Source organism: Hordeum vulgare, chromosome 7H, assembly GCF_904849725.1.
Source record: "Hordeum vulgare subsp. vulgare chromosome 7H, MorexV3_pseudomolecules_assembly, whole genome shotgun sequence".
Taxonomy (NCBI): domain Eukaryota; kingdom Viridiplantae; phylum Streptophyta; class Magnoliopsida; order Poales; family Poaceae; genus Hordeum; species Hordeum vulgare.
The window spans coordinates 34,461,760-34,533,848 of record NC_058524.1 but is presented as its reverse complement, the minus strand read 5'-3'; the positions used below and the strand labels follow the sequence as shown (position 1 = coordinate 34,533,848).

Here is a 72,089-nt window from a genome sequence, read left to right as displayed (position 1 = left end):
TGGGTTATGCATTAGAGACAACCGCATTCACTTTAAATAGGGCACCACGTATCTCCGTTGAGATGACACAGTATAGACTGAGGTTTAGAGAAATCTAAACTGTCGTTTCTTGAAAGTTTGGGGTTTCGACACTTATGTGAAAAAAAAAGTTTCAGTCTGATAAGCTCGAACCCAAAGCGGATAAATGCATCTTCATAGGATATCCAAAACAGTTGGGTACATCTCCTATCTCAGATCCGAAAGCAAAGTGTTTGTTTCTAGAAACGGATCCTTTCTCGAGGAAAGGTTTCTCTCGAAAGAATTGAGTGGGAGGGTAGTAGAACTTGATGAGGTTATTGAACCATCACTTCAACCAGTGTGTAGCAGGGCGCAGGAAGTTGTTCCTGTGGCGCCTACACCAATTGAAGTGGAAGCTGATGATGGTGATCATTGAGCTTCGAATCAAGTTTCTACAAACCTCATAGGTCGACAAGGTCGCGTACTGCTGCAGAGTAGTACGGTGACCCTGTCTTGGAGGTCATGTTGTTGAGCAACAGTGAACCTACGAGTTATGGAGAAAGCGATGGTGGGCCCAGATTCCGACAAATGGCTGGAAGCCATGAAATCCGAGAGAGGATCCATGTATGAAAACAAAGTGTAGACTTTGGTAGAACTACTTGATGGTCATTGCACTATTGAGTAAAAATGGATCTTTAAAGGAAAGACAGACGATGATGGTGATAAATCACTATTAAAAAAAGCTCGACTTGTCGCAAAGATGTTTCCGACAAGATCAAACTGTTGACTATGATGAGTCTTTCTCACTCGTAGCGATGCTAAAGGTCTGTTAGAATTATGTTAGTTGTTGATGCATTATTTTTGAAATATTGCACATAGGATGTCAAAACATTGTTTTCTCAACGGTTTCTTTGAGCAAACATTGTATGTGATACAACCAGATGGTTTTGTCGATCCTAAAGATACTAGCAAGTATGCAAGCTCCAGTGATCCTTCAATGGACTGGTGCAAGCATCTCGGAGTTGGAATATACACTTTGATGAGATGATCAAAGATTTTGGGTTTGTACAAGGTTTATGAGAAACTTGTATTTCCAAATAAGTGAGTGGGAGCACTATAGAATTTCTGATAAGTATATGTGATTGACATATTGTGGATCAGAAGTAATGTAGAATTTCTGTAAAGCATACAAGGTTGTTTGAAAGGAGTTTTCAAAGGAATACCTGGATTGAGCTACTTGAACGTTGAGCATCAAAGATCTATGGAGATAGATCGAAAGCGCTTAATGGAAGTTTCAACAAGATGCATGCCTTGACAAGTTTTTGAAGGAGTTCAAAATAGATCAGCAAAGAAGGAGTTCTTGGTTGCGTTGTGAGGTGTGAATTTGAGTAAGACTCAAAACTCGACCCCGGCAGAATAAAGAGAATAGACGAAGGTCGTCTTCTATGCCTTAGCCGTAGAATCTAAAGTATGCCATGCTGTGTACCGCACCTGATGTGTGCCTTGACTCAAAGTATGTTGAGAGGTACAGAGAGTGATCCATGATTGAATCACTAGCAGCGGTCAAAATTTATCCTTAGTAACTAATGGACTAAGGAATTTTTCTCGATTATGGAGGTGGTTAAAGAGTTCGTCGTAAAGGGTTACGTCGATGCAAGCTTTGACACTAATCCGAGTAACTATGAGTAGTGAAACGGATTCTTATAGTAGAGTAGATATTTGGAGCATTTCCGAATAGCACGTAGTAGCAGCATCTATAAGATGACATAAAGATTTGTAAAGAACGCACGGATCTGAAAGTTTCAGAACCGTTGACTAAAACCTCTCTCACGAGCAAGACGTGATCAGACCCCATAACTATATGGGTGTTGGATTCATTGGAATCACATGGTGATGTGAACTAGATTATTGACTCTAGTGCAAGTGGGAGACTGTTGGAAATATGCCCTAGAGGCAATAATAAATTAGTTATTATTATATTTCTTAGTTCATGATAATCGTTTATTATCCATGCTATAATTTTATTGATTGGAAACACAATACTTGTGTGGATACATAGACAAAACACTGTCCCTAGTATGCCTCTAGTTGACTAGCTAGTTGATCAAAGATGGTCAAGGTTTCCTGGCCATAGGCAAGTGTTGTCACTTGATAACGGGATCACATCATTAGGAGAATCATGTGATGGACTAGACCCAAACTAATAGACGTAGCATGTTGATCGTGTCATTTTGTTGCTACTGTTTTCTGCGTGTCAAGTATTTGTTCCTATGACCATGAGATAATATAACTCACGGACACCGGAGGAATGCTTTGTGTGTATCAAACGTCGCAACGTAACTGGGTGACTATAAAGATGCTCTACAGGTATCTTCGAAGGTGTTCGTTGAGTTAGTATAGATCGAGACTGGGATTTGTCACTCCGTGTGACGGAGAGGTATCTCAGGGCCCACTCGGTAATACAACATCACACACAAGCCTTGCAAGCAATGTAACTTAGTGTAAGTTGCGAGATCTTGTATTACGGAACGAGTAAAGAGACTTGCCGGTAAACGAGATTGAAATAGGTATGCGGATACTGACGATCGAATCTCGGGCAAGTAACATACCGAAGGACAAAGGGAATGACATACGGGATTATACGAATCCTTGGCACTGAGGTTCAAACGATAAGATCTTCGTAGAATATGCAGGATCCAATATGGGCATCCAGGTCCCGCTATTGGATATTGACCAAGGAGTCTCTCGGGTCATGTCTACATAGTTCTCGAACCCGCAGGGTCTGCACACTTAAGGTTCGACGTTGTTTTATGCGTATTTGAGTTATATGGTTGGTTACCGAATGTTGTTCGGAGTCCCGGATGAGATCACGGACGTCACGAGGGTTTCCGGAATGGTCCGGAAACGAAGATTGATATATAGGATGACCTCATTTGATTACCGGAAGGTTTTCGGAGTTACCGGGAATGTACCGGGATTGACGAATGGGTTCCGGGGGTTCACCGGGGGGGGCAACCCACCCCGGGGAAGCCCATAGGCTTTGGGAAGACACACCAGCCCTTAGTGGGCTGGTGGGACAGCCCCAAGGGGGCCTATGCGCCAAGAATAAGAAATCAAAGGAAAAGAAAAAAAAAAGAGGGAGGAAGTGGGAAGGGAGGGGGACTCCTCCCACCAAACCAAGTCCAACTCGGTTTGGGGGGGGAGTCCTCCCCCCCTTGGCTCGGCCGACTCCTTGGGGGTCCTTGGACCCCAAGGCAAGTCCCCCCCTCCCTCCTCCTATATATATGGAGCAATTAGGGCTGATTTGAGACGACTTTCTCATGGCTGCCCGACCACATACCTCCATAGTTTCTCCTCTAGATCGCGTTTCTGCGGAGCTCGGGCGGAGCCCTGCTGAGACAAGATCATCACCAACCTCTGGAGCGCCGTCACGCTGCCGGAGAACTCTTCTACCTCACCGTCTCTCTTGCTGGATCAAGAAGGCCGAGATCATCGTCGAGCTGTACGTGTGCTGAACGCGGAGGTGCCGTCCGTTCGGTACTAGATCGTGGGACTGATCGCGGGATTGTTCGTGGGGCGGATCGAGGGACGTGAGGACGTTCCACTACATCAACCGCGTTCTCTAACGCTTTTGCTGTACGATCTACAAGGGTACGAAGATCACTCATCCCCTCTCGTAGATGGACATCACCATGATAGGTCTTCGTGCGCGTAGGAAAATTTTTGTTTCCCATGCGACGTTCCCCAACAAACCTGTGAGCTTTTGAACATCATGTACTCTTACCGGCCGCTCCATTCGAACAATGGTCCCGATCTTTTTGGGGTTGACATCGATCCCTCGTTCGGAAACGAAGAAACCGGGTAACTTCCTGCTGGGGACGCCGAATGAACACTTGGCTGGGTTGAGCTTGATATCGTTCCTACGTAGGTTGGCGAATGTTTCTGCCAAGTCAGTCAGTAGGTCGGAACCTTTGCGTGACTTGACGACGATATCATCCATATATGCCTTCACATTTCGACCGATCTGGTCCAGGAGGCATTTTTGGATCATGCGTATAAAAGTTGCTCCCGCATTCTTCAAACCGAATGGCATAGTGATGTAACAGAAACACCCGAATGGGGTGATGAAGGCTATTTTTAATTCATCTGGACCATACAGAAGGATCTGATGATAGCCCGAATAGGCATCAAGGAAGGATAAGCGCTCGCAACCCGCAGTCGAATCAACAATTTGATCAACGCGGGGGAGCGGGAAGTGATCTTTCGGACAGACCTTATTGAGATGCTTGAAATCGATGCACATACGGAGAGATTTTTCCTTCTTGGGCACCATGACAACATTAGCGAGCCACTCAGAGTGGTGTACCTCGCGAATGAAGTTGGCTGCCCAAAGTTTAGCCACCTCCTCTCCGATTGCTTTCCTCTTGTTTGCGGCGGACCGACGCAGGCGTTCTCGGATGGGCCGAGCGGCAGGATCCACATGCAGTCGGTGCTCAGCCAACTCCCTGGGTACACCTGCCATGTCAGGAGGCTTCCATGCAAAAATGTCCCAGTTCTCACGGAGGAATTGGATGAGCTCGGCTTCCTATTTTGGATCAAGGGTGGTGGAGATGTTTGTCGGGGCGGCGGCGTCGTCCGTCGGGTGGATGCTAACTTTCTTCGTGTCTCCCGCCGACTGGAATGCGGACTCGGAAGCTGGCTTCTTTGAACGCATCTGGTCAGCGGGGTCGGCGGTCTTCTTGTACTCATCCAGCTCGAGTATAGCCATCTGATGATCGGCAATTCTCGACCCCTGCTGCAGACACTCCTCGGTCCGCTGCCGGTTTCCTGTGACAGTAATCACACCTTTGGGACCAGGCACCTTCAGCTTCAAATAGATGTAACATGGACGGGCCATGAAACGCGCATTTGCGGACGGCCCAGAATCGTATGGTATGCACCCTGGAAGTCTACCACCTCGAATGTCAATTTCTCCTTGCGGAAGTTCTTATCAGAGCCTAAGACGACATCCAACGCAATCTGGCCGAGTGATTTGGCCTTTCTTCCTGGGACGATTCCGTGGAACTGCATACTGCTCTCGCTAAGTTTGGACATCGGAATGCCCATTCCCTTGAGAGTGTCGGCGTACATGATATTCAAGCCGTTGCCGCCGTCCATGAGTACTTTGCGCAACCTAACTCCTTCCAGCACCGGGTCGACGACCAGAGCTTGCCTCCCTGGGGTGGGTACGTGTGCTGGGTGGTCTGACTGATCAAAGGTGATCACAGTCTGTGACCACTTGAGGAACGTGGGAGTGGATGGGGTTGCCATGTTTACCTCCCTGTTGACCAGCTTCAGTCGACTTTTGCTTTCCACGTCAGCAAAAATCATCAACGTTGCATGGACTTGGGGGAATGGATCCTCCTTGTCCTCATCATCCTGCTCGATGTCCTTCTCACTCGGCTGTCCTTCGCCGAATCCTTGGATCAGGAGGCGACACTGCCGAGTGGTATGCTTCGGCAATATGACATTGCCTTCTTCATCTGTCTTCGTGTGGATTGGACACGGTTGACCTAGGATGGAATTTCCTGACTGCCTCTTCTTGGGGGTGTACTGTGCTTTCCCCTTGCCTTTGAACTTGGCATTCGTAACGGCTGATGCCTCTGCCTGCGGAGTGGATTGAGCTTTCTGCTTCTGCTTCCGACTGTTGTTCCCATCTCCATCGGCGACTGAGTTATGCTTGTCGCTACGTATGCGGTCCTCCTCTTCGCCATTTGCATAGCGCGCGGCTATCTCCATCATCTTGCTCATGGAGATGTCGCCTGTCTGACCAAACTTCAGGTACAGATCTCTGTACCGAACGCCTGCCTTGAAGGCGCAGACTGCGTGGTGCTCTGTGACGTTCTCCACCGTGTGGAAGAGGGTCGTCCAGCGCTGAATGAAATCGCGCAAGGGCTCGTTTTTCTTCTGGACGCAATGCTGAAGCTCTACGAGACCAGCAGGGCGTTTGCACGTACCCTCGAAGGTCGTGATGAAGACTCAGGCCAAATCTGCCCAACTGTAGATGCTTGACGAAGCTAACTGGTTTAGCCAAGCTCGCGCCGAACCATTGAGCATCAGTGGGAGATGTTTCATGGCGACATGCTCATCTGCGCCACCGATCTGGACCGCCACTCTATAGTCGTCCAACCAAGTTTCTGGTTTGGACTCTCCCATGAATTTGCTGATTCCCGTCGCCAATCGGAAGTTGGGAGGGATGTCAGCCGAGCGGATGGCCCGACTGAAGCACTCGGGACCAGAAACAACGGTCCTGTTTCCACTCGGACGGTCTCTATCGTGACCATCACGGTGGGCTCGACTTCTGTCGACCTTCTTCTGGGCGATGTACCCTCTTGCATCAGGCCTTGGATCATGCGCGCCACCGCCCGAAAGGCGATCATCATAACGCCGGGGCCCGTAAGGCCCACTCCGCGGAGGAATACGCGAACGGCGACGATCTTCAGGATGAGACCGAATGGGAAGCGGATTCCGACTCGGGTCCCTGGAACGGCTGTGCCCTCTGCGTCGCTGAAAACCGACCGATGCGTGTTCGCTTGAACAGAACTGTTGTGGATCCTGTTGTGCGACTGGGAGACCGCCGAATTTTGTTGTTGCGTCATATGCAACAAAGCACGGATCTGCTCGATTCCCCTACCAGCCTCTGAATCAGTCGGCTGGAGAGAATCGGCTATTCTGGCGGCTGCAGCCAAGTTGAGGATGGGTGTGCGGAACACCTCGACGTTCCTCTGTCGAGTGCGTCGACTGAAAGAACGATGGTGCTGACGACGAGCGTCGTATGACTCTCCGAACTCACGCTCGTTCCGCCCCGTCCCGAGGGGACTTTCATGGGAATCGGCCATGAGAACTTCGGCTGCAGGCCCGCGACCCGGATACTCGGAAGGTAGTTCGGTCGGAACTGACTCCAAGCACTGGGTTGACGGCGGGACCACAACTGATTCAAGCACTGCCACTTGAAAGGACGCGTTTTGTCGCGCCTATGCGAGTCGCACCCAACGCTGGAGCCGCGGACGATGGGATCGCTTGTTGCGGCGCGTGACGGGGGCGAATATCGACACCGTGGTCGATGGCTGGAGAAGAAGAACACCATAGGAACTGGCACGGAAGTGCGTAGCCCCGCGACTGGAAAGCGCCTCGACGTCGAGGGGCGCATCCCGAAGCCATGCCGAATCGTCGGCGATGAAGGAGAGGGCACCGAAGAGGATCTCACGAAAATATGAAATCGCAAACTCGCCGGAAGTCGCTTAGACGCCTGCCCCATGGTGGGCGCCAACTGTCGTGGGTATAAGTCTGACAGTAGAAGTATGGGGTACGAAAGTATATGGGAAGAGCCTTAGCTACGGCAAGGATGTATGAGTTCAGGCCCCTCTACGACGGAGGTAAAAGCCCTACGTCTCAGTGCTCTTGGGAGCTTTGTGTCGAGTGGATTATAGGATTACAGCAAGTGCCAACCCCCGTACCAGTGGTGAAGGGCGGCTTATATAGAGTGCGCTGCCCTTCATAATGGCCCGGTGAACAGGGGTGGAATAGTGGCGAGTAAATTCTTACGTTATAGGTAACGTAAGCTTTAAATGCTAATAATGGTGTATGAAAACGTATGACCGTTGCCCTCCTGGGAGGTTACGATGTACAGAGTGGATTCCAGTCGGTACGTTAGATATGCTCCGAGTGGATCGTCGCCGACTGGATGATGGGGGCGCCCTTAGTTCAGTCGGAACTGTCTAAGGGCCTTGTCTTCTATGAAGGGTAGTCCTTGGGTAGGACCTATAGAGCAGACCTATGACCCTACCCTGGGACTATAACCCCATCACAGGTCATCGAAAAAAAAGGGATGTTCTACGAAGAAGGGAAAATGTCACGGGAAGACGTTCGAACACGCATAGCCGCACAACGTCTCGACCTAAAGCCTTTAACTGATCTCGGGTCCTTCCTCCCTGATTTGGAGGGATGGCACGGCATGTTGGAGTGATTGATGATATATGACAATATGTCCGTTTAGGTACGATGAACTTTGTTATTTATGCTTATGATATGTTGCTTCTATTTTTGCTAACTCTATCTCTTTCTGTTGCTCAACTATATATTATTTGCATATTATCGACTCATGTGACGATGCCCGTACATAGATCATCGATGGAGAAGAAGTGCTATGTCGTGTACATAGGAAAGGACCTAGGAGTATACGACGAGTGGCCTGAGTGTGAGGCCTAGCAGAGCCGAAGCGGAAGTTAGTGACTTGAGGTTCACGCTAGCATGAGAGAGGGATCGGAACCGATGCCTCAAGAACTACTGCAATATCGCGCTCTTGCTCATAGTGATCGCTCTTATCTTCTATATTTTTGTTTAGACATATCATGAAACATGTGTATTTGATGACCACGTAGTTGCTTGTATTCGAGACATGTCACTTAATTAACTTGTATCGCAATATTGTGATTATATATATATATATATATATGATGAGACGATATAATTTGTGTGGTTGATGTGATGTATGATGAGACTATTATATGTAGGATATGATAACAATATTGCATGCTTATGACATGATTAGAAAACTATGTAAAATATGTACAAATACAACATAAATATGTAAAAAATGTGTAAATATAGTAGTAGTCACTAGTGGAAAACGGGCCTTTGGCCGGGACCCTTTAGTCCCGGCCTGCCTCTGGGCCGGGACTAAAGGCCCGGCCACGTCGCCCCAATTCTCAATGCCTCCCTCGAGGCTTTAGTCCCGGCCCGTAAGGAGCCTTTAGTCCCGGTTCGTGTCCCAAACCGGGACTAAAGGGCTACGCGGTGGGCAGTGGTGGTGGCAACCGTTCGTATCCCCCTTTAGTCCCGGTTGGTGGCTCAACCCGGGACTAACTGCCTAACACATGGCCTGTCGTAGTGGTGGCAACCGTTGGTATACCTCTTTAGTCCCGGTTGGTGGCTCAACCCAGGACTAAAGGACGGCAAACGGTTTGCATCCCGCGTCGTTTCGGGCGATGAAAAGCACGAACCGAAGCACAGTCGCCATTTCTCTGTTTCTTCTTCTCTCTCGCTCTCCCTCTCTGTTCTTCTCCTCTATTCTTCCCTTCTCTTCTTCCACCATGCCAACTCGCTTTCCAAAGGTGCTCGCACATGGCAAGACCATGCTCGATGTCGTGTACACGAACGAGAGCAGGGAGGTGCCGTTTTTTCTGGAACAGTTGAAGGAAAAATGGCTTGACGCCGCAATGGATCATGAGAAGTTCTTGGGGCTTGATCTGGAGTACACGGCCGATCAACGCGGTGTTGCCGTCATCCAGCTATGCTTCGCACGCCATGTCTTGATCTTCCAATGGGCGAGGTAAGTTTTGAGGCTTTCTTTGATCCAAGATAATGACATTGTAAGTTTATTTGTTCCAATCATAGTTGGTTCCCTTCAAATAGTTGTAGTGAAACAATTTTGATTAGTTGAAGGGGAACACAATCTAATTGGAATAGTGTTCCATAATCTGAAAAATCGTATTAGAATCAACTAGTGTTTAATATGTTCCATTGGAATCATAGTTGGTTCCCTTCAAATAGTTGTAGTGAAACAATTTTGATTAGTTGAAGGGGAACACAATCTGATTGGAATAGTGTTCCATAATCTGAAAAATCGTATTAGAATCAACTAGTGTTTAATATGTTCCATTGGAACCATAGTTGGTTCGCTTCAAATAGTTTTAGTGAAACAATTTTGATTAGTTGAAGGGAACACAATCTGATTGGAATAGTGTTCCACAATCTGAAAAATCTGATTGGTTCAATATGTTCCATTGAAATCATAGTTGTAGTGATACAATTTTATGCGGTGTTCTTTGATCCAAGGTTATGAAAATTGCATATAGCTAGTGATCTCTCTAGGTTCCATTGGATAGCAATATGATATGTCATAGTCATGAAAATTGCATATAGCTAGTGATCTCTCTAGGTTCCATTGGATAGCTATAGTGATCTCTCTAGGTTCCATTGCATATGTTCTATTTGGATCCTAAAGATAATTTTCTCTTTAGTTGTAGTGAAACATGTTTCCTTATTGCAGCAGTATGTAACATTTGTTCCATTTTAATTTGCTTCTGTTGCAGTAGTGACAAGCATTGTCTAGAACTCATGGACTTCCTTCGCGGCGGCATCACTTTTGCTACCGTTGACATAAGGAACGACAAGCTGAAGATGAGGTACAGCTTCGGTATTGAGATACCAACTGGTTGCCTCATTGATCTCCAAACGGTATTCAGGCTTCGACATGTCAGGACTTTGATGGCTCATATGGCAGTTGCCTTGATCGACGGGGAATATGGTGATATGAAGACCAGTTTCCCAAAGTCTCAGCACAAACTTTGGGAGAAGGCCCCACTTGATCCTATCAACATTGAGTATGCAGCAAAAGATGCATACATTTCATTCGAGTTGAACCGCAAGATTCGAGTCGTCAACTATGGCCAGCGTCACCTCGAGGAAGGTGGACATTCTGATTCAGACGAGTAGTGCTCTCAACGTCGAACACTTGTATATATATCTATGGTAGCTATTATTATGTACTGTTTGGACTAGTATGATGTACTGCTTGGACCAATTTATATATGTCGAGTTTCTGTTTGTGCCATTATAGTTTCCAAATTTGAATCGTTTAGCCCTTTCTAACTTTATTTGCTACTTTTGAATGGTTTAGCCCTTTCTATCTTCATGGTATCATGCATTTCGACCACATATATATACAAAAAGTCTTCATTTCAAATAAGTCTTCAGAGATAAGTTCTCGTTCGAAACCGTGATACTTCGAGAGAGATTGTCCGTTTTGTACACGAAGTGCATCCAGTTTTTGTCGTAGCCCTCTCAACTTTTTAACACATGCTATGTGGGTGAAATGATGATAGCATGCAAACTTTTAACATTTTCAGAGTTCATTTGTAGTGCTTTTCAATTTCAGGGTCAACTAGCTCAAAAAAATAAGTAAATGCACGAAGAATACCAAATGAAGTCAGAAATTGCTGAAATTTTGTGATGTGCCTTTGAATGGTGCATTTTGAACACACAAAAAGTATGGAGTTCAAATAAGTTCAAAAAAATGAAATCCCTTTGTAAGAGATCAGTTCTCGTTCGAAACGCAGATACTTCGAGAGAGATTGTCCGTTTTGTACACGAAGTGCATCCTGTTTTTATCGTAGCCCTCTCAACTTTTTAACACATGCTATGGGGGTGAAATGATGATAGCATGCCAACTTTCAACATTTCCATAGTTCATTTGTAGTGCTTTTCAATTTCAGGGTCAACTAGCTCAAAAAACATAAGTAAATGCACGAGGAATACCAAATGAAGTCAGAAATTGTTGAAATTTTGTGATGTGCCTTTGAATGGTTCATTTTGAACACACAAAGAGTATGCAGTTAAAATAAGTTCAAAAAAATGAAATCCCTTTGTAAGAGATGAGTTCTCGTTCGAAACGCAGATACTTCGAGAGAGATTGTCCGTTTTGTACACGAAGTGCATCCAGTTTTTGTCGTAGCCTTCTCAACTTTTTAACACATGCTATGTGGGTGAAATGATGATAGCATGCCAACTTTCAACATTTTCAGAGTTCATTTGTCGTGCTTTTCAATTTCAGGGTCAACTAGCTCAAAACAAATAAGTTAATAGTTTGGATAGTCATAATAATTATTTTTGAAAATAGAAAATAGTTTTGCATTATTTATTCAATTTCAAACACTTTTCATTATCATAGTTTTGTCAAATTCTCAAATATGCAGAAAGAATTTTTAATAAACATAGTTTTTAATCGAAAATAACAAAATAGATAATAGTTTGGATAGTCGTAATAATTACTTTTGCAAATAGAAAATAGTTTTGCATTATTTATTCAATTTCAAACACTTTTCATTATCATAGTTTTGTCAAATTCTCAAATATGCAAAAAGAATTTTTAATAAACATAGTTTTTAATTGAAAATAACAAAATAGTTAATAGTTTGGATAGTCATAATAATTACTTTTGAAAATAGAAAATAGTTTTGCATTATTTATTCAATTTCAAACACTTTTCATTATCATAGTTTTGTCAAATTCTCAAATATGTAAAAAGAATTTTTACTAAACATAGTTTTTAATTGAAAATAACAAAATCGTTTATAGTTTGGATAGTCATAATAATTAATTTTGAAAATAGAAAATAGTTTTGCATTATTTATTCAATTTCAAACACTTTTCATTATCATAGTTTTGTCAAATTCTCAAATATGCAAAAAGAATTTTTAATAAACATAGTTTTTAATTGAAAATAACAAAATAGATAATAGTTTGGATAGTCAAAATTATTAATTATGAAAATAGAAAATAGTTTTGCATTATTTATTCAATTTCAAACACTTTTTATTATCATAGTTTTGTCAAATTGTCAAATATGCAAAAAGAATTTTTAATAAACATAGTTTTTAATTGAAAATAACAAAATAGTTAATAGTTTGGATAGTCATAATAATTACTTTTGAAAATAGAAAATAGTTTTTCATTATTTATTCAATTTCAAACACTTTTCATTATCATAGTTTTGTCAAATTCTCAAATATGCAAAAAGAATTTTTAATAAACATAGTTTTTAATTGAAAATAAAAAAATAGTTAATAGTTTGGATAGTCATAATAATTACTTTTGAAAATAGAAAATAGTTTTGCATTATTTATTCAATTTCAAACACTTTTCATTATCATAGTTTTGTCAAATTCTCAAATATGCAAAAAGAATTTTTAATAAACATAGTTTTTAATTGAAAATAACAAAATAGTTAATAGTTTGGATAGTCAAAACTATTAATTATGAAAATAGAAAATAGTTTTGCATTATTTATTCAATTTCAAACAATTTTCATTATCATAGTTTTGTCAAATTCTCAAATATGCAAAAAGAATTTTTAATAAACGTAGTTTTTAATTGAAAATAACAAAATAGTTATTAGTTTGGATAGTCATAATAATTACTTTTGAAAATAGAAAATAGTTTTGCATTATTTATTCAATTGTAAATACTTTTCATTATCATAGTTTTGTCAAATTCTCAAATATGCAAAAAGAATTTTTAATAAACATAGTTTTTAATTGAAAATAAAAAAATAGATAATAGTTTGGATAGTCATAATAATTACTTTTGAAAATAGAAAATATTTTTGCATTATTTATTCAATTTCAAAATCTTTTCATTATCATAGTTTTGTCAAATTCTCAAATATGCAAAAAGAATTTTCAATAAACATAGTTTTTAATTGAAAATAAAAAAATAGATAATAGTTTGGATAGTCATAATAATTACTTTTGAAAATAGAAAATAGTTTTGCATTATTTATTCAATTTCAAACAATTTTCATTATCATAGTTTTGTCAAATTCTCAAATATGCAAAAAGAATTTTTAATAAACGTAGTTTTTAATTGAAAATAACAAAATAGTTAATAGTTTGGATAGTCATAATAATTACTTTTGAAAATAGAAAATAGTGTTGCATTATTTATTCAATTGTAAATACTTTTCATTATCATAGTTTTGTCAAATTCTCAAATATGCAAAAAGAATTTTTAATAAACATAGTTTTTAATTGAAAATAAAAAAATAGATAATAGTTTGGATAGTCATAATATTACTTTTGAAAATAGAAAATAGTTTTGCATTATTTATTCAATTTCAAAAACTTTTCATTATCATAGTTTTGTCAAATTCTCAAATATGCAAAAAGAATTTTTAATAAACATAGTTTTTAATTGAAAATAACAAAATAGTTAATAGTTTGGATAGTCAAAATTATTAATTATGAAAATAGAAAATAGTTTTGCATTATTTATTCAATTTCAAACACTTTTCATTATCATAGTTTTTAATTGAAAATAACAAAATAGATAATAGTTTGGATAGTCAAAATAATTAATTATGAAAATAGAAAAAAATTGAAACTATATTGGAAATCATAGAGAAAATTCAATCTAAATTTTTCTCTAGTGAATTTAGATTGAATTTTCTCTATAATTTCGAATATAGTTTCAATTTTCAGTGAGTTTAGGCCCGTAAGCCTGCTTTAGAGAGGTGCTCGATGGAGAAGGTGCGACGGGGCTTATAAACAAGTGTTAGTCCCCCTCGCTGGGCGAGGTGGGACTAAACTTATCGTGCAGCCGAGGAGGGGCTTTAGTCCCGGGTGGAGCCACGCCCCAGGACTAAAGACCCCCTTTAGTCCCGGGTGGAGCCACGCCCCGGGACTAAAGACCCCCTGCTTCCCGCCTTTTGGTCTGCCGAAAAAGGGCCTTTAGTCCCGGACTAAAGGGGGTCTTTAGTCGACGATCGAGCCCCGAACCGGGACTAAAGATCCACCTATATAAGCGGGAGTTAGAAAATTTCCAACCCAAATCGTCCATTTCTCTTCTTCTTCCTCTCGTTCTCCTGTCCGGCGCGGCACATCGACGAACTCGACGACGCCGTCAGGCTGCCCGCCGTCCTGCTCGCCGCCGCCTGCCATCCTCCTCGCTGCCGCGCCGTCCTCCTCGCCGCCTGCCGTCCTCCTCGCCGTCGCGCCGTCCTCCTCGCCGCCTGCCGTCCTCCTCGCCGTCGCGCCGTCCTCCTCGCCGCGCGCCGTCGACACCTCCGGCCGGTAAGCCCCCCGCCCCCTCCTCCCCAACACTCCGGCCAGTAGAAGAAAAGAAGAAAAAGGAGAAGAAAAGAAGAGAAAGGAGAAGAAAGGAAGAAAAAGGGAAGAAAAGAAGAAAAAGTTTTTTTGTCATTTAATTCCTATTGTTATTAGGTTTGTGCTAGGTTATTAGGGTTAGTAATATTTAGAATTAGGAAAAAGGAAAATAAGAAGAGGAGGAGAAGAAAAGAATAAAAAGGAGAATAAGAAGAGGAGGAGAGGAGAAGAAGAGGAAAAATAGAAGAAGAGGAGAAGTAGAAGAAGAGAAAAAATTAGAAGAGGAGGAGAGGAGAAGTAGAAGAAGAGAAGAGGAGAAGCAGTAGAAGAAGAGGAGAAGTAGAAGTAGAAGAAGAAGTAGAAGAAGAGGAGAAATAGAAGAAGAGGAAAAATTAGTTTAGGGTTACAAGAAGAAGAAATATTGTATAGTGTATATGCTTAAGTGTTAATAGTGTTTCTTAGATTATTGCTTAATTTTGCGATTGTATATGCTTAAGTGTTAATAGTTTAATTTTGCTATTGTATATGCTTAAGTGTTAATAGTTTATTTTTAGCAAGAAAATTAATAGAGCTAGTTTATTTTTTTAGTTCATTTTACGATGCCTATCCCGCATCCTCGTCGTCGACTCGGCGGAGGACACCTGCTTGATCAGAGGGGCCCTGTCCGGGACTCGGCTCCGCCCGGCTGGTATTGGGAGGTGCTACCTTCCGGGGGGCGTAGGTTCGTGAGGAGCCAGCCCGTCGTTGACCCGATCCTTGTTTGGTGGCGGTCGCGTGGGCCAGTGAGGGTGCCGAGGCTTCCGGACACCGCGGAGGTGGTACGTCACCGTGTCAGCGAGGAGGATGAGCACGTCCGTCGCTACATGGTTGCGTTGGAGGGCAAGTTTGAGCATACCTGGCAGGTTCTTCGGGGATCTCACTGGAGATATGATCCTGTGATGGTTCCTTCTCTTTGGGTGTCCACCGCCCGCGCCGATACCCGTCGAGCGCTACGGTTCTAGATGTATCAGTGATGCTATATGTATGATAGTATTCGAGGAGTATTAGTGATAATATTCGATGATGTACGGACAAAAGAGATGATGTATTTGCTTATAATTGAATGCATGCTAATTTGAATACTACTTTATTTTACGATTTGGTTTTGCTTATTGAATGCTCAAATTGGAAAAGTACTCCTACTTTGAATACTATGCAGAAATCTAGGAGTCCCGGGTGGAGCCACGACCCGGGACTAAAGTTGTTTTGGAACGGAGTTCCTGATAGAATAATTCTTTTTTGGTACAAAGGTTAAGAGAATCCGTTTTTTGCAGAACTATGGATCCACATACCAGGAACCTCGAAGAGGAAGAACTTCTCGAAGATATAATCAAAGACGGCCCCGACGTTGAACCAGCTGAATCTCCGTCGTCATATCTAAACCATGACGTTGGAATGGAGGTAGAGCGACACGAAGATGAAGCCGATGGGGCAGGAGATAGGTCCAATGACGGAGAAGGTGATAGCTCCACTGATGGAGAAGCCGGTGAAGAAATAATAAAGTCCGGCGAGGTATACATATGAAGTTCGACCATCACTTGTAATATGTGAAAAATATTGGAGATAGCTCTATATTGTATACATATACATTCATTTGACGAATGTTTCTCCCTCTTAGGCCTCCACATCGAGCGAAACTACGAAACGAGGCCCGACTAGAAAGTTGGATGCACGGACGCATTACACCTTTGAGGTGATATTGCCTACGGGTGAACCCAAGCTTCCTAAGAATGCTGCTGACACATTCAAGAAGCAATGCGGAGTTCTTGTTAGTGATCACGTCCCGATCAGCGTTCGGGAGTGGAACAAGCGCAAAGGGGTGTCGGGACCCCGATCCTAAGCCATAGGAATCCAGCCTGTAACACATCGCATCCCTTTGTGGTCTCACGCACGGTTAACTCCACGGCTGCAGCCTTACCTTAGCCGGGACCGTTTGCGTCTTTTGACTCACGTATGCGATAGTGTCGCTAGCATTCCAATGTCAAAGAACCCGGATCGACATGTCTAGTCATAAACCAAAGTGGCAGTTCCGCACAAGGACAGGCATACATGACCCAACAAAGCAGGTGTCGGTCATCAACGGACGTAGACGAGTCGTAGCAAGCTACAAGGACTCCATTACGTCGTGTGACATTTCCCCAATGGTGACAGACACAGCAGCTAAGAAGGACACATGCCGGTCAACCAATGTGTCCGGAGCAGTAGCGAACTACCAAGGCTCGTTGGATCACAAAGGGGCATTTCCTTGTAAGGAATGCTACTAAAGTCCACGACTAGGTATTCGAACCCCATACATATCAAGTAAGACACACGTACGCATGGCATACCGATATGTATAGATACATCGATGGCATCACAACATAACCATAAACATACAAGCTTTATTTAAGAGGCTCGGAAGAGCCACACACATAATATTACACATTAAGGGTCTCTCGACCCATAATAGCAGTCATACAATTACAAGCCAGCGGAAGAGTTATAAACTGTCTGGGTACAGACAGAGCAACTAGAAGGCACATGGCCTGACTATACTACAGAGCCGACGTAGGGCCAGATCGTAGCTGGGACACCAGCTACTCGTCGTCGTCGATGTCTACGAAGAACCCTCCATTAGGGTCATTAGCAACCTCTGCAACATTTATTAAGCAAACATGAGTACGAAGGTACTCAGCAAGACTTTAGGATGACTAACTACTCATGCAGGGTATCAAGAAGGTATTGTGGGGTTTCATGCGGAAAGCCAGCATTTGACTCGTGGCTAGACAACTTGCTTTTTGAAATTAGTTTTGACAACTTGATTTGTCGCACACGAGTCCACTAACACCACAACAATACACTATCGTGGAATCATTCCGTCTCCATACGGAAATGCCGTCCACGACACTCACGCTTATCTTGACAATTTTATGAGTAGCCATTGAAGTTATCTATGAACAACATATGTCTCCAAGTAGTCCATATCCGCGGACGCGGCTATTCGAATAGATCATAACCCTGCAGGGGTGTACTTCGTCACACATGCTCCCGCCACTTATCGCCATGTGCACGTCATGCACCCCGGCAACCTTCAAGCGGAAGCCCAGCGAGGGAGTCGGCCACGACCGTTAATCACACTAGTACCTAGTCCACGTTTATCGCCTATCTGAGAGTAACCCGTACGGAAGTCCGGCCGAGGTTTCCGCCACGGCCTCAAACGATGTGCGCAGGGTTCCCAAGCCCACCATCCGGGTGCCACTTGGTACACCGTGCCACTGCCTACCGCATCACGGTCCACCTCTCAGGTCAGCACCATGCACGGCCTCCAGCATTACTATAAACACCAGAAACTACTTGCAACTCCTGGACCGAGTACTAAGCGATTAATAGGCCGAGCGGGGTCATATTTCAGGGCCCAGCATGTGGTAGTATCTAGTCTTGGATTACATACACGGAACTCAGTTCCTAAGGACGGTTCCAATGAAACAACCCGCCATGTACTCCTACACAGCCTTTCACCGGTACCTTTACCAAATCAAGTTCAACTCACGACCTTTGCTCACCGAACACATTCCACATTTCTGTTCATCTCCCAGATGACAGACCATACACAACTCTAAGCATAGCATGCATAGCAGGATAAGGCACATCATGGCTCAAGCAACTACCAGGTATGCTAGGTTGCAAGGTTCGGCTATTTACTGTGACAAGGTTAAGTCATGCAAAGGAAGTGGGTCCAACTATCGTGGCAAAAGCAGTTGAAGCATTTGATCCTAATGCAATAAATAGGTGCAGGAGCAAGAACATAGGTGTTATCGGGATGATCAAAAGGGTTGCTTGCCTTGTTGCTCACAGGAGGAACGATATCCGTCGGACGGATATTCGGTGGAATCCGGGGGTGCGGAGCCTACCGAAATGAATGGCAACATTCAATAACAATCATATGCAATCAAAATGATGCATGAGCATGGCATGAGAATGCACGTGATAAGTTATTATAATCAAGATGTTTTAGGTTTAACGTTGATTTGAATCACATTCGAATAGCAATTCAAACGGGTATTCCCGGATACCGGTTTAATTGATTCGACCTGATGCTCAGATCAACCTAATGTTAACATGCATGAAATGTCATGTTATGGTACTGATTTATCTCTAGGGCGGTGTGTGATCATTGTATTTATAATGAAATTTGGATATTTTTGCAAACTCCATTTATAAAGTGATTAAAAGAATTGAATTATTCCTTACTTCACAATTTAGGGTTCTGTAACTTTTTCAAACATAGCTGAAAATAGCATAATCAGAATCCTTTAATTTTTCTGATACTTTTTCATATATAAATTATTTTCATTGGAGTTACAGATTAATTTCTATGATTTTTGCAATTTTTAGCAATTTCCTGAATTATTTTTATACTGGAAATTCCATTTATTGCATCAGGCTGACGTCAGCAGGTCAGCCGACCTGTGCAGGTCAAACCTGACAGGGGGGCCCCACTGGTCAGCCTCTCTGGGACTAATCCCGCGCTGACCAGCCCCTAATTGGGGTTTGACCAGGCGTGGGGCCCTCTGGCAGCGACTCAGGAGAGGGCGATTAGGCCCTAATGGTCGGCCACGCCGACGGCCACCGGAGGGTGGTCGCCGGCGACCAAACCCGCGGCGGAGAGTTCGCCGGAGGCGACCTAGACGGCGCTGCACAGCACGAAAACGCACGAAGTTGGCAGCTACAGCAAGCCCGCGAAGTGGCCGATCTGGCAGGACCATCTGGGGAGGCTAGGGTCGCCGGAAGAGGCGTCGGCGACGAGCCGGAGCGGCGGCCGAAGCTCGGGCATCGTCGGGGGCTTTGAATCAGAGGGATCCACGCTTAGTTCTTAGCTGCTACGGCATCTACGCGTCGTCCTGGAGCTGCTGGTGCTCTCGGGAGGACGAGCTGGACATCGGAGGCTACCGGCGACGAGCGGCAGCGGCGGTGCTCGTCGGGCTCCGGTGAAACTAGGGCTAGAGGAGGGGATCGACGGGGAAAACTTAGGGAAAACCACCGCATGCTCACAGGGAGTGCAGAGAAGAGCTCAGACGGCTCGGGGAAGGCCTGGGGGCGACGAATCGACGGGAGAGGTCCGGCGGCCGGAGGAAGAAGACGACGGCGTTGCGGGTGTTGCAGGGCTCGAGGACGCTTCGGCTTCTGCAGAGACGACCAGGGCAACGAGGCGGATCTAATGGCGTGCTCGCGGAGGGGATCCTATGGCCAGGGGCACGGCCAGCTCGAGCTCGAGCTCGGCTCTAATGGCGGCAGCAGGGAGAAGGAGGGGATCCGGGCGAAGGAGGAGAACCGAGGCGGGGAATGGATAGGGAAGGCTCTGGGAGCTTATCCCTGTCGTCGCCAGCGCGAACCGGCGGCCAGGCAGGCACGCAGGTGCGTGGCCGCGCCGGAGGAGGCGGCGGCCACCTCCTGCTGCCTACTGGCGCGGGGAAGGGGACGAGCGGCGAGATGTGCTGGGCCTGGCTTGGGCGTCAGGTAAGCTTTTTCCCATTTTCTCCTTTTTTAGTTTTTCTGTTTTGCTATTTATTGCTTTGCTAATTATTTCAGCTCCAAAACAAAAGGTAAAAACTAATTTTGACCTCCTGAAATATTTGTTATAATATCCCCACTCATTTCCAAGACTTTCAACATTTTTGGAAAATTATAGTTTCTGATTTCAAATTTTTAAATTTGAAACCAGTGGCTTTTGCATTTATTTAAAATGCTTAAAGTGTCAAGAAAATAGTTTTCTCCAATGCTCATTTACTTTCATGATTTATCAGAAAGTTTGAACATTTCTTGAGGCCATTTTGGGTTCATTGATTTTGAACTAGTTGAAATTTCCTTTAATTGAAATGGTGGCTAGGGTTTTGAGTTTTTCCTTTGCCACTTTGTTGTTTTTGTTGAAACTTCTTAGATGCAAATGCAAAGAAGACATGAGCACAATGCTATCTTGGTTAAGGGTTAGGGATGTGACAAGGGGCAGCCGATAGTGACTATGTCGCTGAAAGGTACAAAGATAATCTTTGGAATGATCTCATGTCACATTTCAACCTGCCAGAATGTGAGAATGAAGACGCCGCATACAAACTGAGGGCCAAAGTCAAGCAGTGGACTCTGAAGAAGATGGCCGAACTGTTCTGTAGGTGGAAGAAGAATCTATGGAAAAACTATCTGAAGACAAAGAAAGTGCCAGTATTCGAGGGGTATCTAGCCAAGAAGGCGAATCACTGGAAGGCATTTCAAGAGTACAAGGATTCAGAAGATGCCCAGGCATTATAAGAAAAGAACAAGATAAATGCCGACAAGAAGAAATATCACCACAAGCTGGGGCCAGGGGGATATGAGACTGCCACCCCAAAGTGGGATAAGAAAGAGGAAGATGTGCTAGATAAAGGCATCGTACCTGAACCACTCCGTGATGAGTGGGAATTGAGAGCAAGAAATTGGTTCCTTGCGCATGGTGGGTCGTACGACGAAAAAACAGGGGATCTCATCTGCAATGACGGTCTTAGGATACCCAGGGAGAATTGGAAAAGGATAGTGAAAGAAATTAAGGAGGGAAAAAGAAAGTTCACTGCAGATAGAGATAAAGATTTGCTCACACTGGTCCTCGGCAATGACGAACATGGAGGACGAACGCGAGGCTTGGGTCCTTCTTACCCGTGGTGGCTTGGGTTTGCCAGAGACCAAGACACTTACAGAAGCCGAGAGAGAGCAAAGAAGCGGCAGCAGGATGAGGATAATGACAAGTTCAACCAGTTGCTTGCCAGGATTAACGAGCAACAGAAGCAGATTGATGAGCTTAGAGGAGTACCGCGCCAGGAAGATCCTGCACTTGATATTATCGGCGCCCCATCTAAGCGGAAAAGCAGCGTGGCTGAATCTGAGGCCCCGCCCGACGATGCACGAAGAATGATAGAGGGCGGTCCAGGCTACCCCGTGGATGGAATCAAGGAGTCAACATCATGTGAACTCCATCAGAAATTCAAGAACATATCCATGAAGGTGGCCGTCGGACAAGCTTTACCTTTTGTCCCTGATGCACGCTGGCATGGCCGTGAGATTCCAGCTGGCTTTGCTAAAGTCGGGGTGGATGAAATCATGACGGGGTTTCATGATATGGAGCTCGATATAGCTAGACCCGAAGATGAGAGGACACTCGGAGAAGTACTGGGTGGAGTCATCCTACGGGACAAGAACTACATCAAGCTTCCAGGCTCGGCCCCAAGGACAACACCGCCTCCGAGTCGTCGCAGGTCACCTACACCTCCATTACCTCGAAGCCCTCCACATGACGTCGGCCAGGACAACAAGAGTCCATCTCGATCACCGCCGCCGGACTTGGGTCGTCCGTCTCCGCCGCTGCCCGCACAGGATACTAAGCGGAAGTGTGCCACCGAGAACGCTCCGCCGACGATTCCTAAGCGACGGAGCCCCCCAAAGCGCAAACGGTCGCCCCTCCCAAAGCTACCTCATGCTAATCTTCCTATCAGACCTTATGATCGTACCCCCGAGGAAAACGCCAGGATAGCAAAGGAACATCATGATGCGCAGATAAAAAGAAGGAACCCGAGCCCCGCCCGGAATACACCGAGAAGCAAATAGCATGGGCAAAAGACTTCATAACCCTTCCATCACAGTATGACTTACACTATAAGCCTGATGACTATACACGCACATTGCAGAAGGAAGTGAAAAAGACCATCTCACGTGCAAGTGCAAGTGGGAGCAAATCAAGTTCAACTACAAGCAAGTAAAAATCAGACGTTCCTCAGCTTGGACAACAGGCCAAACAGTCGATCCCACCCCTCAAGGTGTTAACCGAGAATGTTCCCCCTCCGGTGCAGGGGCAAGCTTTTGAAAGAGCAAAGGAGTTGGCGGCTGAATGTGGTATCTCAGTAGAAGATTTGCTGGCTTCCCAAGACGATAGGATACCCAAGGCTGTGGTAGCCCCTAAGCCACAGTTTGTCATGGGAGAGCCTTTGGTCAGCAAAGATGATCTCCCAACAAATATGCATTACTTGCATCAATGGTACTTAAGTGAATTAAAGAATGGGAGAACGATGATCGTGCTGAGTGTCCCACGGGAGTACTACGGCCGCTCCGAAGAAATCCATATCGACTTTGATGAACTCTTTCAGATGTACAATGGCGACGCCCTCGACAAATCGCTTATGAGTTGCTATTGTCTGTAAGTTTTTCAATTCGTTGTCTACATATAACTTGTTTAGTTATTTCAATTCATTGTCTATATATAACTTGTACTCTATTATGCAGAATGAAGATTCTGGATTGTAAAAGTAAGACCATCCTAAATATTAGGTTTATTGACCCAGATAAAATACATATAGCGACGCTAACTGATAAACCCAAGGAGACGGAGGAAAACCTTCTAAGGTTTCTAAAAGATCAAAATTTCTGTGACCACATATTGTTTCCATACAACTTCAGGTGAGGGTCTTTACTCTGTTGTGTCCATTCACTTATAAGTGTAACTCATAAGTTACTGACGCATATATATATATACATGTGCAGCTTCCATTGGATTCTGTTGGACATTCAAATTGATAAGGGAAGAGTTGATGCCTTCGACCCATTATCGAGACCCTTGGAACAGTTCCAAAGCATGCAGGACATGCTCCAAGGGTAATTTTAATCATTCTTGCGCTCTATCGGTCTCTTTCGATGATTTTCTGATATATCAATTAATGAAAAACTTAGCAAATCATTATCCTTGTCGGGCAGGGTTTGGAAGCGGTTCAAGTGCGTGACTCCCGGTAACTTTCCTGAGAAGCTGACCTTTAGAGCAGCTCAGGTAAGTAGTACTATGATATACTTCTATTAATTTTCAATACATTTATGATGCTAGATTATTATTTTGATTATATATATTCTATTCTCGTAAAGTGCGACCAGCAGCCACGGGGAACGCATCTATGCGGATAATATGTTTGCGAGACCATTCGCACGTTTACCTCTGAGCTCAAGGATCACAGATTCGACGTAAGCAATGAACATTCACACCTCTATTTTTACCCGTCATTCTTTGTTATCATGATTGATATTCATATTCATCTCCTCTTCTTATATAGCACACGGCCATGAGGACGAAGGTCCTACCAGAGCAACGCGCGATTGCTGTTGCAGAGGATCTTGGGGGATTTCTGAGGACGGAAGCTATAGAAGACAAAGGACGATTTAGTGTAACTAGGGGCCATTACTGATGTTCGTCCATGTAATCGAATAGACGGGCTCTAGTCCCGATAATTCAGATCTCCATATAATTGTATATATATGCTCGCTTGTAAGATAAGTTAATCTTATATATATATATGCTTAATTATTTCTATTTAAATTATATGAAAACTAATTCCCGAACACCAAACGAGGCATCACGTTAATCTCCCGAGCACCTAAACCCTAAAACCCTAAAACCCAAAAATAATTTCATTCAAAAAAAAACCCAAAAACCAGCAAAATCTGAAAATCTTTAGTCTCGGTCCGTGTAACGAACCGGGACTAAAGGGCCTGCCCCTGGGGCGCTACAAGGCGCCCACGTGGAGCACCTTTAGTCCCGGATTGTAACAGGGCCGGGACTAAAGGTTAGGCCTTTAGTCCCGCCCCTTTAGTCCCGGTTGGTGAACCGGGACTAAAGCCCCTTACGGGCCGGGGCTAAAAGCCCCGTCCCCACTAGTGAGTGTTGGTTGGACCAACGCGACTGCTAACTAGGCATAGTAGTAGCATGGTTTAGCCGGAGCTACATCTATATACCAGTAGCGCCGGTCCAACAAACGCTACCTAAGTTGGCATATCAGTAGCGCGGCCCAACCGATGCTACTGCAGTTAGTTGTAGCGTCGTACTAGTAGTGGTGGTTCCCATGCTACTGCTAACCCAATAATTATCGCTATTAGTAGGCTTTCTCCTAGTAGTGACTTATCACAACCGTGTACGCGATGGAAGGAATATTAGCACAGGCGACAACAACAACAAAAAGAAACGACAATAGACAGTGCTCGTGGTGGAAGAGCAGATGCGTTTTGTTCTTCTGATGACGGCTAGGGTTTCCGATGGCTCCAATATATAGATGCAGTCGGGTAGAAGGACGTGGGTTGGATCCATGCCCGAGTCGGCAACGGCCCACGATCTGATCTGTCATATCGTTACTTGTCTTTTAAAGACTTTCCTTTTCTGATTGGCAAAAATAAGCGTATATGTTTGACCTTGGCTCATTCCCACAACCCACGACACGTCGTGACGTGACAAGATGGACGACGGAGGAGGAGTGCAGGAACCATTTTTCTTCTCAAGCGCTCCAATAGCATGTGGAAGAGGAAGTCCAACTCCTTCTTCACTAACGGGGTGAGACTAAATTTCTCACCACTCTATAGTTATTACTCTTATATGGAATTTAGAGATTTTTTCTGAAATTGTTGGATGGCCTAAAGCCAACCCTATATTTTAACAATGTGTAACTTGACCACTACTGGACTCGCCATGGTCGTGCTCAAGATCACCATGCCAAACTTAAACAGGTCTAGCACCGCGCCTAGTGGTGTCCTGCTCTATACCGGACTGTCCCTGCCCGGGGAATTCCTATAAAGGCGCCAGTTAGGCCAACCGGCGCCTACAGGGCTCGTCCTCATGGGCCGGCTCATATAGAATGTGTTGCTCCTTCAAAAATTGATAAAAAGTTCATAAAATTTTAAAAAAGTTAAGATTTGAAAAAAGGTTCAATGATTATAAAAAAATTCAATGATTTTTGAAACATGCTTACGTATTTTCAAAAAGTTCATAGAATACGAAAACAAATCATTGATTTTCAAAAAAGGTTCATCGATTTTTTAAAAAAAGTCCATCAATTTTAAAAAAACATTTCGGTGATTTTGAAAAAAGTTCACGAAATTTTAAATTATGTTCAACGATTTTTATAAAACTTTATCAATTTCAGAAAAAGTTCATCAATTTTTAAAAAGTTCATCGATTTTCACAAAATTGATCAATTTGGAAAAATGTTCCCGGGCTAAAACTCAGGTAGGATTTTTAAATGGGTCAGCTCATGAAGGAGCGCTGCACGCGCCGGTTAGCAAACTTTGCGTGTAACCGACGCCTGTGGCAATAAATAGGCTTTCCCCCTGCCCGTGCTACACCGCCACCTTTAATACTTCGGCCTACTATGTGGGCATCGTGTCCACCCCTCGCAAGGTGATGATGATACAACGAATGGAAACCTGAGTCACCAGGCCAAGGTAATCACCTAAACTGTAGGAGTCAAAGTTGGGCCGGCCATTCTACTTATTTCTTCTTTTAAAAAGTTAAATTATGTTCACCGATTTTTATAAAAGTTTATCAATTTCAGAAAAAGTTCATCAATTTTTGAAAAAGTTCATCGATTTTCACAAAATTGATCAATTTGGAAAAATGTTCACGGGCTAAAACTCAGGTAGGATTTTTAAATGGGTCGGCTCATGAACACTAGTGGGGACGGGGCCTATAGCCCCAGCCCGTAAGGGGCTTTAGTCCCGGTTCACCAACCGGGACTAAAGGGGCGGGACTAAAGGCCTAACCTTTAGTCCCGGCCCTGTTCCAATCCGGGACCAAAGGTGCTCCACGTGGGCGCCTCGGAGCGCCCTGAGGGGCAGGCCCTTTAGTCCCGGGTCTTTAGACGGACCGGGACTAAAGAGTTTCAGATTTTGTTTATTTTTGGGTTTTTAGGGTTTTAGGGTTTAGGTGTTCGGGAGAATAACGTGATGCCTCGTTTAGTGTTCGGGAATTAGTTTTCATATAATTCTAAATAGAAATAATTATGCATATATATATAAGATTAACTTATCTTACAAGCGAGCATATATATACAATTATATGAAGATCTCAATTATCGGGACTAGAGCCCGTCTATTCGATTACATGGACCAACATCAGTAATGACCCCTAGCTACACTAAATCATCATTTGTCATCTATAGCTTCCGTTCTCAGAAAGGTCGCAAGCTCCTCTGCAACAGCAATCGCGCGTTGCTCTGGTAGGGACTTCTCCCTCATGGTCGTGTACTATATAAGAAGAGGACATGAATATGAATATCAATCATGATAACAAAGAATGACGGGTAAAAATAGAGGTGTGAATGTTCATTGCTTACGTCGTATCTGTGATCCTTGTGCTCAGAGGTAAACGTGCGAATGGTCTCGCAAACATAGTATCCGCATAGATGCGTCCCCCGTGGCTGCTGGTCGCACTTTACGAGAATAGAATATATATAATCAAAATAATAATCTAGCATCATAAATGTATTGAAAATAGAAGTATATCATACTACTACTTACCTGAGCCGCTCTAAAGGTCGGCTTCTCAGGCTCGATACCGGGAGTCACGCACTTGAACCGCTTCCAAACCCTGCCCGACAAGGATAATGATTTGCTAAGTCTTTCATTAATTGATATATCAGAAAGTCATCGAAAGAGACCGATAGAGCGCAAGAATGATTGAAATTACCCTTGGAGCATGTCCTGCAGGCTTTGGAACTGTTCCAAGGGTCTCGATAATGGGTCGAAGGCATCAACTCTGCCCTTATCAATTTGAATGTCCAACTGAATCCAATGGAAGCTGCACATGTATATATATATATATATATATATATATATATATATATATATGTCAGTAACTTATCAATTACACTTATAAGTGAATGGACACAACAGAGTAAAGACCCTCACCTGAAGTTGTATGGAAACAGTATGTGGTCACAGAAATTTTGATCTGTTAGAAACATTAGAAGGTTTTCCTCCATCTCCTTGGATTTATCAGTTAGCGTCGCTATATGTATTTTATCTAGGTCAATAAACCCAATATTTAGGATGTTCCTATTTTTACAATCAAGAATCTTCATTCTGCATAATAGAGTTCAAGTTATATATAGACAATGAATTGAAATAACTAAACAAGTTATATGTAGACAACGAATTGAAAAACTTACAGACAATAGCAACTCATAAGCGATTTGTCGAGGGCGTCGGCATTGTACATCTGGAAGAGTTCATCAAAGTCGATATGGATTTCTTTGGGGCGGCCGTAGTACTCCCGTGGGACACTCACCACGATCATCGTTCTCCCATTCTTTGATTCACTTAAGTACCATGTATGCAAGTAACGCATATTTGTTGGGAGATCATCTTTGCTGACCAAAGGCGCTCCCATGACAAACTGTGGCTTAGGGGCTACCACTGCCTTGGGTAACCTGTCATCTTGGGAAGCCAGAATGTCTTCAACGGGATACCCCATTCATTCGCCCACTTCTTTGCTAATTCCAAATCTTGCCCCTGCACCAGAGGGGGGACATTCTCGGGTAACACCTTGAGGGGTGGGATCGACTGTTAGGCCTGTTGTCCAAGCTGAGGAACGTCTGATCTTTTTTTGCTTGTAGTTGAACTTGATTTGCTCCCACTTGCACTTGCACGTGATCTGCTCTTTTTCACTTCCTTCTGCAATGTGCGTGTATAGTCATCAGGCTTATGGTGTAAGTCATACTGTGATGGAAGGTTCGTGAAGTATTTTGCAAATGCTATTTGCTTCTCGGTGTATTCCGGTCGGGGCTCGGGTTCCTTCTTTTTCATCTGCGCATCATGATGTTCCTTTGCTATCGTGCCGTTTTCCTCGGGGGTACGATCATAAGGTCTGATAGGAAGATTAGCATGAGGTACCTTTGGGAGGGGCGACAGTTTGCGCTTTGGGGGGCTCCGTCGCTTAGAAATCATCGGCGGAGCATTCTTTCTAGCACGCTTCCGCTTAGTATCCTGTGCGGGCAGCGGCGGAGACGGACGACCCAAGTCCGGCGACGGTGATCGAGATGGACTCTTGTTGTCCTGGCCGACGTCATGTGGAGGGCTTCGAGGTAATGGAGGTGTAGGTGACCTGCGACGACTCGGAGGCGGTGTTGTCCTTGGGGCCGAGCCTGGAAGCTTGATGTAGTTCTTGTCCCATAGGATGACTCCACCAAGTACTTCTCCGAGTGTCCTCTCATCTTCGGGTCCAGCTATGTCGAGCTCCATATCATGAAACCCCGCCATGATTACATCCACCCCGACTTTAGCAAAGCCAGCTGGAATCTCACGGCCATGCCAGCGTGCATCAGGGCCAGAAGGTAAAGCTTGTCCGACGACCACCTTCATGGATATGTTCTTGAATTTCTGATGGAGTTCACATCATGTTGACTCCTTGATTCCATCCACGTGGTAGCCGGGACCGCCCTCTATCATTCTTCGTGCATCGTCGGGCAGGGCCTCAGATTCAGCCACGCTGCTTTTCCGCTTAGATGGGGCGCTACTAATATCGAGTGCAGGATCTTCCTGGCGCGTTACTCGTCTAAGCTCATCAATCTTCTTCTGTTGCTCGTTAATCCTGGCAAGCAACTGGTTGAACTTGTCATTCTCCTCATCCTGCTGCCGCTTCTTTGCTCTCGCTCGTCTTCTGTAAGTGTCTTAGTCTCTGGCAAACCCAAGCCACCACGGGTAAGAAGGACCGAAGCCTCACGTTCGTCCTCCATGTTCGTCATTGCCGAGGACCACTGTGAGCAAATCTTTCTCTCTATCTGCAGTGAACTGTCTTTTCCCTCCTTAATTTCTTTCACTGTCTTTTTCCAATTCTCCCTGGGTATCCTAAGACCGTCACTGCAGATGAGGTCCCCTGTTTCTTCGTCGTACGAACCACCATGCGCAAGGAACCAATTTCTTGTTCTCAATTCCCACTCATCACGGAGTGGTTCAGGTATGATGCCTTTAGCTAGCAGATCTTGCTCTTTCTTATCCCACTTTGGGATGGCAGTCTCATAGCCCCCTGGCCCCAGCTTGTGGTGATATTTCTTCTTGTCGGCATTTTTCTTGTTCTTTTCTGATAATGCCTGGGCATCTTCTGACTCCTTGTACTCTTGAAATGCCTTCCAGTGATTCACCTGCTTGGCTAGATACCCCTCGAATATTGGCACTTTCTTTGTCTTCAGATAGTTTTTCCATAGCTTCTTCTTCCAGCTACGGAACAGTTCGGCCATCTTCTTTAGAGTCCACTACTTGACTTTGGCCCTCAGTTTTTTTGCGGCGTCTTCATTCTCACATTCTGACAGGTTGAAATGTGACATTAGATCATTCGAAAGATTATCTTTGTACCTTTCGGTGACATAGTCACTATCGGCTGCCCCTTTGCGCTTGTTCCACTCCCGAACGCTGATCGGGACGTGATCCCTAACGAGAACTCCGCATTGCTTCTTGAATGTGTCAGCAGCATTCTTTGGAAGCTTGGGTTCGCCCGTAGGCAATATCACCTCAAAGGTGTAATGCGTCCGTGCATCCAACTTTCTAGTCGGGCCTCATTTCGTAGCTTTGCTCGATGTGGAGGCCTAAGAGGGAGAAACATTCGTCAAATGAATGTACATGTATACAATATAGAGCTATCTCCAATATTTTTCACATATTACAAGTGATTGTCAAACTTCATATGTATACCTCGCCGGACTTTATTATTTCTCCACCGGCTTCTCCATCAGTGGACCTATCACCTTCTCCGTCATTGGACCTATCTCCTGCCCCATCGGCTTCATCTTCGTGTCGGTCGACCTCCATTCCATATCCGAAGGGGTTTAGATATGACGGCGGAGATTTAGCTGGTTCAACGTCGGGGCCGTCTTTGATTATATCTTCGAGAAGTTCTTCCTCTTTGTGGTTCCTGATATGTGGATCCATAGTTCTGCAACAAACGGACATTTGATTAACTAATAAACTAACAAACTATATAAGAGGGGTTGGAAACTTCGAAGTGTCGTTTTATATAGGAGGACCTTTAGTCCCGGGTCTTGGCTAGAACCTAAACTCTAAAATATGTCTAACGGATTCTCTTAACCTTTAAGGATTTAACAAAATGGCGACATTCTAGATGTGTAGAAAATGATCCTATTTTTCCTGATCTCATCTACCCTTCTATATGTCACATTGTCTAGTGTCAAAGGACTTTGTTGAACTTTGTACCAAAAAAGAATTATTCTATCAGGAACTCCGTTCCAAAACAACTTTAGTCCCGGGTCGTGGCTCCACCCGGGACTCCTAGATTTCTGCATAGTATTCAAAGTAGGAGTACTTTTCCAATTTGAGCATTCAATAAGCAAAACCAAATCGTAAAATAAAGTAGTATTCAAATTAGCATGCATTCAATTATAAGCAAAACGACATCATCTCTTTTGTCCGTACATCGTTGAATATTATCACTAATACTCCTCGAATACTATCATACATATAGCATCACTAATACAGCTAGAACCGTAGCACCCGACGGGTATCGTCGCGGGCAGTGGACACCCAAAGAGAAGGAACCATCACAAGATCATAGCTCGAGTGAGATTCCTGAAGAACCTGCCAGGTATGCTCGAACCTGCCCTCCAACGCAACCATGTAGCGACGGACGTGCTCATCCTCCTCGCTGACACGGTGACGTACCACCTCCGCGGTGTCCGGAAGCCTCGGCACCGTCACTGGCCCACGCGACCGCCACCAAACAAGGATCGGGTCCACAACGGGCTGGCTCCTCACCAACCTACGCCCCCCGGAAGGTAGCACCTCCCAATACCAGCCGGGCGGAGCCCAGTCCCGGACATGGCCCCTCTGATCAAGCAGGTGTCCTCCGCCGAGTCGACGACGAGGATGCGGGATAGGCTTCGTAAAATGAACTAAAAAAATAAACTAGTTCTATTAATTTTCTTGCTAAAAATAAACTAATTGTATATATAGTAAAATAAACTATTAACACTTAAGCATATACAATATCAAAATTAAGCAATAATCTAAGAAACACTAATTAAGCATCTATATACGTAGAAATGTCTTCTTCTTCTTCTTTCTTATTTTCTTCTCCGCTTCTTCTTCAACTTCTCTTCTTCTACTTCTCCTCTTCTTCTCCTCTCCTCCTCTTCTTATTCTCCTTTTTCTTCTTTTCTTCTCCTCCTCTTCTTATTTTCCTTTTTCCTAATCTTATTTTCTTATCTTTGTTCATCTTTCTTCTTCTTGTAACCCTAACCTAATTCTAAATATTACTAACCCTAATAATCTAGCACAAACCTAATAACAATAGGAATTAAGTGACAAAAAAATCTTTTCTTCTCCTTTTTCTTCTTTTCTTCTCCTTTTTCTTCTTTTCTTCTCCTTTTTCTTCTTTTCTTCTCCTTTTTCTTCTTTTCTTCTCCTTTTTCTTCTTTTCTTCTACCGGCCGGAGTGTTGGGGAGGAGGGGGCGGGGGGCTTATCGGCCGGAGGAGTCGACGACGGCGCGCGGCGAGGAGGACGGCGGCGGCGAGGAGGACGACGGGAACGGCGAGGAGGACGGCGGGCAGCCTGACGGCGTCGTCGAGTTCGTCGGTGCCGCGCCGGGCAGGAGAACGAGGAAGAAGAGAGAACGAAATGCGATTTGGGTTGGAAATTTGCTAACTCCCGCTTATATAGGTGGATCTTTAGTCCCGGTTTGGGGCTCGAACCGGGACTAAAGACACCCTTTAGTCCCGGGTGGAGCCACGAACCGGGACTAAAGGCCCTTTTTCGATAGACCAAAAGGAGGGAAGCAGGGGCCTTTAGTCCCGGGTCGAGGCGCTTGAGCCGGGACTAAAGACACCCTTTAGTCCCGGGTGGAGCCACGACCCGGGACTAAAGGCCCGTGCTCGGCACGCGGTAGGCGAGGGGCTTTAGTCCCGGGTCGTGGCTCCACCCGGACTAAAGCCCCTCCGCTGGCTGCACGATAAGTTTAGTCCCACCTCGCCCAGCGAGGGGGACTAACACTTGTTTATAAGCTCCGTCGCAGCATCTTCATCGAGCTCCTCTCTAAAGGAGGCTTACGGGCCTAAACTAACTGTAAATTTAAAAATTGAAACTATATTTGAAATTATGGAGAAAATTAAACCTGAATTCAAAGTGAGGTCACTTTGAATTTAGGTTTAAGTTTCTCTATAAATTCTCATATAGTTTCAATTTTTTTTCTATTTTCAAAATTAACTATTTTGTTATTTTCAATTAAAACTATGTTTATTAAAATTCTTTTTGCATATTTGAGAATTTGACAAAACTATGATAATGAAAAGTGTTTGAAATTGAATAAATAATTCAAAACTATTTTCTATTTTCAAAATTAATTATTTTGACTATCCAAACTATTAACTATTTTGTTATTTTCAATTAAAAACTATGTTTATTAAAATTCTTTTTGCGTATTTGAGAATTTGACAAAACTATGATAATGAAAAGTGTTTGAAATTGAATAAATAATTCAAAACTATTTTCTATTTTCAAAAGTAATTATTTTGACTATCCAAACTATTAACTATTTTGTTATTTTCAATTAAAAACTATGTTTATTAAAATTCTGTTTGCATATTTGAGAATTTGACAAAACTATGATAATGAAAAGTGTTTGAAATTGAATAAATAATTCAAAACTATTTTCTATTTTCAAAAGTAATTATTTTGACTATCCAAACTATTAACTATTTTGTTATTTTCAATTAAAAACTATGTTTATTAAAATTCTTTTTGCATATTTGAGAATTTGACAAAACTATGATAATGAAAAGTGTTTGAAATTGGACTCCAAACTTTTTGTGTGTTCAAAATGCACCATTCAAAGTCACATCACAAAATTTCAACAATTTCTGACTTCATTTGGTATTCTTCGTGCATTTACTTATTTGTTTTGAGCTAGTTGACCCTGAAATTGAAAAGCAGTACAAATGAACTCTGAAAATGTTGAAATTTGGCATGCTATCATCATTTCACCCACATAGCATGTGTTAAATAGTTGAGAGGGCTACAACAAAAACTGGATGCACTTCGTGTAAAAAACGGACAATCACTACTGGAATTCAGAATTTTGCCGTCTGCCTTGACTTTGCCGTCTGCTGACGCATGGCAAAGGTACTCTTTACCGTCAGCTGTCATAGTGCTGACGGCAAAGAGGTGGCTGATGGCAAAGTTTTAATTTGCCGTCTGCTGGCGGACGGCAAAGGAGCCATATGCGGACGGCAAAGGTTTGGCACATGGCAAAGCCCCCCACCCAAACGGCCGAAACCCACCCCCACCCACCCGCCCCTTTGCCGTCTGCCTGGGACTCCTTTGCCGTTTGCCTGGGAGCACGGCGGACGGCAAAGGGGACGGCGGCCCCACCCCACTAACGGCTGCCGGCCCCCACTACCTCCCACACGGCTTCGCCCTCCTCTCGGCTCCCGCACGACCTCTCCCGCACGCCCGCCCCTCCCCCACCCGGCGCCGCCACCAACCTGCGCCGCCCCCACGCGCCGCCGCCACCACCCTACTCTGCAACCACCCTGCGCCGCCCCCACCCGGCGCCGCCACCACCCTGCGCCGCCACCACCCGGCGCCTCCCCCACCCGACGCCGCCACCACCACCCTGCGCCGCCCCTCCCTGCTCCGCCACCACCCTGCGCCGCCACCACCCTGCATCGCCCGCCCCTCCTCCCTGCGCCGCGACCACCCTGCACCGCCCGCCCATCCTCCCTGCGCCGCCCCTCCTCCCTGCGCCGCCGATACGTTTTTTTTCTTTTTTTCTGTTAAATTATGTAGTTAGTTTATTAGGTAGAATAAAGTAGATAGAAAAAATAGATAGAAAATAAAAAAACTTAGAACAAAATAATAGAAGAAAGTTAGTTTTTTTCCTGTTAAATTAGATAGTTAGATTTTTCTTTTTTCTGTTAAATTATATAGTTAGTTTATTAGGTAGAATAAAGTAGATAGAAAAGAAATAATAGAAAAAAAAATAGATAGAAAAGAAAAAACTTAGAAGAAAAAAAAAAGAAGAAGAAGAAGAAGAAGAAGAAGAAGAAGAAGAAGAAGAAGAAGAAGAAGAAAGAGGAGAGCAGGAGAAAGAGAAAAGAAAGAAGAAATAGAAGAAGAGGAGGAGGAGGAGGAGAAAGAAGAAGAAGAAGAAGAAGAAGAAGAAGAAGAAGAAGAGGAGAAGAAGAAGAGAAGAAGAGAATAAGAAAAAAAATAAGAAGGAGAAGAAGAGAAAAAGAAGAAGAAGTTGATTTTTTATTGTTCGGTATTTAGTGGTAGCTAGATTCTTTTTTAGTTACTTAGTGGTAGATTCTGTTTTTGTTATAGTGGTAGATTCTATTTTTGTTATTTTTTTGCTGTTTAGTGCTATCTAGGTTTAGCGGTAGGTTTAGTTAGCTTGGTTAGTTAGGTTAGTTAGCTTACTAGAAAGAATAGGAAGAAGAAGAGGAGGAGGAGGAGGACAAGAGGAGAAGAGGAGGAGGAGGAGGAGAAGAAGAAGAAGAATAGGAGGAGGAGAAGACAAAAAGAAGATCACACGTTTGGTATTTAGTTTTTTGGAATTAATTAGTAGTTTTAGTGGTAGATTATGTTAGTTAATTAGTAGATTTAGTGGTAGATTCTGTTAGTTTATTCGCCCATCATTATTGCTTAGGTTCAAGACTACTTCAAAGAAGATCACATGTTCTTTTGTTGAAATCAAGTCTGTCAAAATAATGTATCGTCTATATTTATTGGTACCGGAGCAAAACAGGACAACTTAAATAATATTGCCATCTTCAAATGTAGAAAATATCGAAAAGTTTTATATAAACTGAAAAGTAGTATAGATAACCTGGAAAGTCTTCTCGACCAAAAGGGCAACATCTCGACCTGCGAACTTTGCGTGGTAGGTGCATGTCCATGGAGCAGGGTAATTTCCCCAACAATGACATAATTAGTCCATTTGGCTCCAAAATACCATAATAAGCTCAAAATGGCATAAGAACCTCGGTTAGCTCATTAATATTATATACTTAGCTTGTTTTCCTCTAAAATGGGATAATTAGCCCATTTAGCTCAAAAAAGACATAATTAGGTAATTTAGCTCCAACAAGAGGAGAAGAAATAGGCAAAATGAAAAGAAAGAAGAAGAAGAAGAAGAAGAAGAGAAGAAGGAGAAGGAGAAGGAGGAGGAGGAGGAGGAGAAGGCCAAGGACTTTCTAGTCTTTCTCCTCCTCCTCCTTCTCCTCCTCCTCCTTCTTCTTCTTGATTTCTTCTTCTTCTTCTCCTCCTCCTCCTCTTTATTCTCCTCTTTCATATTATCCTTGCTTTAATTAACCCAACAATGACATAATTAGCCCATTTAGCTCCAAAATACCATAATAAGCTCAAAATGGCACAAGAACCTTGGTTAGCTCATGAATATTATATACTTAGCTTGTTTTCCTCTAAAATGACATAATTGAAACATTTAGCTCAAAAAAGACATAATTAGGTAATTTAGCTCCAACAAGAGGAGAAGAGGAGAAGAAATAGGCAAAATGAAAAGATAGAAGAAGAAGAAGAGAAGAAGAAGAAGAGAAGAAGGAGAAGGAGGAGGAGGAGGAGGAGAAGGCCAAGGATCTTCTAGTCCTTCTCCTCCTCCTCCTTCTCCTCCTCCTCCTTCTTCTTGATTTCTTGTTCTTCTTCTCCTCCTCCTCTTTCTTCTCCTCTTTCATATTATCCTTGCTTTAATTAACCGAACAATGACATAATTAGCCCATTTAGCTCCAAAATACCATAATAAGCTCAAAATGGCACAAGAACCTTGGTTAGCTCATGAATATTATATACTTAGCTTGTTTTCCTCTAAAATGACATAATTGAAACATTTAGCTCAAAAAATACATAATTAGGTAATTTAGCTCCAACAAGAGGATTAGAGGAGAAGAAATAGGCAAAATGAAAAGATAGAAGAAGAAGAAGAGAAGAAGAAGAAGAGAAGAAGGAGAAGGAGGAGGAGGAGGAGGAGGAGGAGGAGATGGCCAAGGTGGCCATCTCCTCCTCCTCCTCCTCCTCCTCCTCCTTCTTCTTGATTTCTTCTTCTTCTCCTCCTCCTCCTCTTTCTTCTCCTCTTTCATATTATCCTTGCTTTAGTTAACCCAACAATGACATAATTAGCCCATTTAGCTCCAAAATACCATAATAAGCTCAAAATGCCACAAGAACCTTGGTTGGCTCATGAATATTATATACTTAGATTGTTTTCCTCTAAAATAACATAATTAGCCCATTTAGCTCAAAAAGAAGGAGAAGGAAGAAGAAGAAGAAGAAGAAGAAGAAGAAGAAGAAGAAGAGAAGAAGAAGAGAAGGAGAAGGAGAAGAAGAAGAAGGAGGAGGAGAAGAAGAGAAGAAGAAGGAGAAGGAGGAGAAGAAGGAGAAGGAGCCCTCCTTCTTCTCCTTCTTCTCCTCCTTCTTCTCCTTCTTCTTCTCTTCTTTTTTCTTCTTCTCCTCCTCCTTCTACTTCTCCTTCCCCTTCCCCTCCTCCTCCTCCTCCTCCTCCTCCTTCTTGTTTTTCTTCTCCTTGTTCTCTTCTTGCTTCTTCTCTTTCTTCTTCAATTTAGCTTATTTGTCATATATATGTTGTTCTTCTTCTTCTTCTGACTTTCTTATTCCCATTTTGCAGATTGGATGTACTACATGCATGGAAGCTGGCGTTGGAGTGCTTTAGTTTCCGTTTTTATTTGAGTTGATGAACAATGTGGAACTATATCACTACAACAGGACAGACCTTTGGTAACACCGTCTTGTGTTACTACAGGCCCAAAAGTGTGTTACTAGGTCAGAGAGTAACACAATTTGAAATGTGTTACATTATCCCGTGTTACTAAATGATGTCAACTGTTACACATAGTAATTGTTACCATATGTTAAAAATAGTGTTACAATTATAGTATAGTAACATGCATATTATGTGTTACCAAACACAGTGGTAACACATTTTTGTAGTTATAGTAACACCCAGAGTAACATATTTGCACAGACATACAACATTGGTGGTAACATGTTTTTCTAACTCTAGTAACACAAGCGGTACACATCAACTAGTAACATAATATCGGACTATTGTAACACTATGATTTATACTTTTTAAATACTGTAGTAACAAAATTTTGTAACTGTAGTAACACTACTATATCAATATGGTAACGTAATTGGTGTATTTTTTATTATTAATCACAAAATTCAGTACCCCTTTTATGGAATATAAATTTATTTAATAAAGTTGATGCGATTGCGCAAGTGATTGATCATTTTATCATTATGCCGGCAACATCAAAATGGTATAGAAATGAAAGCACAACACACATAGAAATCCTCAATATGAAGATACTGATTAAGAATATACAAGTGTATGATACATACACATTACAATAAAGATATCATTCATATCATTTTGAGCATAGAAAACACAACTATGAAGAATATTACACCATAGAATTTGCATCAACTGGACGAAAGAAAAAGATCTTGTGATTCATATTACATTTTTCAATCTATCAATGTAAACTACGATTATTAGTAGATAAAATCTTCAGATTTTATTTGCTTCCGCATCCAAGAATTCAACCGTAACTCAATTATCCTTCTCTCGAATCTGTAGAAGAAAATTGCACGTTAGATATATGTGATTAAATGCACACAAATATGATTTGAGAATGTTGAAGAGAAGATTTAACTTACAAAAGCTGAAGGCCATGCAATTAAGTATCCTGAAGAGAATGCTTCACCAATTTTCTTGCAATCGGAAACTTCCCTTACCAACTCCTCATTATCAAGCAAAGATTGATCTATGCGCACAAGGGCAAATTCCGCACCTAACTCAATACCACACGCCTTAGTTCTTGGATCACTACTACGAATAGTACCATACGCAACATTCCTTTTGTTGGGATATGTTGAAGTCTTCAAAACTACTTTGGAACCAACCTATATTATGATAAATACTAGCATTCAATGACAATGATAATACAATTTACATTAACAATGTGAACACTTTTAAATGTCAGCCAGCTTTTTGGAAATAACTAGCATGATGCCCGTGCTTTGCTACGGAGCTATGCAAAAATAGAAAAGTAACTTGCATGTATTTTTATTATGAAGCAATGCAAAAAAAAAATGGCTTCCCAAGTAAGTATGATGGTTTTGTATATATTGTCAAATATGTGCAATTTCAGTATGACAACATAGACAAAAATTCAATGCATATTAAGACTTATAGATCTTAATTCCGGATTTCCCGTGCTTGATTAAAAATATATCCAAAATTCTAAAGTGATATAGTTTCTCAATGTCCTTAGCTTACTCCTCACTATAGCATTTTAGTGCATGTTCAGTATTATGAGTAATATGATAGATAATGTCCTCATGGCCAAAGTACAAATGGCCGGCTACGACAGCGAGGACTAACGCACTGCCAATGCATAAACAGTAACATCCTTACATTTTACGACACCCCTGCCAATGCATAAACAGTAAAATCCTTACATTTTATCATTGGTGAATAGTAACACGGTGAGCTGGTTGTGCGTTCAAATCTACGGGATGAATAGTAGCATCCTATTTACCCATTAAAAAAACTGCTGCCACAATTTTTTATACGAGTGCCATGCGTGCCATGCCATAGTAGTAAAGATACGGTTTCTTGGAAAAATATTGGTATTAAATACTTTGAAGTGTTTGGCTTAAAAATTTATTGTATTTTAAGTTACTGTGGTATATCTTATACTGAAGTTTTCTAAAACTGAACCAAGAGAAATCATTGGGGCGAGATTGGCCTGTTGACGTCTCCGTGTACATGCAATTCGGAAAATTCTACAAATTATTTAGTTGCTGATTACTTTCTGAAAATCTCGAACCAAGATAGATCGCTAAATAAATTGGTAGTTGAAGCACACTTGTACACAGGAAGTCATGGGAAGGACCCATGTGCGTGATTGTATAGAGAGTGTAACTGAAAGTCCCCTCTTAGGTAACTCAGTCTGCATGTAATATATTGTCCAAGTATATATGCATGCATGCATCTTTTTTTGCAGAGGACCGTCCTGATTGGTCGAAGTTGTGAGAAAAAATTCTATTAATCACGGCAGGAAATTGAAGCTGCTATCAGGTATGTCTTGCAGTCTTTACAAATACCCAGTACTGTAAACTTAATTCAATATAAGCACGAATAAATAATATTCAATATGGATGGAGCATTTTTTTTATTATATTGATTAACATCTAGATTTTTGGAAGTTATATTTACCTGAAAGATATCCGTGCAAAAATTTCCCGTAACCTTCGAAGTAACCTCTAAACGCCCACATCTTAATGTCTCCAAACATGTCAATTAGGAAATCATTGACCTAATTAGAGGAACGAATAATTAAGATAATCTTTTGTAAAAATATATATTGCAGGAATGACATATCAAGAAACTCTCAATTTCATCACAGAATAAGGAAATAGTAAGTCTGAATTCCATAGCAGAATAAGGAAATTCTACTACTGAAACGAAAGAACAAATATATATGCATGTGTCCACCTTCACAATATTATACACTGTATGTAGTAATGCATAAAGGATTTGTATCTGCAATATAATGCTCGGAAACACAAAGGGGCATGTTCTTCGGGAGAATGATGAGGCAATCACATGGAAGCTGCCTAGCAGGCTGCTTAGATTTTTTCTAATTGTCACCTCATTGTTATTTCTCTGCTCTTCATACAGTTATGCCAAGAAAATAACTTAGATTAGGAGTCATGCAACTCATCAAACGATTTATACATGTTTCCAACTATCACCAAATCTGAAGTATTGTGCTTTAAAAAAAGTTTCCTCAATCTCAACCTACTCACGGGCATCATAGATCGCACATGAAGCATCCAAGTACTCGGAGTTCCATCCGCACAGATCATGTATCATCTAGATCAGACTGCGGGGCAATTAGCATAGGAATGTGCTACACAGCGCCCGCACAGCGTGCGTGCACATCTCACGGCCGCCAGTTAAGGAAAGTCCTGCTCTCTGTCCCCACGCATGTGCTTCAAAAAAGGCAGGTTCCCCTTCCCCCTTTAGTTGCCACGTCTCGACAGCCAACGCCACTTCTGCCTCACGTGATTTTTCACCCACCCCTCTCCCAACCCAGCACCACAAGATCCCACGTCCCACATAATCAGCACCCGTCCCATAGCACTGAAAAAACAGAGTAAAAGAAGGACGAAATCAAGTGAAAAATTATGGAAAAGGAAGCACAATTGTGTTTGCAATTCTTTCTTGCTCGTCAGGCAAAAAAGCTAGATATTGTGGGCAAAAAAATACAAAAGCTGGACAAATTTCTCCCGTGTAAACAGCAAAGGTAACAGGTTGTTCCACTTTGTTTTCTCCATGAACTTCATCATAGAACTTGTGTATTTCCCTGTCTGTACCTACCCCCTATCTACTACTTGCAGAAATTGCCCCATGTACAGAATTGTTTCAGAACCTGGCTAGTATAGACTTTGGATGCTACTGTAGTTGCTTACACAACAAGCTAGTAGTAGAGTATAGTTGCTTACAAAAACACAAGGTAGGCAGGGAAAAAAGCCCGGAAAACCAGTAGTAGAAAAAGCCCGAGTTGCTACAAGTATTAGGTATAGCCTGAACTAGATTTTTTTTGCCTATAGCGTGAAGTTCTCTGTGCCATTGTAAGTTAAATGTGCCTACATTTTCAAGGCTTTGTTACAAAAAGAGGACATTTTTATTAGAAAAGAAGTTGCTCATATAATATGTAGTAGTAGTTCCCCTGTATTGTCCAATATAAAAATTATAGGCCGATCACGCTTGTGACATCCTCGACTTTTGCTACAGTAGTAATCGTAATTAAGCTACAGTGATCAACCGTTAATGATGCCTCGTCATCGGATTTCCACCTCAGACCCGCGTTGATTCGAGTTTGTCCGGATTTCAGATTTGAAAACAAAAGTAGAGTACGTTATGAGTTCATTGCAAATATTACAAGAATATATATGTAAAAACGAGGAAAGTATTAAAGAAACAATAATGATAAAAGAAAGAAAGAAAACTGAAAGAAAGAAATAAATAAAAAGAAAAGGGAAAAGAGAAAACAAGATAAAACAAATCAAAAAAAAAAAAGAGAAAGCCCCCCCCCCCCCCAGCCGGCCCAGCTGGGCCGAAAAGGGCCCAACCGGCCAAACCCTAGCCCCCCTGGCGGTCAAGCCGCCCCCCCACGCCAACTCCCACCCCCCCCCCCTGGGCGCCGCCGCCAGCCCCCCCCCCCCCTCGTGGGGGGGCCCCACCCCCACGCGCCACCTCTCCCTCCTCTCCTCCCGTGGCCTCCTCCCCCAGATCTCTCCCCTGCCGAGCCCCCCTCCTCTCCCAACTCCCACGTCGCCTCCTCCTCCTACCTCCCGTCGGCCCTCCCGCCGGCAGCCCCCCGACGGCCACCCCTCCCCGCCGGCAGCCCTCTACCCCGCCGGCCTCCTCCCTCCACCGCCTCCTCCTCCCCCACGGCCTCCTCCCCACCCCACGGCCCCTCTTCCTCCCCCGGTGGCCCCTCCCCTCGCCCCGCCGGCCGAGCCCCTCCTCCCCGCCGGCCGAGCCCCTCCCTCCTCGCCGGCGAGCCACCCACCCCGCCGGCAGGGGGCCCCGGTTGCCTCGGCCCCCCATCTCGGCGGCCGGCCCCTTCCGGGAGGTCCCTCTCCGGCGGCCCTCTCTACGGTGGCCGCCCCTCACCGCCGGCGGCTCCATCTCCGGGGGGCCCTCCTCACCGGCTCCTCCTCGCCGGCACACCCGTCTCCACCGTCTTCTACGTGCGAACTCCGGCTTCACCGGGCCGTCACGTCACCGTCGGTGAGCCCCTCCTCGGGCTCCTCCCACCGTGTCGTTCTCCTCGACGTCCCGGTTCCGTTCCGGCAAACGGGGCCTCGATCCGTCGACGGTGGACTCCGGTAGAAGGATTCGAAGTTTGTGTTCTTCTAGGTGGAGTTGCAAAAGAACTTCTCTGTCTCTGTTAACAGAGAGATGAGAGATGAGTGTTGAGAGAAAAGAAAAATGAAAAAGAATAAATGGTGTATTAGATGCGTATGTATGTATGTATGTATGAGATGTGATGTATGTATTTGTGTATTTGGGTATTTAGAGGAATACGGTATTCGCACGGATAGGTATCTAATAAAAATAAATGAGGAAATAACCTTAGGCCACTTACCGGTGGGGCCAATGCACCGCTGTCAATGACAGGGAGGCCCCACGCGATGATTAAAAATAATGTTTTTCTTAAATAAATAAATAAATAGATATATTAGTTAAAATAATTAATTAACATAATTAGAGTATGACACGTGGGTCCCTCGTTGAATTAATCTGATTAATAAATAATTAATTTTAATAAAAACTTGTGCCTATGACGTTCGGGACCCGCTGGTCAGTTGACCGGTCAAATGTGATGTCAGCCTGACATCGCGATGATGTCATAATAGGATTTTACTAAACCTTTTAAATCTGTTTTTAATTCTTAAATAATTAATAAAACTTTAAAAATTAATATTAAATAATCCGTAAGTCAGATCGAAATAATTTCAACATGAAAGTTGATCAGCAAAGCGAGACGAACCCGGATGCACGGTCCATTCGTCTGTCACGCGTCCCTAGCATAGCAAACATGGAACTTTTCCATCGTTTCCAGTATAACCGGTAGTAGCCCGAGACTCGGAAAATATCGTCAGATATTCTTCCGACCCGTCTATGACGGATGTTGCTGCGTTAGCTCATGTCTAGCCTGCATATTTCCATGTCATGTTTTGTGTTGCATCGGTGCTATTATTTATTGTTTCTTCCCCCTCTTCTTACCGGTAGACCCCGAGACTGACGCTGCTGCCGGGTACATCTACGACCCTGCCGATCAGTCCTTTGCCGCAGAGCAGCAAGGCAAGCAAACCCCCTCTTGATCATTCCTATATCGCCTATGTCTTTCTTCCTACTGCTTGCATTAGTATTTTGCTACTGTTGTAGTTAGCTCCTATATCTGATGCATAGCCTGTTTTTGATGAACTGCTACTTTCAGTCCTGTACCTTTAATATGCTTAGTATAGGTGGAGCAGTCATCCCCTCTGACCCTGTAGATCAGTTGCCCCGCTTGTTTTCAAATCTCGATCTCTGATCGACGAGCCAGACCCGACACAGCACGTTCACCCCCCTTCGTTGTACGACGCTACAGAGGTACTATCGGGTACCGAGGGTGACACCTCGCTAAGTACTCTTGATGAGATCTCTGTAGTATAGCTAGTCGGTCGTGGTTATCGAGGGTGATTCCTCTTTCACCATTCCCGATGACGTCTCTGTCGTGCCACCCCGCGAGTGTGGGACCTCCGAGGGTGATTCCTCTAAGCCCACCTTGACGGGTACATCGTTCGGAATCCAACGAGGGTGATACCTCGGATTCCCCCCGATGATACAACCACACAGTTACTCGACCATGTTACTGGGATCTTCGGTGATTAGTTGTAAGACGGGTGGATTCCCGCGAGACTGTGTTGTTGGCCTAATTAAAATGCTAATGGATTTGGGTATTTGATCTGGGTTGGTCGGAGACCTTTTCGCACTAACCGGCTACGCGGGAAGAATTATGGGTACTCGGCGTCGCGGTATCAGCCGAAGCTTTTCAGATGCCAGCAGTGTAGCGGCGCGCGCCCGAGTGGTCCCGAGATGCATCGCGCTTGTGATTAAGGGATGCTAGGACTGACGTCGGCCGCCCACGTCACGTGCAGGAGCGTGAAGGGGAACTGGGCCCATGAACCCTTTGTGCTTAGGATTTAGACCGGCGGGCTGGCCTCTCTGATTAGTCTTAGGTGGGGCTGCGACGTGTCGATATTCCGAGGCCGGGCAGGACCCAGAAAAGTATGTCCGGCCAGAGTGTTATCGAGCGTGACGGGACATGTGGTGCACCCCTGCAGGGATGAAAATTAACTATTCGGATAGCCGTGTCCACGGTTACAGGACGACTTGGAGTTGTGCCCCGATCTTATACAACTACAATTGTTACTTAACTGGAATTAGTTTGCCTCGGGATTGCTTCCTCGCAGGGAGTCGAGGGAGGATCTTTAGGCGTGACCTCACTTTAATATTGCTGCAACATTATGACTATTAATGTGTTACCCCTGTTCTACTCTCGTCTATTGCTGCAAGACCCTGAAGATGCTAGTCTTCGATAGGACTAGGCCTTCTCCCTCTATTCTCGCTTTGCTGCAGTCAGTCCACATATAACCCCCTTCTTTGATACTGATGCATAATTAGAATAGTTCTGATGTAAGACTTGCGAGTACTTTGGATGAGTACTCACCGCTGCTTTGCTCCCCCCTTGTTCCCTTGATCCGTTTGCTGCGACCAGATGATGAAGCCCAGGAGATGGAGGTCCCCGTCGCCGACGACTGCTACCCCGACGGTGCCTACTACTACGTGGAGGCCGCTGATGATCAGGAGTAGTTAGGAGGTTCCCAGGCAGGAGGCCTCGCCTCGTTCGATCGTTGTATCTTTTGTGCTAGCCTTCTCTAAGGCACCCCATGTTTTATGTCTGTACTCAGATATTTGTTGCTTCCGCTGACTCGTGTGTTTATCGAGCTTTCGTATTCTAGCCCTCGAGGATCCTGGCTTGTAATATGAAGCTGATGTTATTTTATTTGTGTCTAGAGTTGTGTTGTGATATCTCCCCGTGAGTCCTTGGGTTTGATCGTATGCATTTGCGTGTATGATTAGCGTACGATTAAGCCGAGGGCGTCACAAGTTGGTATCAGAGCCAACTGCCTGTAGGTAGCCCCCTTTCCAACTCCTTGGCCGAAGTTGAGTCTAGTGTTTGGAAAACTTTACTAACACTGATGTTGTGGCTTACGGGCCCACATCTGAATTGGGTGGTATTAGTATCTTTTACTCCTTTCCTATACTCTGGGCTCTACTTTCTCTTCTCTTTCGGGTCAAAGATTTTACTAACTCTAACATTAGGTTCTCGAATCACATCAATCCGGAGCGCTGGACTATCTACTCTTTTTCTCCTGAATATGTATTACACACACTGTCATTGACATTCGTCAATCTTATTTTCAGATGCGTCCCGCAAGACAGCACGTGCGCCTGACACAGGCCACCGAGACGACTGGGTTCCCGGCCATTTTGGTCGACCTCCTGACCAGGCTGGGATATCGCTGGTACCCCGAGTACACCGTGTTCGAGGATTTCCGCGAGTACAACCAGTGCCAGTACCAGGCTGAGGTTCGCATCTTCGACCAGAGGGGCGGCGAGACCCTCGAGCGCCACGTGTTCTGTGGTATTGGAGTGTCGGTCGAGATGGCCGTCCACGATGCGGCCTACATCGCCATCACCCGACTCCGTGGAGCGTACCCTCACCTGGAGGAGAGCCCTTTCAGATACATCCCGCATGCTCCTGCTGGGGATGAGACTGGGTTTGATCTCACTGCCTACGCTTCTGACGTTCGGGAGCGCAACGACCGTTCCTACGTCGCTGTCTGCGCCCCCTACGTGACGCGTCGCTACGACGCGCGGATTCTGGTGCAGTACACTGAGGCAATGGATCGTGCTTTCCGAGCTCTGACTGTGGAGTTGTATGCTACGCGCGCTCGTCTTTACGACGCATTGACAGAGCTGCAGCCATCACACTGTCCGAGGGTTCCCCCTTTGCGCATCCGCGAGCCGAGCAGGACAGAGCTACCATCAGCTCTCGAGTGGACAGATGTTGGGGGTAGAACCCCTGCACTTGGACCTCAGCTCCTCGACTGGATGCGGTACCGTCACCAGAGTCACAACGGGACACAGGGTCCTGTCCCTACCTTCTATCACCGCCAGCTACCAGGATTCGTTCGTCCTCTCCGACGTTGATGTAGCCTTATCGCTACATCTCGTCGTGGTACTCTTCCACCGCGTGCCTGCGCGCCGCCTAGTGAGTCCAGGGTATCGTCAAATGCGTCCGGGTTATCGCCAAATTTCGAGTTTTTAATCGTTAGTCTGTAATCGAACTTATGTATGGGTCTGTATGTCGAACTCAACTACTATGGAGTATCTATCGCATTTCCCTTTCATTATGCTTGATTACTTCATGAATGCGTGCGATGCCTTTCGATTACTTTAAGCTAAACTACCCCTGCTAAATATTTAACAGGATGGTTAGACCAGCTGGCCGCCCGCGTGGCCGTGCCAACGATGCACCACCCCCGCCTCCTGAGTATATGGCGGGGATGATCCAACAGTTTGAGCTGAACCGCCAGTTTATGCAAGGGCTCATGGATCAGTTCCAAAGGCCGAACATGAACCAACCACAAGGCGTGACACTGCAAGACTTCTGCCGTCTCAACCCTGCGATCTACCGCAGCTCAACTCAGCCTCTAGATGCTGATGACTGGCTCCGTGACATTTCTTATGAGCTAGAGTCTGCCAATGTGCCCCTGGCGAGCTATGTCAACTTTGCCGCATACTTTCTGAAGGGTCCCGCTGCTCAATGGTGGGACAGCCATAGGCGCTCTCAGCCCGATGGAACTATCATCACTTGGGCAGAGTTCAAGGCTGCTTTCCGTGCTCGATACATTCCCCAGGGAATCATGGACCGGAAGAAGCGTGAGTTCCGCAACTTGGTCCAGGGCAACAAGACTGTGGATGCTTATCAGCGGGAATTTCTGGAATTATCTCGCTATGCTGAAGAAGACATTGCGACTGATGCACGCAGGCAGGAGAAGTTCCGTGAAGGCCTCCACCCTGATATCAAGCTGACACTCCTCGTTCAGGACTATGCTGATTTCGCCACCCTCGTGAACAAGGCTATTCAGGTTGAGACTGGTCTGCAGGAATACAAAGATAGCAGCAAGCGCAACCGTGACATGGGCTCATCTTCGGGCTCATCTGCACAGAAGCGGAAGATCTGGATTCCCAACAACATGTACCATGCACCTGCTCCTACTCCGAGGCCGTCCTATGCTGCACCTCGCCTGCCTCCTCCACCACCTAGGCAGCCGAGGCTTCCAGCTCCACCGCCTCGAGCTCCTCCTTCCCGTCCCGAGGACGGGCTGTGCTTCAAGTGTGGCCGTCCAGGTCACCGTGCTAGAGACTGCAGGCAGAATCAGAATCAGCTGGCACTTCCCGCAACTGGCCGTGGCAACAACCAGAACCGCAACTTCAACGCTAAGCCTGCTTATGTTCGTGGTCAGGCCAACAACATTGATATGGGTCAAGCTCAAGACCAGCCTGCTACCGTGATGGGTACACTTCTCGTTAACTCAGTACCTGCTTCTGTATTGTTTGATACAGGAGCATCGCATTCCTTTATGTCGGAAAATTTTGCATACATGCATGACATTAGGAGCGAAGAGATGAACCTCCCGATAGTGGTAAACACCCCTGGGGGCGAATGCCGAACCTCTGTGGTTTGCCCCCATGTTCCAGTTGAAATTGAAGGATTAGAATTCCTTGCCAACCCCATCCTACTAAAGTCATCCAACATTGATCTCATATTGGGGATGGACTGGTTGAAAGCTCATACGGCATCGATCGTTTGTGCCACCAAAACCGTCCACCTCCTACACCCTTCAGATGAACTAGTAAGCTACCATGCTCATCTCGTCCGTAATGCTGAGGCACGGCTGTATGCCTTGAATGCATTAAATGCGTCGCCTCTTGAAGGGATTGAAAACATACCAGTGGTCCGAGAGTTCCAAGATGTCTTTCCAGAAGAACTTCCGGGGATTCCCCCTGCTCGAGCTGTCGAGTTTGTCATTGACTTGGTACCCGGTACCACTCCTATTGCCAAGCGTCCTTATAAAATGCCACCACATGAACTCCTTGAACTTAAGCAAGAAATTGACAACTCGCTCCGTCTGGGTTTCATCCGTCCGAGTTCCTCTGCTTGGGGAGCACCTTCTCTCTTTGTTAAGAAGAAGGATGGGACAAATCGATTGGTTCAAGACTATCGTCCTATCAACCAGGCCACTATTCAAAACAAATATCCTCTCCCTCGGATAAATGATTTGTATGATCAACTTGCTGGTTCCACCGTTTTCTCTAAGCTCGACTTGAGATTGGGATACCACCAGATCCGTGTTCGCAAGGAGGATATTCCAAAGACCGCCTTTGTTACTCGATATGGGTCATACGAGTACACCGTCATGTCCTTCGGCTTAACCAATGCACCGGCAACTTTCTCTAGATTGATGAATTATATATTCATGGACTACCTCGACAAATTTGTCGTGGTATATCTGGATGATATTCTGGTGTTTTCAAAGAACAAAGAAGAGCATGCTGAACATCTTCGTCTTGTACTGGATAAGCTTCGGGAGCATAAACTCTATGCGAAGTATTCCAAATGTGAGTTCTGGCTAGACGAAGTGACTTACCTTGGTCATGTGATTTCCAAGGATGGTATTGCGGTCAACCCCGAACGAATTCAAGCTATTCTTGATTGGACTCCCCCGAAGAATGTCAAGCAAGTCAGAAGTTTTCTCGGACTCGCCAGCTATTGCCGTCGATTCGTCGAGAACTTCTCCAAGATTGCGAAGCCCTTAACCAACCTGCTTCACAAAGGTGTTAAGTATGAATGGACTGAGAAATGTCAGGAAAGTTTTCAGGCACTCAAGGACAAACTAACGTCCGCTCCAGTACTTGCTCCTCCAGATACGAAAAGGGATTTCGTCATATACTGTGATGCTTCTCGTCAAGGAATAGGTTGTGTCCTAATGCAGGATCGCAAGGTGATCGCTTATGCTTCACGTCAACTGCGTGCTCATGAAGAGAACTACCCAGTTCATGATCTCGAGCTTGCCGCAGTCATTCATGCATTGAAGGAATGGCGACAATACCTTGTCGGTAATCGCTGTGAAATCTACACCGACCATCAAAGTTTGAAGTACTTGTTCACTCAACCGGAGCTGAACCTGCGTCAACAAAGATGGATGGAGCGTATAGCAGATTTTGACTGTAGTATATCATATACCCCTGGCAAGGCTAATGTAATGGCTGATGCCTTAAGTCGCAAGTCATACTGCAACCACCTCCAGGTTCATCAGGTTCACGATCGTCTGCAAGAGGAATTCCGTAAGCTGAACCTCCACATTGTTCCTCAGGGTTACCTTGTTCCCCCTCCTGAAGAGTATCAAAAGATGAACCTTCGTGTTGTTAATCAGGGTTCCCTCAGTAACCTAGTGGTTGAACCAGATCTTGTGAGCTCCATAAAGAATATACAAAACTTTGACGATGATGTCGACAGGATTAAGAGCTATATTGCTAAGGGTAAACCCTCCTTTTTCACTGTTGATGAAGGTGGCGCCTTGTATTTCAAGGGTCGCCTATTCGTCCCAAATAAGAAGGAAAATCTCAGGATGACTGGGAAGGTGATGGAAGAAGCTCATGACACACCATTGTCTATTCACCCGGGTAGTACCAAGATGTACCAAGACATCCGGCAAAGATTCTGGTGGCCCAATATGAAACAAGACATTGCACGCTATGTGGCAGAATGTGATATATGCCGGCGTATCAAAGCAGAACACCAAAAGCCTGCTGGGACTCTGCAACCTATCTCTATTCCCGAGTGGAAATGGGATCACGTTGAAATGGACTTCGTCACTGGTTTTCCCAGGTCTCAGAAAGGTAATGATGCTATTCTTGTCGTCATTGATCGACTGTCCAAAGTTGCACATTTCCTGGCCGTCAAAGAAACGATTAATGCTAGTCAGCTGGCAGATCTTTATATGTCAAGAGTTGTTTCACTTCACGGTATTCCGTTGGTAATCAGTTCGGACCGTGGCAGCTTGTTTACTTCAAAATTCTGGGAAAGTTTTCAGAAGGCTATGGGGACTCATCTGTCCTTCAGCACTGCATTTCATCCTCAATCCCAGGGACAAGTTGAACGAGTCAACCAAATTCTCGAGGACATGCTTCGAGCTTGTGTCATTTCTTTCGGTAAGAAATGGGAGGAATCTCTCCCGTATGCCGAGTTCTCGTACAACAATAGCTATCAAGCTAGTCTGAAGATGGCCCCTTTCGAAGTATTGTATGGGCGAAGGTGTCGAACTCCTCTGAATTGGTCAGAAACTGGGGAACGATCACTCTTCGGTCCGGATATTATTCAACATGCCGAAGATCAAGTCCGCATTGTTCATGAGAATCTGAAGGCTGCTCAGTCTCGTCAGAAGAGTCAGTATGACCGTCATCATCAAGATATGGTCTATCAACCTGGCGAAAAGGCTTATCTTCGTGTCACACCAATGAGAGGTGCACACCGTTTCGGAATCAAGGGCAAGTTAGCTCCTCGTTATATTGGTCCTTTCACTGTTCTCGAAAGGCGTGGAAGAGTGGCTTATCAATTGGAACTACCGGCGAACCTTTCTCAGGTTCACGATGTCTTCCATGTTTCTCAACTCCGTCGCTGCTTCAAGGATCCTATTCGAGCAGTGGATCACGATATGCTAGAGCTACAACAAGACCTCTCTTATAAAGAGCATCCGGTCCGCATTCTCGACCAAGCTGAACGTAAGACTCGTCGCAAGGTCACCAAGTTCCTTAAGGTGCAGTGGTCAAATCACACTGAAGATGAAGCCACTTGGGAACGCGAGGATCATCTTCGTGATGAATACCCCGGGCTCTTTCCATCTACCTCTTAATTCTCGGGACGAGAATTCTTGTTAGTAGGGGAGAATTGTGACATCCTCGACTTTTGCTACAGTAGTAATCGTAATTAAGCTACAGTGATCAACCGTTAATGATGCCTCGTCATCGGATTTCCACCTCAGACCCGCGTTGATTCGAGTTTGTCCGGATTTCAGATTTGAAAACAAAAGTAGAGTACGTTATGAGTTCATTGCAAATATTACAAGAATATATATGTAAAAACGAGGAAAGTATTAAAGAAACAATAATGATAAAAGAAAGAAAGAAAACTGAAAGAAAGAAATAAATAAAAAGAAAAGGGAAAAGAGAAAACAAGATAAAACAAATCAAAAAAAAAAAGAGAAAGCCCCCCCCCCCAGCCGGCCCAGCTGGGCCGAAAAGGGCCCAACCGGCCAAACCCTAGCCCCCCTGGCGGTCAAGCCGCCCCCCCACGCCAACTCCCACCCCCCCCCCTGGGCGCCGCCGCCAGCCCCCCCCTCGTGGGGGGGGCCCACCCCCACGCGCCACCTCTCCCTCCTCTCCTCCCGTGGCCTCCTCCCCCAGATCTCTCCCCTGCCGAGCCCCCCTCCTCTCCCAACTCCCACGTCGCCTCCTCCTCCTACCTCCCGTCGGCCCTCCCGCCGGCAGCCCCCCGACGGCCACCCCTCCCCGCCGGCAGCCCTCTACCCCGCCGGCCTCCTCCCTCCACCGCCTCCTCCTCCCCCACGGCCTCCTCCCCACCCCACGGCCCCCCTTCCTCCCCCGGTGGCCCCTCCCCTCGCCCCGCCGGCCGAGCCCCTCCTCCCCGCCGGCCGAGCCCCTCCCTCCTCGCCGGCGAGCCACCCACCCCGCCGGCAGGGGGCCCCGGTTGCCTCGGCCCCCCATCTCGGCGGCCGGCCCCTTCCGGGAGGTCCCTCTCCGGCGGCCCTCTCTACGGTGGCCGCCCCTCACCGCCGGCGGCTCCATCTCCGGGGGGCCCTCCTCACCGGCTCCTCCTCGCCGGCACACCCGTCTCCACCGTCTTCTACGTGCGAACTCCGGCTTCACCGGGCCGTCACGTCACCGTCGGTGAGCCCCTCCTCGGGCTCCTCCCACCGTGTCGTTCTCCTCGACGTCCCGGTTCCGTTCCGGCAAACGGGGCCTCGATCCGTCGACGGTGGACTCCGGTAGAAGGATTTGAAGTTTGTGTTCTTCTAGGTGGAGTTGCAAAAGAACTTCTCTGTCTCTGTTAACAGAGAGATGAGAGATGAGTGTTGAGAGAAAAGAAAAATGAAAAAGAATAAATGGTGTATTAGATGCGTATGTATGTATGTATGTATGAGATGTGATGTATGTATTTGTGTATTTGGGTATTTAGAGGAATACGGTATTCGCACGGATAGGTATCTAATAAAAATAAATGAGGAAATAACCTTAGGCCACTTACCGGTGGGGCCAATGCACCGCTGTCAATGACAGGGAGGCCCCACGCGATGATTAAAAATAATGTTTTTCTTAAATAAATAAATAAATAGATATATTAGTTAAAATAATTAATTAACATAATTAGAGTATGACACGTGGGTCCCTCGTTGAATTAATCTGATTAATAAATAATTAATTTTAATAAAAACTTGTGCCTATGACGTTCGGGACCCGCTGGTCAGTTGACCGGTCAAATGTGATGTCAGCCTGACATCGCGATGATGTCATAATAGGATTTTACTAAATCTTTTAAATCTGTTTTTAATTCTTAAATAATTAATAAAACTTTAAAAATTAATATTAAATAATCCGTAAGTCAGATCGAAATAATTTCAACATGAAAGTTGATCAGCAAAGCGAGACGAACCCGGATGCACGGTCCATTCGTCTGTCACGCGTCCCTAGCATAGCAAACATGGAACTTTTCCATCGTTTCCAGTATAACCGGTAGTAGCCCGAGACTCGGAAAATATCGTCAGATATTCTTCCGACCCGTCTATGACGGATGTTGCTGCGTTAGCTCATGTCTAGCCTGCATATTTCCATGTCATGTTTTGTGTTGCATCGGTGCTATTATTTATTGTTTCTTCCCCCTCTTCTTACCGGTAGACCCCGAGACTGACGCTGCTGCCGGGTACATCTACGACCCTGCCGATCAGTCCTTTGCCGCAGAGCAGCAAGGCAAGCAAACCCCCTCTTGATCATTCCTATATCGCCTATGTCTTTCTTCCTACTGCTTGCATTAGTATTTTGCTACTGTTGTAGTTAGCTCCTATATCTGATGCATAGCCTGTTTTTGATGAACTGCTACTTTCAGTCCTGTACCTTTAATATGCTTAGTATAGGTGGAGCAGTCATCCCCTCTGACCCTGTAGATCAGTTGCCCCGCTTGTTTTCAAATCTCGATCTCTGATCGACGAGCCAGACCCGACACAGCACGTTCACCCCCCTTCGTTGTACGACGCTACAGAGGTACTATCGGGTACCGAGGGTGACACCTCGCTAAGTACTCCTGATGAGATCTCTGTAGTATAGCTAGTCGGTCGTGGTTATCGAGGGTGATTCCTCTTTCACCATTCCCGATGACGTCTCTGTCGTGCCACCCCGCGAGTGTGGGACCTCCGAGGGTGATTCCTCTAAGCCCACCTTGACGGGTACATCGTTCGGAATCCAACGAGGGTGATACCTCGGATTCCCCCCGATGATACAACCACACAGTTACTCGACCATGTTACTGGGATCTTCGGTGATTAGTTGTAAGACGGGTGGATTCCCGCGAGACTGTGTTGTTGGCCTAATTAAAATGCTAATGGATTTGGGTATTTGATCTGGGTTGGTCGGAGACCTTTTCGCACTAACCGGCTACGCGGGAAGAATTATGGGTACTCGGCGTCGCGGTATCAGCCGAAGCTTTTCAGATGCCAGCAGTGTAGCGGCGCGCGCCCGAGTGGTCCCGAGATGCATCGCGCTTGTGATTAAGGGATGCTAGGACTGACGTCGGCCGCCCACGTCACGTGCAGGAGCGTGAAGGGGAACTGGGCCCATGAACCCTTTGTGCTTAGGATTTAGACCGGCGGGCTGGCCTCTCTGATTAGTCTTAGGTGGGGCTGCGACGTGTCGATATTCCGAGGCCGGGCAGGACCCAGAAAAGTATGTCCGGCCAGAGTGTTATCGAGCGTGACGGGACATGTGGTGCACCCCTGCAGGGATGAAAATTAACTATTCGGATAGCCGTGTCCACGGTTACAGGACGACTTGGAGTTGTGCCCCGATCTTATACAACTACAATTGTTACTTAACTGGAATTAGTTTGCCTCGGGATTGCTTCCTCGCAGGGAGTCGAGGGAGGATCTTTAGGCGTGACCTCACTTTAATATTGCTGCAACATTATGACTATTAATGTGTTACCCCTGTTCTACTCTCGTCTATTGCTGCAAGACCCTGAAGATGCTAGTCTTCGATAGGACTAGGCCTTCTCCCTCTATTCTCGCTTTGCTGCAGTCAGTCCACATATAACCCCCTTCTTTGATACTGATGCATAATTAGAATAGTTCTGATGTAAGACTTGCGAGTACTTTGGATGAGTACTCACCGCTGCTTTGCTCCCCCCTTGTTCCCTTGATCCGTTTGCTGCGACCAGATGATGAAGCCCAGGAGATGGAGGTCCCCGTCGCCGACGACTGCTACCCCGACGGTGCCTACTACTACGTGGAGGCCGCTGATGATCAGGAGTAGTTAGGAGGTTCCCAGGCAGGAGGCCTCGCCTCGTTCGATCGTTGTATCTTTTGTGCTAGCCTTCTCTAAGGCACCCCATGTTTTATGTCTGTACTCAGATATTTGTTGCTTCCGCTGACTCGTGTGTTTATCGAGCTTTCGTATTCTAGCCCTCGAGGATCCTGGCTTGTAATATGAAGCTGATGTTATTTTATTTGTGTCTAGAGTTGTGTTGTGATATCTCCCCGTGAGTCCTTGGGTTTGATCGTATGCATTTGCGTGTATGATTAGCGTACGATTAAGCCGAGGGCGTCACAAGTTGGTATCAGAGCCAACTGCCTGTAGGTAGCCCCCTTTCCAACTCCTTGGCCGAAGTTGAGTCTAGTGTTTGGAAAACTTTACTAACACTGATGTTGTGGCTTACGGGCCCACATCTGAATTGGGTGGTATTAGTATCTTTTACTCCTTTCCTATACTCTGGGCTCTACTTTCTCTTCTCTTTCGGGTCAAAGATTTTACTAACTCTAACATTAGGTTCTCGAATCACATCAATCCGGAGCGCTGGACTATCTACTCTTTTTCTCCTGAATATGTATTACACACACTGTCATTGACATTCGTCAATCTTATTTTCAGATGCGTCCCGCAAGACAGCACGTGCGCCTGACACAGGCCACCGAGACGACTGGGTTCCCGGCCATTTTGGTCGACCTCCTGACCAGGCTGGGATATCGCTGGTACCCCGAGTACACCGTGTTCGAGGATTTCCGCGAGTACAACCAGTGCCAGTACCAGGCTGAGGTTCGCATCTTCGACCAGAGGGGCGGCGAGACCCTCGAGCGCCACGTGTTCTGTGGTATTGGAGTGTCGGTCGAGATGGCCGTCCACGATGCGGCCTACATCGCCATCACCCGACTCCGTGGAGCGTACCCTCACCTGGAGGAGAGCCCTTTCAGATACATCCCGCATGCTCCTGCTGGGGATGAGACTGGGTTTGATCTCACTGCCTACGCTTCTGACGTTCGGGAGCGCAACGACCGTTCCTACGTCGCTGTCTGCGCCCCCTACGTGACGCGTCGCTACGACGCGCGGATTCTGGTGCAGTACACTGAGGCAATGGATCGTGCTTTCCGAGCTCTGACTGTGGAGTTGTATGCTACGCGCGCTCGTCTTTACGACGCATTGACAGAGCTGCAGCCATCACACTGTCCGAGGGTTCCCCCTTTGCGCATCCGCGAGCCGAGCAGGACAGAGCTACCATCAGCTCTCGAGTGGACAGATGTTGGGGGTAGAACCCCTGCACTTGGACCTCAGCTCCTCGACTGGATGCGGTACCGTCACCAGAGTCACAACGGGACACAGGGTCCTGTCCCTACCTTCTATCACCGCCAGCTACCAGGATTCGTTCGTCCTCTCCGACGTTGATGTAGCCTTATCGCTACATCTCGTCGTGGTACTCTTCCACCGCGTGCCTGCGCGCCGCCTAGTGAGTCCAGGGTATCGTCAAATGCGTCCGGGTTATCGCCAAATTTCGAGTTTTTAATCGTTAGTCTGTAATCGAACTTATGTATGGGTCTGTATGTCGAACTCAACTACTATGGAGTATCTATCGCATTTCCCTTTCATTATGCTTGATTACTTCATGAATGCGTGCGATGCCTTTCGATTACTTTAAGCTAAACTACCCCTGCTAAATATTTAACAGGATGGTTAGACCAGCTGGCCGCCCGCGTGGCCGTGCCAACGATGCACCACCCCCGCCTCCTGAGTATATGGTGGGGATGATCCAACAGTTTGAGCTGAACCGCCAGTTTATGCAAGGGCTCATGGATCAGTTCCAAAGGCCGAACATGAACCAACCACAAGGCGTGACACTGCAAGACTTCTGCCGTCTCAACCCTGCGATCTACCGCAGCTCAACTCAGCCTCTAGATGCTGATGACTGGCTCCGTGACATTTCTTATGAGCTAGAGTCTGCCAATGTGCCCCTGGCGAGCTATGTCAACTTTGCCGCATACTTTCTGAAGGGTCCCGCTGCTCAATGGTGGGACAGCCATAGGCGCTCTCAGCCCGATGGAACTATCATCACTTGGGCAGAGTTCAAGGCTGCTTTCCGTGCTCGATACATTCCCCAGGGAATCATGGACCGGAAGAAGCGTGAGTTCCGCAACTTGGTCCAGGGCAACAAGACTGTGGATGCTTATCAGCGGGAATTTCTGGAATTATCTCGCTATGCTGAAGAAGACATTGCGACTGATGCACGCAGGCAGGAGAAGTTCCGTGAAGGCCTCCACCCTGATATCAAGCTGACACTCCTCGTTCAGGACTATGCTGATTTCGCCACCCTCGTGAACAAGGCTATTCAGGTTGAGACTGGTCTGCAGGAATACAAAGATAGCAGCAAGCGCAACCGTGACATGGGCTCATCTTCGGGCTCATCTGCACAGAAGCGGAAGATCTGGATTCCCAACAACATGTACCATGCACCTGCTCCTACTCCGAGGCCGTCCTATGCTGCACCTCGCCTGCCTCCTCCACCACCTAGGCAGCCGAGGCTTCCAGCTCCACCGCCTCGAGCTCCTCCTTCCCGTCCCGAGGACGGGCTGTGCTTCAAGTGTGGCCGTCCAGGTCACCGTGCTAGAGACTGCAGGCAGAATCAGAATCAGCTGGCACTTCCCGCAACTGGCCGTGGCAACAACCAGAACCGCAACTTCAACGCTAAGCCTGCTTATGTTCGTGGTCAGGCCAACAACATTGATATGGGTCAAGCTCAAGACCAGCCTGCTACCGTGATGGGTACACTTCTCGTTAACTCAGTACCTGCTTCTGTATTGTTTGATACAGGAGCATCGCATTCCTTTATGTCGGAAAATTTTGCATACATGCATGACATTAGGAGCGAAGAGATGAACCTCCCGATAGTGGTAAACACCCCTGGGGGCGAATGCCGAACCTCTGTGGTTTGCCCCCATGTTCCAGTTGAAATTGAAGGATTAGAATTCCTTGCCAACCCCATCCTACTAAAGTCATCCAACATTGATCTCATATTGGGGATGGACTGGTTGAAAGCTCATACGGCATCGATCGTTTGTGCCACCAAAACCGTCCACCTCCTACACCCTTCAGATGAACTAGTAAGCTACCATGCTCATCTCGTCCGTAATGCTGAGGCACGGCTGTATGCCTTGAATGCATTAAATGCGTCGCCTCTTGAAGGGATTGAAAACATACCAGTGGTCCGAGAGTTCCAAGATGTCTTTCCAGAAGAACTTCCGGGGATTCCCCCTGCTCGAGCTGTCGAGTTTGTCATTGACTTGGTACCCGGTACCACTCCTATTGCCAAGCGTCCTTATAAAATGCCACCACATGAACTCCTTGAACTTAAGCAAGAAATTGACAACTCGCTCCGTCTGGGTTTCATCCGTCCGAGTTCCTCTGCTTGGGGAGCACCTTCTCTCTTTGTTAAGAAGAAGGATGGGACAAATCGATTGGTTCAAGACTATCGTCCTATCAACCAGGCCACTATTCAAAACAAATATCCTCTCCCTCGGATAAATGATTTGTATGATCAACTTGCTGGTTCCACCGTTTTCTCTAAGCTCGACTTGAGATTGGGATACCACCAGATCCGTGTTCGCAAGGAGGATATTCCAAAGACCGCCTTTGTTACTCGATATGGGTCATACGAGTACACCGTCATGTCCTTCGGCTTAACCAATGCACCGGCAACTTTCTCTAGATTGATGAATTATATATTCATGGACTACCTCGACAAATTTGTCGTGGTATATCTGGATGATATTCTGGTGTTTTCAAAGAACAAAGAAGAGCATGCTGAACATCTTCGTCTTGTACTGGATAAGCTTCGGGAGCATAAACTCTATGCGAAGTATTCCAAATGTGAGTTCTGGCTAGACGAAGTGACTTACCTTGGTCATGTGATTTCCAAGGATGGTATTGCGGTCAACCCCGAACGAATTCAAGCTATTCTTGATTGGACTCCCCCGAAGAATGTCAAGCAAGTCAGAAGTTTTCTCGGACTCGCCAGCTATTGCCGTCGATTCGTCGAGAACTTCTCCAAGATTGCGAAGCCCTTAACCAACCTGCTTCACAAAGGTGTTAAGTATGAATGGACTGAGAAATGTCAGGAAAGTTTTCAGGCACTCAAGGACAAACTAACGTCCGCTCCAGTACTTGCTCCTCCAGATACGAAAAGGGATTTCGTCATATACTGTGATGCTTCTCGTCAAGGAATAGGTTGTGTCCTAATGCAGGATCGCAAGGTGATCGCTTATGCTTCACGTCAACTGCGTGCTCATGAAGAGAACTACCCAGTTCATGATCTCGAGCTTGCCGCAGTCATTCATGCATTGAAGGAATGGCGACAATACCTTGTCGGTAATCGCTGTGAAATCTACACCGACCATCAAAGTTTGAAGTACTTGTTCACTCAACCGGAGCTGAACCTGCGTCAACAAAGATGGATGGAGCGTATAGCAGATTTTGACTGTAGTATATCATATACCCCTGGCAAGGCTAATGTAATGGCTGATGCCTTAAGTCGCAAGTCATACTGCAACCACCTCCAGGTTCATCAGGTTCACGATCGTCTGCAAGAGGAATTCCGTAAGCTGAACCTCCACATTGTTCCTCAGGGTTACCTTGTTCCCCCTCCTGAAGAGTATCAAAAGATGAACCTTCGTGTTGTTAATCAGGGTTCCCTCAGTAACCTAGTGGTTGAACCAGATCTTGTGAGCTCCATAAAGAATATACAAAACTTTGACGATGATGTCGACAGGATTAAGAGCTATATTGCTAAGGGTAAACCCTCCTTTTTCACTGTTGATGAAGGTGGCGCCTTGTATTTCAAGGGTCGCCTATTCGTCCCAAATAAGAAGGAAAATCTCAGGATGACTGGGAAGGTGATGGAAGAAGCTCATGACACACCATTGTCTATTCACCCGGGTAGTACCAAGATGTACCAAGACATCCGGCAAAGATTCTGGTGGCCCAATATGAAACAAGACATTGCACGCTATGTGGCAGAATGTGATATATGCCGGCGTATCAAAGCAGAACACCAAAAGCCTGCTGGGACTCTGCAACCTATCTCTATTCCCGAGTGGAAATGGGATCACGTTGAAATGGACTTCGTCACTGGTTTTCCCAGGTCTCAGAAAGGTAATGATGCTATTCTTGTCGTCATTGATCGACTGTCCAAAGTTGCACATTTCCTGGCCGTCAAAGAAACGATTAATGCTAGTCAGCTGGCAGATCTTTATATGTCAAGAGTTGTTTCACTTCACGGTATTCCGTTGGTAATCAGTTCGGACCGTGGCAGCTTGTTTACTTCAAAATTCTGGGAAAGTTTTCAGAAGGCTATGGGGACTCATCTGTCCTTCAGCACTGCATTTCATCCTCAATCCCAGGGACAAGTTGAACGAGTCAACCAAATTCTCGAGGACATGCTTCGAGCTTGTGTCATTTCTTTCGGTAAGAAATGGGAGGAATCTCTCCCGTATGCCGAGTTCTCGTACAACAATAGCTATCAAGCTAGTCTGAAGATGGCCCCTTTCGAAGTATTGTATGGGCGAAGGTGTCGAACTCCTCTGAATTGGTCAGAAACTGGGGAACGATCACTCTTCGGTCCGGATATTATTCAACATGCCGAAGATCAAGTCCGCATTGTTCATGAGAATCTGAAGGCTGCTCAGTCTCGTCAGAAGAGTCAGTATGACCGTCATCATCAAGATATGGTCTATCAACCTGGCGAAAAGGCTTATCTTCGTGGCACACCAATGAGAGGTGCACACCGTTTCGGAATCAAGGGCAAGTTAGCTCCTCGTTATATTGGTCCTTTCACTGTTCTCGAAAGGCGTGGAAGAGTGGCTTATCAATTGGAACTACCGGCGAACCTTTCTCAGGTTCACGATGTCTTCCATGTTTCTCAACTCCGTCGCTGCTTCAAGGATCCTATTCGAGCAGTGGATCACGATATGCTAGAGCTACAACAAGACCTCTCTTATAAAGAGCATCCGGTCCGCATTCTCGACCAAGCTGAACGTAAGACTCGTCGCAAGGTCACCAAGTTCCTTAAGGTGCAGTGGTCAAATCACACTGAAGATGAAGCCACTTGGGAACGCGAGGATCATCTTCGTGATGAATACCCCGGGCTCTTTCCATCTACCTCTTAATTCTCGGGACGAGAATTCTTGTTAGTAGGGGAGAATTGTGACATCCTCGACTTTTGCTACAGTAGTAATCGTAATTAAGCTACAGTGATCAACCGTTAATGATGCCTCGTCATCGGATTTCCACCTCAGACCCGCGTTGATTCGAGTTTGTCCGGATTTCAGATTTGAAAACAAAAGTAGAGTACGTTATGAGTTCATTGCAAATATTACAAGAATATATATGTAAAAACGAGGAAAGTATTAAAGAAACAATAATGATAAAAGAAAGAAAGAAAACTGAAAGAAAGAAATAAATAAAAAGAAAAGGGAAAAGAGAAAACAAGATAAAACAAATCAAAAAAAAAAAGAGAAAGCCCCCCCCCCAGCCGGCCCAGCTGGGCCGAAAAGGGCCCAACCGGCCAAACCCTAGCCCCCCTGGCGGTCAAGCCGCCCCCCCACGCCAACTCCCACCCCCCCCCCCTGGGCGCCGCCGCCAGCCCCCCCCCTCGTGGGGGGGCCCCACCCCCACGCGCCACCTCTCCCTCCTCTCCTCCCGTGGCCTCCTCCCCCAGATCTCTCCCCTGCCGAGCCCCCCTCCTCTCCCAACTCCCACGTCGCCTCCTCCTCCTACCTCCCGTCGGCCCTCCCGCCGGCAGCCCCCCGACGGCCACCCCTCCCCGCCGGCAGCCCTCTACCCCGCCGGCCTCCTCCCTCCACCGCCTCCTCCTCCCCCACGGCCTCCTCCCCACCCCACGGCCCCCCTTCCTCCCCCGGTGGCCCCTCCCCTCGCCCCGCCGGCCGAGCCCCTCCTCCCCGCCGGCCGAGCCCCTCCCTCCTCGCCGGCGAGCCACCCACCCCGCCGGCAGGGGGCCCCGGTTGCCTCGGCCCCCCATCTCGGCGGCCGGCCCCTTCCGGGAGGTCCCTCTCCGGCGGCCCTCTCTACGGTGGCCGCCCCTCACCGCCGGCGGCTCCATCTCCGGGGGGCCCTCCTCACCGGCTCCTCCTCGCCGGCACACCCGTCTCCACCGTCTTCTACGTGCGAACTCCGGCTTCACCGGGCCGTCACGTCACCGTCGGTGAGCCCCTCCTCGGGCTCCTCCCACCGTGTCGTTCTCCTCGACGTCCCGGTTCCGTTCCGGCAAACGGGGCCTCGATCCGTCGACGGTGGACTCCGGTAGAAGGATTCGAAGTTTGTGTTCTTCTAGGTGGAGTTGCAAAAGAACTTCTCTGTCTCTGTTAACAGAGAGATGAGAGATGAGTGTTGAGAGAAAAGAAAAATGAAAAAGAATAAATGGTGTATTAGATGCGTATGTATGTATGTATGTATGAGATGTGATGTATGTATTTGTGTATTTGGGTATTTAGAGGAATACGGTATTCGCACGGATAGGTATCTAATAAAAATAAATGAGGAAATAACCTTAGGCCACTTACCGGTGGGGCCAATGCACCGCTGTCAATGACAGGGAGGCCCCACGCGATGATTAAAAATAATGTTTTTCTTAAATAAATAAATAAATAGATATATTAGTTAAAATAATTAATTAACATAATTAGAGTATGACACGTGGGTCCCTCGTTGAATTAATCTGATTAATAAATAATTAATTTTAATAAAAACTTGTGCCTATGACGTTCGGGACCCGCTGGTCAGTTGACCGGTCAAATGTGATGTCAGCCTGACATCGCGATGATGTCATAATAGGATTTTACTAAATCTTTTAAATCTGTTTTTAATTCTTAAATAATTAATAAAACTTTAAAAATTAATATTAAATAATCCGTAAGTCAGATCGAAATAATTTCAACATGAAAGTTGATCAGCAAAGCGAGACGAACCCGGATGCACGGTCCATTCGTCTGTCACGCGTCCCTAGCATAGCAAACATGGAACTTTTCCATCGTTTCCAGTATAACCGGTAGTAGCCCGAGACTCGGAAAATATCGTCAGATATTCTTCCGACCCGTCTATGACGGATGTTGCTGCGTTAGCTCATGTCTAGCCTGCATATTTCCATGTCATGTTTTGTGTTGCATCGGTGCTATTATTTATTGTTTCTTCCCCCTCTTCTTACCGGTAGACCCCGAGACTGACGCTGCTGCCGGGTACATCTACGACCCTGCCGATCAGTCCTTTGCCGCAGAGCAGCAAGGCAAGCAAACCCCCTCTTGATCATTCCTATATCGCCTATGTCTTTCTTCCTACTGCTTGCATTAGTATTTTGCTACTGTTGTAGTTAGCTCCTATATCTGATGCATAGCCTGTTTTTGATGAACTGCTACTTTCAGTCCTGTACCTTTAATATGCTTAGTATAGGTGGAGCAGTCATCCCCTCTGACCCTGTAGATCAGTTGCCCCGCTTGTTTTCAAATCTCGATCTCTGATCGACGAGCCAGACCCGACACAGCACGTTCACCCCCCTTCGTTGTACGACGCTACAGAGGTACTATCGGGTACCGAGGGTGACACCTCGCTAAGTACTCCTGATGAGATCTCTGTAGTATAGCTAGTCGGTCGTGGTTATCGAGGGTGATTCCTCTTTCACCATTCCCGATGACGTCTCTGTCGTGCCACCCCGCGAGTGTGGGACCTCCGAGGGTGATTCCTCTAAGCCCACCTTGACGGGTACATCGTTCGGAATCCAACGAGGGTGATACCTCGGATTCCCCCCGATGATACAACCACACAGTTACTCGACCATGTTACTGGGATCTTCGGTGATTAGTTGTAAGACGGGTGGATTCCCGCGAGACTGTGTTGTTGGCCTAATTAAAATGCTAATGGATTTGGGTATTTGATCTGGGTTGGTCGGAGACCTTTTCGCACTAACCGGCTACGCGGGAAGAATTATGGGTACTCGGCGTCGCGGTATCAGCCGAAGCTTTTCAGATGCCAGCAGTGTAGCGGCGCGCGCCCGAGTGGTCCCGAGATGCATCGCGCTTGTGATTAAGGGATGCTAGGACTGACGTCGGCCGCCCACGTCACGTGCAGGAGCGTGAAGGGGAACTGGGCCCATGAACCCTTTGTGCTTAGGATTTAGACCGGCGGGCTGGCCTCTCTGATTAGTCTTAGGTGGGGCTGCGACGTGTCGATATTCCGAGGCCGGGCAGGACCCAGAAAAGTATGTCCGGCCAGAGTGTTATCGAGCGTGACGGGACATGTGGTGCACCCCTGCAGGGATGAAAATTAACTATTCGGATAGCCGTGTCCACGGTTACAGGACGACTTGGAGTTGTGCCCCGATCTTATACAACTACAATTGTTACTTAACTGGAATTAGTTTGCCTCGGGATTGCTTCCTCGCAGGGAGTCGAGGGAGGATCTTTAGGCGTGACCTCACTTTAATATTGCTGCAACATTATGACTATTAATGTGTTACCCCTGTTCTACTCTCGTCTATTGCTGCAAGACCCTGAAGATGCTAGTCTTCGATAGGACTAGGCCTTCTCCCTCTATTCTCGCTTTGCTGCAGTCAGTCCACATATAACCCCCTTCTTTGATACTGATGCATAATTAGAATAGTTCTGATGTAAGACTTGCGAGTACTTTGGATGAGTACTCACCGCTGCTTTGCTCCCCCCTTGTTCCCTTGATCCGTTTGCTGCGACCAGATGATGAAGCCCAGGAGATGGAGGTCCCCGTCGCCGACGACTGCTACCCCGACGGTGCCTACTACTACGTGGAGGCCGCTGATGATCAGGAGTAGTTAGGAGGTTCCCAGGCAGGAGGCCTCGCCTCGTTCGATCGTTGTATCTTTTGTGCTAGCCTTCTCTAAGGCACCCCATGGTTTATGTCTGTACTCAGATATTTGTTGCTTCCGCTGACTCGTGTGTTTATCGAGCTTTCGTATTCTAGCCCTCGAGGATCCTGGCTTGTAATATGAAGCTGATGTTATTTTATTTGTGTCTAGAGTTGTGTTGTGATATCTCCCCGTGAGTCCTTGGGTTTGATCGTATGCATTTGCGTGTATGATTAGCGTACGATTAAGCTGAGGGCGTCACAACGCTGCTGAAATTAAAAAGAGAAGTTGCTCACAGTATTAACTATTAACGGAACTACATTTGTTTCATGCTGGTTATGCAAACTAAAACACACAAAAACTCTCCCTGATGGTGTGTCATATATCTTGTTTGTATTGCCTGAAAAAAAACATATTCTATTGCCTGAACTTAACAGAAATGTTGCATACCCCCACTATGTTTTCGGCAAAAAACATATTTTATTAACTGCAAAAACACATTGTATTCGCCTGCAAAATACATATTCTATTGCCTAGACCTTACTATGTTGCCTAATAATTATTCAGATAAATTTTCAACAGTAGAGACGATAAATCAATCTTTTGACTGAACTTAAATGAAACTTAACAGCCCTAACAACAACAGCAGGGGTTTGCAGAAAAGAATACAAACTTGAACTCGCACCAAAAATACTAGAGAGATTACTAACTCCCACTGGCAGTAAGGGATCATGGCTAAAAAACACATAGCATTGCGTGGAAAAGAACACATTGTATTTCCTGCAAAAACATATTCCATTGCCTATAAAAAATGACAGGTGCTTTTTGTGTTTTCATTCAGTTGATATAAAATGCCAAACCTGACCTTGGATCCGATCTCGAATCCATCCTGACGCAGGATCCATCCTCACGCTGAATCCATCCTGGGAAGTTGCATGTTTCCATGTATCCATACATTATTCGCCAGATGTTTACATGTTTGCATCTGCTGATTCCAACAGGGAAGCTGCTGCATGGGATCGGGCAACTAGAGAGGTGAAGGTGAAGAACATGTTGTTCCACATAGCTCGGGTGCGCACCTTCCCGTGCGCCAGGAGACGTGCTTGACGGATCTGGTCGATAACGAAGGGGAGAGGGCCAACCCTCCAGCCATTTCGCCCGAGATGTCCGCGACGGGGAGGCGGAGTCCGACGGAGGCGACGGCGCGGCGGAAACCCTAGCTTCTTTGCAGCGCAGCCACGACCAGTGGTGGCCGGTCGCGCCGGCGGCTACAGCAGGTGCGGCGAAGAGCGGTCGGGCGGGGCCGGAGCGTAGGGTGGAGTGCGCGGGGCGAGCGGGCGGCGTGCGTGCCGGCGCGGAAGCAGCACGGGGGTGGGTTGGGCCGCGGTCGCCGGGGGTTTTGTCGGAAGGGCCGGGGAGCTCGCCGGACTGAGGGGGAGATGAGAAGAAGGGGCGGCTATTTCTTTGCAGGAGCAAGAGGAGGGGAACTGGGGATGCGAAGCCGGGTGCGGGACTGCGGGGGATATTTTCTTAATTTCACATTAGTTTGCCGTCAGTACGACAAAACAAAGACGGCAAAGAAACGCCGGGTTGGGGATTAGGGCTGTGTGTGATCTATGGACCAGATCTCGCCATGTCATCGATTCGTGGGATTGATTCGCGTGATGTGTTTTTTTTTGCCGTCTGCAGATTGTTTTACAGTCAGCATTGTTTTTTGCCGTCATGAGTTTTTTACAGGCGAAAAATATGCCTTTGCCGTCATCAAATTTTTTCTACAAACCGAAAAATATTTTTGCCGTCATTAGAATTTCTTACAGACGGCAAAATATCTCTTCACCGTCAGTTATTCTTTGTCGTCAGGTCAATGACGGCAAAATAACCTTTGTCGTGTGACTCGACGATTAGCTGACGGCAAATAATTTTTTTGTAGGCAAAATATCTTATTCCTGTAGTAGACACACCTTAAAAACCCGGACGAGGCCTTGGTTCCTTCTTTTTCCAGTGAAACCTTCGGTCCGGTTCTTAAAATGATGCCCAAATTTAAGCTCTCGTGTGTTGTTTGTCTTCCACTCCTTTGTGAGTATTGACATCAAATACTAAATTTCATATGATCATTTCAAAGTATGCATTTCACATTTATGGTCATCGAGTCATCCTAAAATTCACATAAAAATATGGTCAATACACTCCAACCATACCAAAAATAGTTTGGTATTTACCAACCAAACTATATTGTTTTTTCATACCATATTACCAAAGAATGCGAACACTATTTACCAAGATAATAACATATTTATAAAAAATCATATTGACATATGCGCCCTATATGTCAAAAGTATTTGTGATCTATGTATGCAGTTGATTTTAGGTTTTTCTAGTCCCCCTATAAATAATAGAACATGTAACAATATGTATCAACCATGCTTATGTGGTACTAACACGTAACACATTTGAGTAACACATATTTATATGTTACCATATCAAAATCTATGTAACACATTCGACCAACACATATTTATATGTTACAGTTGTAATATTTATGTAACACATTTTGAGGTCTTATATAGTCTGTGTTACTGCCTGTCGTTGGACACAAAATGATGTGTTACAACAATTTCACTAGTAACACATTTTTCAATCGGTTACATAATTGTGTTACTTAAAGTCTGTTTTCTTGTAGTGTATGTATATGTATATATGGATGAACAATATATGTGCAACTATATGTATGTATATATGGATGAAACTTTGTATGTGTTGGTTCTTTTGATATATGGGATGTACGTTGATGAACAAATGGCATTGATGAGCTTTATATGTATATCATATATGTGTTGTGACCTATTTATCACATATGTGCTATGAATTATATGTATATGTGTTGTGAAATAGAAAAAATAAACAAAAATGTGACAATATAGGCTCTTTGCCGTCTGTCAGCTGACGGCAAAGGCCTTTGCCGTCAGCTGACCGACGACAAAGGTGCCACGTGGCGCCCAGCTGTGCAACCTGGGCAGTAGCAGCTGGCCATATAGTGTCTTTGTCGTCAGCCTTCAGGGGGCAGACGGCAAAGAAGAGGGAACAGAGGAAGGGGGAGAAGGAGGCAGACGACAAAGAGTGGAGAGAGGGGGGAGGGGAGGACCCGGCAGACGGCAAAGATGGACGTGGAGGCAGACGACAAAGATGGAGGGGAGGGGAGGGGAGGAGAAGGCAGACGACAAAGATGGACGGGGAGGCGGACGGCAAAGATGGACGGGGAGGCAGACGACAAAGGCTCCGTTAACCCCTAACGGAGGCAACGCGTGTCTGCTGCCGTCTCAAAAGCTTTGCCGACAGCTCCCGAGGAAAACTGATGGCAAAGAGCTTTGCCGTCCGCCTTGCGCGGGCAGACGGCAAAGAAGGTCCTATGCCGTCGTAGGCTAACGCAGAAATTTTGCCGGCCGTGACAATCTTTGCCATCTGTGGTGTTGTCTTTGCTATCCGGGATATTGTCTTTGCCGTCTGTGATGGCAGACGGCAAACAAGGTGATTCATGTAGTGAATTTCTCTCGAAGTATGAGGGTTTCGAACGAGAACTCATCTCTTACAAAGGGATTTCATATTTTTGAACTTATTTGAACTCCATACTTTTTGTGTGTTCAAAATGCACCATTCAAAGTCACATCACAAAATTTCAACAATTTCTGACTTCATTTGGTATTCTTCGTGCATTTACTTATTTTTTTTGAGCTAGTTGACCCTGAAATTGAAAAGCACTACAAATGAACTCTGAAAATGTTGAAAGTTGACATGCTACCATCATTTCACCCACATAGCATGTGTTAAAAACTTGAGAGGGCTACGACAAAAACTGGATGCACTTCGTGTACAAAACGGACAATCTCTCTCGAAGTATAAGCGTTTCGAACGAGAACTCATCTCTTACAAAGGGATTTCATTTTTTTGAACTTATTTGAACTCCATACATTTTGTGTGTTCAAAATGCACCATTCAAAAGCACACATCACAAAATTTCAACAATTTCTGAGTTCATTTGGTATTCTTCGTGCATTTACTTATTTATTTATTTCTGAGCTAGTTGACCCTGAAATTGAAAAGCACTACAAATGAACTCTGAAAATGTTGAAAGTTGGCATGCTATCATCATTTCACCCACATAGCATGTGTTAAAAAGGTGAGAGGGCTACGACAAAAACTGAATGCACTTCGTGTACAAAACGGACAATCTCTCTCGAAGTATGAGGGTTTCGAACGAGAACTCATCTCTTACAAAGGTATTTCATTTTTTGAACTTATTTGAACTCCATACTTTTTGTGTGTTCAAAATGCACCATTCAAAGGCACACCACAAAATTTCAACAATTTCTGACTTCATTTGGTATTCTTCGTGCATTTACTTATTTTTTTTGAGCTAGTTGACCCTGAAATTAAAAAGTACTACAAATGAACTATGAAAATGTTGAAAGTTGGCATGCTATCATCATTTCACTCACATAACATGTGTTAAAAAGTTGAGAGGGCTACGACAAAAACTGGACGCACTTCGTGTACAAAACGGACAATCTCTCTCGAAGTATAAGCGTTTCGAACGAGAACTCATGTCTTACAAAGGGATTTCATTTTTTTGAACTTATTTGAACTCCATACTTTTTGTGTGTTCAAAATCCACCATTCAAAGGCACATCACAAAATTTCAACAATTTCTGAGTTCATTTGGTATTCTTCGTGCATTTACTTATTTATTTGTTTTGAGCTAGTTGACCATGAAATTGAAAAGCACTACAAATGAAATCTGAAAATGTTGAAAGTTGGCATGCTATCATCATTTCACCCACATAGCATGTGTTAAAAAGTTGAGAGGGCTACGACAAAAAACTGGATGCACTTCGTGTACAAAACGGACAATCTCTCTCGAAGTATGAGCGTTTCGAACGAGAACTCATCTCTTACAAAGGGATTTCATTTTTTTGATCTTATATGAACTCCATACTTTTTTGTGTTCAAAATGCACCATTCAAAGGCACATCACAAAATTTCAACAATTTCTGACTACATTTGGTATTCTTCGTGCATTTACTTATTCTTTTTGAGCTAGTTGACCCTGAAATTGAAAAGCACTACAAATGAACTCTGAAAATGTTGAAATTTGGCATGCTATCATCATTTCACCCACAGAGCATGTGTTAAAAAGTTGAGAGGGCTACGACAAAAACTGGATGCACTTCATGTACAAAACGGACAATCTCTCTCGAAGTATGAGGGTTTCGAACGAGAACTCATCTCCTACAAAGGGATTTATTTTTTTTGAACTTATTTGAACTCCATACTTTTTGTGTGTTCAAAATGCACCATTCAAAGGCACATCACAAAATTTCAACAATTTTTGACTTTATTTGGTATTCTTCGTGCATTTACTTTTTTTTAGCTAGTTGACCCTGAAATTGAAAAGCACTACAAATGGACTCTGAAAATGTTGAAAGTTGGCATGCTATCATTATTTAACACACATAGCATGTGTTAAAAAGTTGAGAGGGCTACGACAAAAACTGGGTGCACTTCGTGTACAAAACGGACAATCTCTCTCGAAGTATCAGCGTTTCGAACGAGAACTCATCTCTTACAAAGGGATTTCATTTTTTTGAACTTATTTGAACTCCATACTTTTTGTGTGTTCAAAATGCACCATTCAAAGGCACATCACAAAATTTCAACAATTTCTGACTTCATTTGGTATTCTTCTAGCATTTACTTTTTTTTTGCGCTAGTTGACCCTGAAATTGAAAAGCACTACTAATGAACTCTGAAAATGTTGAAAGTTGGCATGCTATCATCATTTCACTCACATAACATGTGTTAAAAAGTTGAGAGGGCTACGACAAAAACTGGATGCACTTCGTGTACAAAACGGACAATCTCTCTCGAAGTATCAGCGTTTCGAACGAGAACTCATCTCTTACAAAGGGATTACATTTTTTTGATCTTATATGAACTCCATACTTTTTGTGTGTTCAAAATGCACCATTCAAAGGCACATCACAAAATTTTAACAATTTCTGACTTCATTTGGTATTCTTCGTGCATTTACTTTTTTTTTGAGCTAGTTGACCCTGGAATTGAAAAGCACTACAAATGAACTCTGAAAATGTTGAACTTTGGCATGCTATCATCATTTCACCCACAGAGCATGTGTTAAAAAGTTGAGAGGGCTACGACAAAAACTGGATGCACTTCATGTACAAAACGGACAATCTCTCTCGAAGTATCAGCGTTTCGAACGAGAACTCATCTCTTACAAAGGGATTTCATTTTTTTGAACTTATTTGAACTCCATACTTTTTGTGTGTTCAAAATGCACCATTCAAAGGCACATCACAAAATTTCAACAATTTTTGACTTTATTTGGTATTCTTCGTGCATTTACTTTTTTTTAGCTAGTTGACCCTGAAATTGAAAAGCACTACAAATGGACTCTGAAAATGTTGAAAGTTGGCATGCTATCATTACTTAACCCACATAGCATGTGTTAAAAAGTTGAGAGGGCTACGACAAAAACTGGGTGCACTTCGTGTACAAAACGGACAATCTCTCTCGAAGTATCAGCGTTTCGAACGAGAACTCATCTCTTACAAAGGGATTTCATTTTTTTGAACTTATTTGAACTCCATACTTTTTGTGTGTTCAAAATGTACCATTCAAAGGCACATCACAAAATTTCAACAATTTCTGACTTCATTTGGTATTCTTCTAGCATTTACTTTTTTTTTGCGCTAGTTGACTCTGAAATTGAAAAGCACTACTAATGAACTCTGAAAATGTTGAAAGTTGGCATGCTATCATAATTTCACTCACATAGCATGTGTTAAAAAGTTGAGAGGGCTACGACAAAAACTGGATGCACTTCGTGTACAAAACGGACAATCTCTCTCGAAGTATCAGCGTTTCGAACGAGAACTCATCTCTTACAAAGGGATTACATTTTTTTGATCTTATATGAACTCCATACTTTTTGTGTGTTCAAAATGCACCATTCGAAGGCACATCACAAAATTTCAACAATTTCTGACTTCATTTGGTATTCTTCGTGCATTTACTTTTTTTTTGAGCTAGTTGACCCTGAAATTGAAAAGCACTACAAATGAACTCTGAAAATGTTGAACTTTGGCATGCTATCATCATTTCACCCACAGAGCATGTGTTAAAAAGTTGAGAGGGCTACGACAAAAACTGGATGCACTTCATGTACAAAACGAACAATCTCTCTCGAAGTATGAGGGTTTCGAACGAGAACACATCTCTTACAAAGGGATTTCA

At 45.1% G+C, this 72,089-nt stretch overlaps 1 protein-coding gene across 1 annotated transcript; it reads right to left on the bottom strand.

Moving 5' to 3' along the window:
- Positions 1 to 37,875: 37,875 nt before the first annotated feature.
- LOC123408153 (leucine-rich repeat extensin-like protein 5) lies at positions 37,876 to 66,413 on the bottom strand. Its single transcript, XM_045101332.1, has 6 exons — positions 66,401 to 66,413; positions 65,858 to 66,307; positions 65,639 to 65,709; positions 39,812 to 39,911; positions 38,248 to 38,381; positions 37,876 to 38,161 (listed from the first exon to the last, which is right to left on the bottom strand). Exons 1-6 carry the CDS (start codon positions 66,411 to 66,413, stop codon positions 38,141 to 38,143), a joined length of 789 nt encoding a protein of 262 aa, XP_044957267.1. The 3' UTR covers positions 37,876 to 38,140.
- Positions 66,414 to 72,089: the final 5,676 nt, after the last annotated feature.

What these genes read in the sequence shown, in the direction of transcription:
- LOC123408153 (XM_045101332.1), bottom strand. An exon ending in TTTGCACGGATATCTTTCAG is followed by an intron (nt 38,382 to 39,811) that starts GTAAATATAACT and finishes GTATTGAGTTAG; the next exon opens with GTGCGGAATTTGCCCTTGTG. An exon ending in TTGCATGGCCTTCAGCTTTT is followed by an intron (nt 38,162 to 38,247) that starts GTAAGTTAAATC and finishes TTTCTTCTACAG; the next exon opens with ATTCGAGAGAAGGATAATTG.